This window comes from Diadema antillarum, unplaced genomic scaffold (assembly GCF_040938485.1).
Source record: "Diadema antillarum isolate AM-2024a unplaced genomic scaffold, OU_Dant_1.0 scf00000141, whole genome shotgun sequence".
Classification (NCBI taxonomy): Eukaryota; Metazoa; Echinodermata; class Echinoidea; order Diadematoida; family Diadematidae; genus Diadema; species Diadema antillarum.
Window position 1 is genome coordinate 2369175 of NW_027271030.1, and position 60556 is coordinate 2429730.

The window sequence follows — 60556 nt, forward strand, 5'->3', positions numbered from 1 at the left end:
AAGGTCATATGTATTCATTGCTGTATCTTCGTTATTCAGTGTATACAGAATTTGGTACCAAAGATGGCAGATATGACTCCCTTTTCTAAATGAGAATGCAAACATCACACGGACAATGTCTCTAAACAGAGATGAAACTTGTATGGTCATGCCTATTGCGATCAGGACTCGAATCATTGATAAAAAAAAATCGGATCACCTTAATTTGTCAGTGATGACAAATTACAATCTCTAGTTTTCTTTATTTCTCCCCAAAAGTTGTGCAGAGGTTAGCTCAGAAAGTGCATTGCCTATCAATGTCAAACTTATACCATATATGTATGGTGACCCAAAGACGACAAATCTTGTAAAATCATTGTGATCAGTCGACCGTGACGTCACTATGACGTCATTATATGAAAACACATTTTCATTCATATCTCATTAATGGAATGGAATTTTGCAATCAAATTTACGTCACATATAGTTCAAGTCAAGCGCATTCTACTCACATTCTCAAAATTCATCTATATCTTAAAACGTGCGCGTACGCGCGCGTTGAAATATTTGTATGCTCAAATCGAGCTCAAATTTTTTTTGCACACGTTTCAGACCATTTGGAGCATTTTTTGAAAAATTGAAAAAATTGGACGGACGCGTACGCGCGCGCTCATATACGCACGCACAGCTCATATGCAATAGAAATTTCCCGTTTTTTCACACTTATCGGCTGCCTGAAGTGTCAAGGAATATTTCTACCAAGTTTCAAGTCAATCCGACTCAATATGAGGTCATACGGGCCCGTCAAAGTTGAAATTCCGCGCGCGCGTCAATGGCGATATACAGTACAATTATGCCAAAAAACTGCCAATTTTAAATCCGATTTTACTCGTCAGGATGGACGGTGACCCTCCATTTTCTGTACATATTTTGAAAGCTGATGAGTTGTACATGTCATTTCATGGGGTGGCAATGCTGACAAAATGATTAAAAGATATCAAATTTCTTAATAAAGTAAAAAAAGTAAATTTTCAAAATGACGTCATCAAATTTCAAGTTCATTCGAGCGTATCTCACTAGTCCTTTGTCAATTTTCACCCAGATTTCAGTATGATGTAGCTTATTTAATGTTCTTTCAAACATAAAATTACAATATTTCAATTGGATAACGGTATCACCTCGTAAAAATGGATTAAAAGTAATCTTGTCAAATTTGACCAGTTTACGTGTTATCTCTATGGGAGTGCAGTTTTTCTGGAAATGAAAATTGACATGACTATCTTTATCGAGCACTAGCTCACTTAAGCTTCGGTAAATTTCTCCCAGATTTTAATATGTTGTAGCTGAGACTTTACCCTACCGTAAGTGTGCCCTTTGTTTTTTCATGCGATGTCGGAATCACGTCAAAAAATTGGGTTGAAATTCAGGCTTATCTTCGATGTATTGAGATATTTCTTTCTTTCTGCAACTTTCTTTGCAATAACTCAAGAAAAACGGCCTCTATCACTTCTATATTTTGCACATGTTTAGTTCATGTCACGTACATTATTTCATAAAATAACAACTACTTGATCGGACACCATCTTGGGTATGTAAAGTAGGGTCAAAGGTCATAAGTGTTTCACCCTGTATCTTAGTGAATACATGTCCTATCTTTCCCATATTTTGCACACGCAAAGACCATGTTACAAGGATCATTTCATAAAATAACCACTTTTTACTCAGATGCCATCTTGTCGTTGCAAATTGAGGTCAAAGGTCATATGTACTTCTTTTTGTATCTTCGTTATGACGTGTTATCTCTATGGGAGAGAATTTTCTTTAATGTGAAAATTGACATGATTGTCTTTATCGAGCACTAGCTCACTTACCCTTCGGTGAATTTCTCCCAGATTTTAATATGTTGTAGCTGAGACTTTGCGCTATCGTTTCATTTCCTTTGTTTTTTCATACGATGTCGGGATCACGATAAAAAATTGGTTGAAATTAAAGCTTATCTTCTATGTATTGAGATATTTCTTTCTTTCTGCAACTCTCTTTGCAATAACTCAAGAAAAACACGCCCTATCACCCCCATATTTTGCACATGTTTAGTTCATGTCTCGTACATTATTTCATAAAATAACAACTACTAGATCAGACAACATCTTGGGTATGTAAATTAGGGTCAAAGGTCATAAATGTTTCATCTTGTATCTTAGTGAATACCTGTCCTATCTTTCCCATATTTTCCACACGTATAGACGATGTCGCGAGAATCATTTCACAAAATAACCACTATTTCATCAGATGCAATCTTGGGAGTGCAAAGGTGGGTCAAAGGTCATATGTATTCATTGCTGTATCTTCGTTATTCAGTGTATACAGAATTTGGTACCAAAGATGGCAGATATGACTCCCTTTTCTAAATGAGAATGCAAACATCACACGGCCAATGTCTCTAAACACAGATGAAAATTGTATGGTCATGCCTATTGCGATCAGGACTCGAATCATTGATAAAAAAAAAATCGGATCACCTTAATTTGTCAGTGATGACAAATTACAATCTCTAGTTTTCCTTTTTTTTCTTTAGTTAGTCTTAATCTCCTTTCCTAACTTTATCTTTTTCTGATTTTTTCATGCTTCTCCTTCAAATTTCTATAAAAATAACATCATTTTTTCTTTATTTTTCTTTCTTTCTACTACTTTCTGTGCAATAGATGAACAACAACAATGGCTATTAATCCCATATTTTGCAGATGTTTTGTTCATGTCACGTACATTATTTCATAAAATAACAATTACTTGATCGGACACCATCTTGGGTATGTAAATTAGGGTCAAAGGTCATAAATGTTTTATCCTGTATCTTGGTGAATACATGTCCTATCTCTCCCATATTTTGCACACACAAAGACCATGTTACAAGAATCATTTCACAAAATAACCACTTTTTGCTCAGATGCCATCATGTCTGTGCAAAGTGGGGTCAAAGGTCATATATTCTTTCTGTATCTTCATTATGACGTGTTATCTCTATGGGAGTGCAGTTTTTCTGCGAATGAAGCTATGACAATCTTTTTCGAGCAATAGCTCACTTATGCTTCGGTGAATTTCTCCCAGATCTTAATATGTTGTAGCTGAGACTTTGGGCTATTGTATTTTACCCTTCGTTTTTTTCATACGATGTCGGGATCACGTTAAAAAACGTGGTTGAATTTAAAGCTTATCTTCAATGTATTGAGATGTTTCTTTTCTTTCTGCAACTTTCTTTGCAATAACTCAAGAAAAACAGCATCTATCACCCTCAAATTTTGCACATGTTTAGTTCATGTCACGTACATTATTTCATAAAATAACAACTTCTTGATCAGACACCATCTTGGGTATGTAAATTAGGGTCAAAGGTCATAAATGTTTCATTCTGTATCTTAGTGAATACATGTCCTGTCTCTTCCATATTTTGCACACGCAAAGACCATGTTACAAGAATCATTTTACAAAATAGCCACATTTTGCTTAGATGCCATCCTGGCTGTGCAAAGTGAGGTCAGTGGTCAAATATACTTCATTCTTTCTCTTTATTACGACGTGTTATACGGAATATGGTACCAAAGATGGCAGATCTGACTCGCTTTTCTAAATGAGATTCCGAATATCACACGGCGAATGTCCCTAAACACAGATGAAACCTGTATGGTCATGCCTAAATTATATATTTGTTGCTGTATCTTCGTTATCTAGTGTATACAGAATTTGGAACCAAAGATGACAGATTTGACTCCCTTTTCTAAATGAGAATCCAAACATCACACAACCAATGTCTCTAAACACAGATGAAACCTGTATGGTGTTGCCTATTGCGATCAGACCTCGAATCATTGATTAAAAAAAAAATCGGATCACCTTAATTTGTCAGTGATGACAAATTACAATCTCTAGTTAAGGTTGTTTCGAACTCGTGCTTTGTGAGTGCGGATTGTTGATGACCTCACAATTAAAGGAAAAGCAAGACGAAGAAGATTGATCTTTTTAACATCCTCTGTTCTCGGAGCAATATATATAACAACCATATATATATATATATATATATATATATATATATATATACATATATATATATATATATATATATATATATATATATATATATGAGTGTGTGTGTTTGTGTGTTTATTAGCATGGGAGTAAGTACCACTCAAAAGAAAAGTACATGAGCAATTTGCTGTAATGACGACATGGGTGTTTGGATCCTTTTTTTTTTCTTTTTTAACTGGAGACTTAGAAACCAGAATGTTTCCCCTTAAGATTTTAAAGAAAAATACGCGAAGATTTAAAAAACAAAAACAAATAATGAATATTCATGAGTGCAATGAACAGAATTTCATGAGTTGAAAGATTAAATGATCCGTTCGAACAGGCGCAACTGATTTGATGGATCAATCACTTCATTTTTTATACCGAGTTCACAAATTATACAGCCAAAAATTTCATGAATGTGTGATCAAGTAAACCGGAGAAAATGCAGAGTGAAAAAAGAAATCCTAATTAGTGATGGCGCATATTCCTTTTTAGAACTTAGCTGTAGTTCTTCAAAATAGTTGAGACAGGTTTATCGAGATGGTCATTGAGGGAAATAATAAGTCTTGCCTGATGGTAAATGCAAACTGAAATACATGATTTATCCTCATCTTCTTCAAAAATTGCCAAATTAATGATAGCAATGATCACTCAGAACAATTCTTGAAACACTTATGCGGGGACGTATTGAATTCTTTATCCTAAAATATAAAGCGCCCTATTTTTTGACTATAATCTTAATACCCACGACAAATATTTTGCCAGCGACTTGAAAAGGAAACGATATATAGGAAAAGACTTTCTTTCGTTTCACTATTTCAGAAAGCAAAATTTGTAACATCACACAGTCTACATTTATGTCTTTTCCTGTTTCTGTTTTCTTGGAATGATGTAAAAATATCCGGAAACAGCATGGAACTTCTGATTAACGAGGGGGGGGGGGGGCAAAATGCATACTCTCGACAGCCCGTGTCAATCTCCATTGGTGGAGAAATCGAGAGGATTTGTACGATCGATGGCCTTGTCTTCAGTTGATTGGCTATCAAATTGGGGTGAGCTCAGCCAATCAATGAAGTACATGCCGTCAGCAGCTCGGCCAAGTCGGAGTGGCTCATCCAATCAGAGACCGTGTGCAATTTGTCGAAGCTGGAAGGCTGAACTCGGGATGTCGATTACACTGTACCACTTCACGAGTTGTTCTACACGTTGGTGCCTCGTGTGTGTGTGTTTGTGTGTGTGTGTGTGCGCGCGCGTGTGCGTGTGTTTTGCCAGCCATTCAGGATGTGCGTGGTTGCCAGTTTCACCGCATTTCCGATTAATTGCGGCCTAAATGAAAAGGGATTTTTCTTTCGCTTGTACGTATTTGTGTAATCAAGGACGGAAATATTTTGTTCAGTCCTGGGAAATTCTCTTCATTAAAAAAATTTTTTTTTTCTCTCTACAAAACACATATGATCGTAATACGATCAAACAATCTAAAGAAAAAATTAGTTTGAATTTGTTTTTTCTTTGGCAGTGACATACATAAACGATCTTAACTTATACGAGAATATTACTTAAATTATCAACTTGACCAAGGTATCGTTCGAAAGGTAAATATTTGAATGCTATCTTAATATCTATCCATGTAAATATTATCTATCTGTCTCTCTATAGATATACATACATATATATATATATATATATATGTGATCTATTTGTCTCTCTGTAGATGTGATTCACACACACACACACACACACACACACACATATATGAATTATATATATATACTAGATATATATATATGCCTACATATATACATATATGTATAATATACAATATATAATATATAATAGTAGCTACTTGTATAGCGCACAGGTTCACCTTTCGGTGCTCATGGTGCTTGTATATACAACGTTATTTTTGTCAACAATCACCAAATTAATGTACATCCCCTTTAGATATGTTATCGCCGCTGACTTATCGCACATAAAGATAGTTTGAGGAAAGGATATGATTTCCGTTGAATCGGTCAAAATACAGAAGTTGAGATTTGCATGAAAGCCAATGAATATTACAAGATTTTTTGGTGACGACACAATCACCTTGGCAATGTGATTATCACTTTAAAGATAAGACACAATGAAATAAGTTAAAAAAAAAAAGAGATTCTGCAGTCATGCAAAGAATTTCAGTTTATTCAGTTGGGTAAAAAGAATTGCTTATGAAAGCGCACATTGTACGGTGTGGCTGTTGGGTGCTAGAGCAACTCAAGAGGAACAGAGGTGGCCATATCAAATATCTGTTGATGGTACGAAAAGCTTTCGTTAAGGCACAACTAAACCGGATTTCTCAGCTTGCGGCGACACACCATACTACTGGTATACACTCGTCAGATAGTCACAACACTCAAGAGGCATTAAGAGTTTCGTAAAGTTGTACCTATGTATGTCTGCCACGGTGTCAGGTGGGCGAGACTTAACGGTGGTAGTTAACGTGAAAATACATTTCTTGTTTACGATGACCTAGTACATACAGTTTTTAAAAAATGGTAACGGGTACACTTACATAAGATTAGAAAAGTTATGTTTTCATTCAACAGTGGTATTGGTCACATTCTCATGTATAAATTAGATGACCCAAATGTCGTTATTGCCTCACAATTTTAGTCTTCAATTCACCTGCACATGAATCTTCGTGAAATTTCTTGTTGATCAACGTTCTTTCGAAGGGGAAACATTAAAGCAATATAGCGTTATACCTTTCACATCAAAATGATGAGTCCTGGGGGGTGCGTCATCAATTTAGTCAGCGCTGATAGTTTCAGCAAAATCCTTGGTTTTGATTGGCTGAGATGCTCTGGTCACTGACTGTTACTATGGTGATTGTCAGAGACTGACAACTTGTCAGCGCTGACTAACTTGATGAAACACCCCCAGAACTCGTAACAGGTAGCGAAAAATTATGACTTTTCGGGGGCAGACAATAAAATGTAGATTAAAAAATCAATCGATTTAAAAAAACAGGTGTTTACACTTTAATGCAACATCAGTAAATATGATCGTGCGGCATAAACATCATACACGTAATTTATCACATACCATATAGATGTGAAAACACGTGAAATTAAAGTCATTACTTATCATTTCCGATTTTACAAACACGTCCTCTGCCGTTCTGCTTGTTTCCTTTACCCTGCGAGTGCTGAACTTGCTGATGGAGTGGTAATTCCATTTTTCACATCGCCACCGATAGTTGCAACCCTGCTACAGTCAACGGATGTCCATAATCATAGACCAGCTCGTTATTCCACTTTGCGCATGAGCAGGGGAAAAAAAAAGTCATTTGTACCAATAGGCATTTTGGTTTGTTTAATCACGGTGATAAGCATCTGAGATGTGATGATTATTCGTGTGATCCTTATTTAAATGGTGCTTGCAAGCACGCCAGGTATTTGGCAATATCAAAAGTAAAAAGGTTTTTATTGCATTCAATACAAAGCAATGAAATATAGATGCCTGCTAAAATGTCAACTGACGGACGATTCTGGTCACTTGGTCTACACACAAGTTCATTCTTTGTTTGAACACGAATTCCATCATTGTTACGTCCGCTAAGTTTATGCATTATGACGCTTCGAAAACAAGTGAAGTGCCAAACCAGCTGAGAAAAAAAGAAAGGTAACTTGTACCAATATGTAAATTAGGTAATATTGAACTTGCTTACGACATTGCCAGAGTGCTACGATCGAAAAGTTCCTCTTCAATATAGAAGGGCATCTCTATGATCGAATATTATTACCTGTAGAAACGTTTATACAACCACATCCCTGTTTCATTGTATTCCATTCTGTATGTCTTTGCCGTGTATGATTTATGCACACCGAAAAGAAAAGGCACAGCAGTTTTGGAACAGTTGATATGAATTTGCATATTAGTGAGCTGATTATGTCATCACCTCACAGTTTTCCATTGCTCGTGTACACAAATGATGAAAATTTACTGATTCTGTTATGAAATTGTAAAATATAATGCAATGTATCATTCCTGGCTGATTTAATTAAGAATACCAGTACGCCAGTAATCAGCCAGATATGCAATGGGATTTGAGACTGGGATATAAATGCATCTCAACAAAAAACTCGAAATTTCAAGATTTTGTGTACAGTACAAACCGAATGGCAAGTTGTGAGGGGATGACGATATCAGCTCACTCACCTGCATACTCATATTCACTGTTCGCCAAGTGTTGAGCAGAGTAAAAAATTAGCAAAAACCAAATAATTTCATAACTTCCCTGATTTTCATCCGATTTTGATCAAATTTCCAGCTGTGCTTATAAAATTTCACTTGTTCTTATGAAACTAACCTCTAACATTTCCGGAATTCTGAGTTTTCACATTTTCACTCGAACCTTTGACATTTGACCTCCTCAGCAAAATCTAGTGAGTTAATTTTTTTTTTTCTCTCTCGTGGTGTAGGGCCTAATAATGCACACAAAGGGGTATACCGTGTTTCTTCATGCATGTTACTTCTATTCCAACTTAACCATTTCTGTGCCAGAGACTTTAGATAATAGTGTGAACAACGCTATGGGGTAATTGTTACCATCTTATATTACCTAACACAATATAGCTGAATTGAGCCCTAACTTCAATAGATCTTCCTTTATAGTATAGATGCCCATTTCCGGATTGAAAAAAAACAACAAAAAACAGAGGAAATTTCTATGGTTTCAATAATGGGACATAAAAAACTCGCAAAAGAAAAGATCACAATGAAACATCATCTTTTGTTTGGAACGAACCAGAGCTGCGATAGACAGCATTTCAACTTTAATGGAAAGCATCGTTCACGTGCGATCTCAAGTTCGACATGCTTGCGTACATCACCATTTAGATAAGTCAGTTACTTTGGATAGGCACTGCCATTTCAGGTACAATTGTACATACTATGTATACACTGTATTATCACAGGTACATGCATCATCCATTCGGGAGCACTGGCACATTACATTGTGTAACCACACATATTTATCCTATGACAATCACAAATTCCTTCGTTAAGATTGCAGAAGTTGTTCTTTCGGCTATGTGGCATAAATCTCGATAAAAGCTACAATGGTTGCGTAGCGATATCTATTTAGTAAGAGATAATAATGTCAGATTGTAGATACGTATTCATTAACATAAAAAAAAACCCAACACAAATATGTTCATATTCTTCAAACACATCTGTTCGCATTTGAAATTTCATTAACATACGATTATGAAAGAATACTTTAAGACTTTGAATAGTAATATTCTAGGCTGAGTTTGTATAAAAGAAAAATGTACAGTAATAAAAAAAAAATAGTGCGTTCAAAGAATGAACAAACATATTGAAGAAAGAAAAATGAAGGAATGCTGTTGACACTTTGAAATAAACTAGATGTATTTTAGATCTCCAAACTGCATTTCAATGCCTTAAAAAGGCAAGTCAACTAGGATCAACAATACATATTAAAGTACCCTGCATTCATACTGAACAACAGTTCACGTAGCTTCGTGTTGGCACATGGTTCATGGACACATTACCACACAAGGCCACCGATCGAGTTAGCTCTGTCAACCGTCTTCATTCAATCGTCTTACCACTTGTGGGGTGCAACCAAAGAGATAATAATCTCTTTGGGTGCAATGCACTTTTACTTCCCTTGTTTTATTGTTTGCACATCTCTTCTTTTTTTCAGTGCACACACTTCAACGACACGTCGATCATAGCATTCGACCCATTATTGAGGTTGCACAAGCATTTCTTGATGTGACAAAAATGAATAACACAATATGAGAAGTCCCACTTCACAGTTTGAGAATGACACACCAGTTAAAAAAAACACTTGGCTCATGCCAACATTTTCTTCAGAGTTCACTGCTTCTAACATCTCGCCTGCGATCAATCCTGTACCTTTATCACACAGTCATTCCTTCTTCTTTTTTTATCCGCCATGTACTCTATGAGTACAAAAATCATTATCATATTTGTTTAGCATATATACAGTACATAAGAAGTCACATTTCAAAAAAGAAATGACATCTTCTTGTATAAAAGCACTTACACTTGCGAGCGAATAAGAAACTTAGATTGGTTAAATTCATCAGAACTAACAGATTACACGTATAGATTACTTTCAATGAGATGCAGTCAGTTTGAATACCTCAAGTATCCAGGAGGTGCAGCATTTTACAGCTAACAAACATATCATCTAATCATTAAACTCAGGGTAACATTGGCAATGTCCTCTGGGAAGGTACATCATGTACCACCTGTGGCAGGCGGGAGGGCGTGGCTTCAGGGCAAGTTTGGAAAAAGTTTCGCATCTCACCACTCGGCAGTGGGTGTGGCTCTGGCCCCACGCCAAATCCACCCCACCAATCATCACGTCTCCTGTTTGTCACGCTGCGCTATGCCGATTTAAATGACCAAGAAGCAGAAAGATGGGACATTATTATCTATTCCTGTAGTTTAACAGCAGTAGCCCTCAACGACAGACTCTGAAAATATCAAACTCTTTCCTCTTCTTCCTCTCTTTGTTTTCCACACCGCAGCTCAGGGAAACATTTCACGAAGCATTTCGTCCGACAAAGTTGTCGGACAAATTTGCTCTCAGCCAATCAGATGCAAGGATTTCAGTAGCTTGTAACAGTTTGTCAGAAAAATATCCGACCAAAACGCTTCATGAAATGCCCCCCAGATCACAAACTGCCTGTTTCACTTGGGTTGGAGGAGAACGGTGACGTTATCTTTGATATCCTATAACTTTCTCTAGTCGCATGAGACACATAGCAGATGACAAAAATCTTATATCTCACTCACTTCACATTGTATGCCGGACTAACAAATGAAATTTGCCATTTCATAACTCGGTGCAGGCATCCATAGCAAGGTGACAATGGAAAACAGATTCCGACAATGGTCAACATGGTAACACAGTTTTTCTCTTAAACATGAGGTGCAGACAACAGTGACTGCCGCTTGAAACCACCAGATGATTTCTGTCCACTCGAGCATTTTGATTTTTTTTTTAAATGTATGACAACATTGTTTGTACATGGAGAAAACATACATTTTGTTAAGCATACACTGTATTTTCAAAAAAGAGATGCTCAAAGCAATGTTCAACTGTATCATGGGATGATTCCAATCATAGTCCCACTTAGCTGGTCTACATCTACATTTCATCAAAGTCAGAGAAACATCACTATGAACCATAATGCCAAGTGACTGGGTTTACAAATTCTGATAATAAGAAAGCTCAATACTCCCTTCGTGACCACAGTTTGAAACCTCATATAATGTGTGAAACATGCACTCACATATTCAGTTCTATGACCAGGTGAGTTTGCTTGGCTCTATCCCACAATGCACAAAAATTTGACTTCCTCGCAGAAACGGTTCCCGCACACACAAGCCAACTTGTGAATCCAACTTCTCATGCCGTTAACCCGTTCCATATACTGAATTTTGAAACCCCCATAGACTGAATATACAGGCAATCAGGTTCCCGTATGGAACAGGTTAGTTGCATTATTGAACCACGATCCCACACTACATGACATGCATTGGACAGCTACATAACAATCTGCCTCACATTTGTTTCCAGCCTTGACAATAAATTAAGCGCTACTATGTATCTTCACATACAAGTCACTCCACAACATCTGAATCACCTGAACATCAGAGCCTTTCAAATGCATTTCTCCCGTAAAAGAAAGTACTGATGATCTCTCTGGCTTTTAACGCCATTAGACTTTTGAACAGCTCAATGGCACGAGCATAATGAAAACAAACGACCAAACAAAAACACACATTTTGGCTGTAACATGAACATGCTGACATAAGAAACTGGCCTTTCAAAAGACTACAGAAACAATGCAGGTAGAAGACAAGGGATATTATGAGAGGAAACTGCCTAGTAACCAAATATTGCTCAATTGGGAAGCTGGAGGTATTTGGCTTAATGGGAAGAAAAGCTTGAAGAGTTTGAATGCATAACAATTTAACTCCACTCTTGTTAATTTTGAGATATTTGCAATTTAAGTTGCTTTAAAATACACACACACACACACAGATAATCACAAGAAATTATAGGATATTTTTTATCATTACTTGAAGTATGTTTTTTGTTATGTAGCATGTGAGGCATCACCGGAAAGGTATTATTTTGCTCCATTTGATGATGGACTTACAATTTTAGAATATCTAAAGACAGTGCTTGATTGATTACTGTTGTTGAGTCAGAAACCCTTTATTGACTTTGCCCCCATGCAGACAAATTAATGGCCATGGCAGAAATCTTGGCACTTCAGGATGTCCACATAAAGTGTTCATAAATCCTTTTCAACTACAATGCACTACTGCAAATTGTGTTTACAGCCTTCGAATTCTGCAACCAACCCCCCCCCCCCCCAAAAAAAAAAGCGCCAGATCACGTCCACTTTGTTTTGTTTTGTTTTTGTTTCTGTTTTGTTTTTTGTCACAGATAGCAAGTACTTGGTTTCACCTCTGTCAATGAGTTACTGTTTGATGTTGGGAGTGCAATATTTTTGCCACATTCACCAGTGTGTAAATTAATCTCTACTCTGTGCAGGTGCAGCTGCACCCTAGTCCAGGATGAGGATTGTTCATACATCATGGCAAATTGGAAATAGCATGCGGAAGGATTGTACATGGTGGAACCCACTTCCCTCTGATGCCCATAGTCATAACATCAGTCAAAAATATCTGAAGGTCATTGGTATGCAAGGCTGAAAAGTGTGGAAAGCGAAACTGAAACATGAAAATACTGGAATAGCGGTGTACGAGATGAGGAAGTAAATTTTGCACCAGCTGTTGTTTTTTTCTACACACAGATTACATGTAGTCTAATCACAAAAATATTGGGTCTGAGGTTAAAAAACAAACAAACAAACGAACATATTCATTTTATTTTCATTTTTTTCCCTTCACTGAGGCTACTGGATCACATTCTACTAAAACATTGTATAAACTGACCGACAAGAGTTGTGCATGGTCAGTAATCCAGCTGCCTTTCAGGCTCCTGAAAACTGAAAATGGACAGAGAAAGACAAGCTATTTCACACACAATTCACCTCACATTATAGTTGGCTGTTTCTACAACAGTGTCTCAACCGCCTTGCACCATCCACGCCAAACTACTGATTTAACTGATAATTGACAGGTGTATGAAGCAACTCGAGGTATTCTTACCTCTAAAAACAATTTCTGCAACTTTCACAACAAAAAAGAGCCTGCATTATACATTCATAAGGAACTCATATTTTGCATTTCATTACATGCAGTGTTTCTTCTTTTTTTTCAAACAAATGCTACCACTTGAGTTAAAGGGTTTGCCACAGTACTACCACTCCCAGCCTTCTGCTCTGTTTCGAGATATAATGGCTAAATAATTCCATATAATGGAATACACAGAGGCAGTTTAAATATCATCTATGGGTCATGTTTATTTGAACGTGTGTGACATATCGGGCATGCCAAAAGACATCCAATGACTAAAGCATGCTATAAATACCGCAATGAGTATGAAAGGTATGCCCATGTTGATATAGGCTACATTTGCAAATTTATGCCAGTGACTCCTTTTCCCCCATTATATCCTCTCCTACTAATTCTTGTCCCCAAAGTCATCATTGGCAGCTACTATATACACCGACTTTGTCATAACACAAGCTGCCTCTGAAGTTCCAGCCCAGGGCCTGTTTGTTTGTTTGTTTTTCTTCTTCTTTTGTTTTTCTTTTTTTTCCCCCTGTCCTGAAGAGACTCAACGACACCCTAGGAATTGAGGGCGCTACAACCTGATGATAGCAAAAGGGAGATCCTAGCTCAGGCGCACGAGCGGCCTGGAACCCTGAACACTTCGTGTTAGTGCTGCAACGCGACTCTTTCTCACCTGATGTATCTCTCGATATGGCATAGCATCATGGGGACCAGAGACCAAAATACAGGGTTTTGTTCGAAAATTCGCAGCCGATCAGGAAGATGAGATACTTACAATTATCATAGGTGGAATCGTCCTCAAATATAACCTGCTATATGAGTCCAATGAATGATTTTGTCTGTGCCTTCAGAGGCCAAGAAATCATCATTACAGCTTACATATACACAGCACATGCACAATCATACATTATGCATGTTACCTGCATAAGTATGATGACTTGGCCCCTGAATGAAGTGCGCAGCAAGAACTAAAGGCACAGAGAAAACGGTTCATTGGACTCTTATAGCCGATTATATCTTAGATTAATTCCTACGTTGATAATTGTGTGAGATATGAGATAAGAAGTATCTCATATCACAGATCTGCTGCGAATTTCCGAACAAAATCCTGTACGTATTTTGGTCTAAGCCATATCAAGAGATACATCAGGGGGGATAGGGTTGCGCTGCGACCCAAACACGAAGTGTTCGGGCCGCCAGTGCGGTTACTAGCTTACAAGTCATGTATGTATGTATTTTGTGCTTTTGAAAGATTCAAAGAACAGACTAATACATGTATATTACATGTGCTCACTCAATGGCATGACAACACTGGTTGGATGCAGACTCTGAAGTATATCAGAGTCGCTTTCATTCTGGATTTTTTTTTTTTTTTCCAGGAATCAGCTGGCAGAGGTAACTGCAGAATTAGTACATCATACAGAAAAACTCACATGAGTCTAAAACAGCAACATAGCAATCAAGGAAAGACATTTGTCCTTCAGTTGAATATTTATAAAATTCGCAATGCTTCATGAAGACTTCAATAGGGATATTTTTCTACCTTTTTTCCCTTTTTTTTTTTTTTTTTGCACAAGAAGAGTGAAATGCATCACTTTTTTTCAGAGCTACTGCCAGAGTATTTATTTATAATTCATGCCATGCACGAAGAAACAACAGGCGTGTCGCACTCTATTCCTGATAAGATGCTGTTGCATTTGTTAACGTCTTACTTCCATTGTGCAAATACATGAGTAAATGTCGCTCCATGCATACTGTGAAATATTTTCTCAAAGGAATAAATATCTACCCACTTTACACATACATTTTTGAATATCCACGGAAACCTACAACCTTTAATAGTAACAATCAAATATTATATATCTGGTCATTAGAACCAAAAAGAAGCCACTCATATATATCTGGAATACATAGAATATGTTAAAATTAAGACCAAAATTTACACCAGGTTTCTCATAAAATGACAAAATACCTGAATGGTAAATGCATAATAAGTTATCGGCTACACATACAAAATACGCTATACCTGTCTCTTCTGACAACTACAATATACGGTTTTCAGAATGTGTACACCTTGTTACACACATACTAAGATACAACTAGACCTACCTACTACCTAATAGATATGTGTAATAACAAGTTGTATGCATATCGTACATACGTCTCATTCATTCATGAACGGCTACATCGAAGGATGCTAAGAGAAGCTCACCACATCTGGTGAAAGCACTCCACTTTCTTATTTCATCTGTCCACCATCCACAAGATATTCGGAACGACAGAGTTGTGCTCTCTCTTTAATAGATTAGAGAAAGCTGCCATTCGAATTTCAAAGTTTTAATTCTAAGGGAAAGCGCAATCTCATTCCTTTCCTAAATGTTGTGTGTTTCATAACTCAGCTATGACAGGAGGTCTAAATCAATCTCCTATAGAAGTCTGAACATCTTTCCGGCTTTGACAAGTAAGTTCCAATTTATTTGAACCTCCCATTGTGCAAACAGCAACTGGAGCAAAAGACAGGAGCAAGCCATTCCACAAAACTCAACGATAAGAAGAAAAAAAAAAGAATTCACAAAGATTAGAAGTGTCATAGTTGCTAGTCATTCGCATAGTTAGTTACTACTGAGGAAGTGCATAGAACAGGAGTTATTCCACTTGGCACAGTCACATTGACATGACCTTGCAGAATATTGTATCTCAGCCAAAGGTGAACCAACTCAACCTGAACACTGCTGGTAAAAGCTTTCAGGTATGGATTATCAAGTTTTGTCACCCCTTGTGTTAAAATCTAGGGAGTTGTGGGTTAACTGTTAACTTTCATCACCTATTGTTCAAACGGGGAAAGAGAACACCACAAGTGGAAAGGCAGAAATGGGCTTTTGTCGATTTGTTCGGTCGCATTTTGTAGTTTCATTTTTTCTTTTTCTTTTTTTTTTGGGGGGGGGGAGTACGAAACATGATACATGTACTTTTTAAGTATGATTATTGTACATCTGGAAATACAGTTGGTAAAATACAACTGCTTTTTTGCTCTTTTTAAAGATTTAAGATCAAAATCAAGATCATATCAGCATGCATGTGTGAGTGTGTGTGAGACGAGCTCACAAATTGCAGTTACCCTTTCTGTACGACATGCATATATTGCTGTAATGATGGAAGCGGCAGTGCCCTGTTTAAAAAGTACATATCTGGCCTTCTCGTTTGTTTGCTAGTACTGGAATACTTCCTACAGAGCAGTCAATTTTGCCACCTGCCTTTTTCCGTCTCCTACAATTCCATATCCCATCCTTCGGGAATAATGTTCACTGTCAGAGCAGTACTACAGAGAGCCATTGGGGAATTTTCCCCCGAGCAAATGCCACTACGCTCAGCTCAAGAAAAGCAGCAGAGCCAGCTCATTAGCCGCGGTGACACTGGTAAAAAGATGGAGAAGTTGAAGATCGCGAAGCCTTCACGATCTCTGGTCGTCCATTCACACTGGCAGTCAAACTTCTCAATCTTTGGACAGAGAAGATTGGGCCACTAGTGCGCGTGCGCAAGGGAGAAGAAGGAGTACGCCGTCTGACAGCTGGTGATTGTGACGTAGCAATGCACACCTGTTCATCACAACGACGACGGCATGGTTTGGAGGCACGGCCCCAAAACAGGTGGTGGACTGGTCACATGACAAACTTCAAGAAGTTTCAGTTTCTAGCATTCACAGCGGTAAAAGATGGAGAAGTTTGGCGGGAGTGGGGGAAATGTCCCTAGTTTGAGTGGGAGGTTTTGCAGGAAGTTTGCCGTCACACTGGTAAAACTTTGAGATCTTAAAGATCGGAGTCTGAAACTTCTCAATCTTTTGCCTGAGTGACTTCAAGGCTATTGCTTGCTTTGATCAGGTTCACCAGAGATACATACTCTTGAGCGTAACCTCTTATCAGAAACTACAGAGCAGAGAGAGTGTGTGTGTGTGTGTGGAAAATGAGTTTGGTGTACCACGCTACCAATGCAAGCAAGAATATTTCTGTCTTATACACCAATCTAATCTTCCCTGCTAACTACTATTGTTTCACTCTCTAACAAGACCAAATTGCAGATTTAGTTTTGTTCAGAGAACAAAATGTCCCATGCTTCACTGCTGAGTGGCAAAATATCAACAGGACTATCTACTCCAGACTAGAATATTGCTTAATCAGGCCTAGCTTAGATCTGGGATTTCTTGTGATATACACCAAAATCTTACTTTTCTCAGAGACATATATCATTTAAATGAGAATCCAACATTCATTTTCTTTTTTTCTTTTTCTTTGTAAGCTGTGTTTGTCATCACTGACCTTATGTGAAATAAGACGACTGACTAGCCAGGCTGTTTAGCCCATATAATTCATGGAACAAATGGTGTTAAAGAAGTTCAACAAATATCCTGAGAAAAGACAAATGTAAACGACATTTGCAGGAAACTTAATACATGAAACACTAAAACTTTACTGACCCATATTACTCCATATGTATTTAATAATAAAACGTATCTTACAATCTAAAAATTGCCATATAATATAAACTATTAAATATCAGACACATGTACCATCTTGTTTTTTTCTAGCAAACAAACTTGTGCTCATGTCCCCACATACCTACTATGCACAGAATATCTCGCACTATTGCATTGCTAACCCATCTGTTATGTACCACACACAGCTGACGGAAAATCTGAGAGCATCGAGTTATGCACTAAACCTCATCAGAGCATTCATTGTGTGTGTGTGTGTGTGTGTGTGTGTTATCTCCCTCTCATTCTCTCTCTCTCTCCCTCTCTCGTGAACACATGAATTCCAGCAGCAACTGAGGTCTGGACAATTACCTGTCCGTACTTGGCCAACACTTCCCTCTCTGCCATCATCCGTTGTACACTCCAACTGTAAAATAAAAACAACACCACTGAAACACCAAGCAGGTGACATGAAACCCAAGTCACACCCTATGTGGGCTACATGCCTCAGCAATGTCCATCCACCTCTCGTCCCACACATTGGTGGAGTCCTCCCACCCCCTCCTCTCTCCTCCCTCATACAGCCCGCACGCCGAGGACCGTTTTGGTGTTCTCGTAGACCACGTAGCCGATGCTGACCGCTGGGATGACCTTCATGAAGTTTGGCGTGATGCCCCGATACAAGCCCTTCAGCCCCTCGGACCGGATGATGTCGGTGAATAGGCTTCCCATGGTTGCGTTCCGTGATGCTGGTGAGATTGTCAAAGGGTTATCACAGACAAAGTTATATTGCAGCCTCCTTCTCTTGGCTTCACCCATCGAGGATGGGCTGATTTTGCTACAACATGCATTTCCCACAGATGCTTGCGTGAGTTTAGTCGTGACTCATCCTCAATGGGTTAAAGACAACCAAAAATTAGCTGAGTGCAGGTCTAACTCTAATGACTTACTTGTATCCTTAACAACCTACAATTGCCCTTTTCGTGAAAATAAAATCCATGTCACTTATTTACGGGCTACGCTAAAATAGACTTCTTTCATTGCCCGCAAAGCATGACTGGCCATTTTTATCAAAGCATGGACTCAATACACTCATGGGCTATGAACGAAGGTCTTTCTTCCATCCATCATCACTGCTGCCACTTGATTATGTGCATCTTAATGAATCCATTCACATGTTTAGACAATGACGATTGTGTAGTCATGCATTGTCACTGACTACGGAACTGTTTCCCTCATTTCCGTCATATGTGGCCGAGGTGCCTTTTGAGACTCAACTGCCTTTGACTAAACGCCAGTGATGGGGAAGAGCAAACCTCCAAACAGGAACAAATCTGGAGTCACAAAATTGGTAATTACTGAAATGGACACTTGTGGACACGCATGTAAAGTTTCTTTAATAATGGTAAAATATACATGTCGTCTACCATTACTCTGCATGTTTACTCTGAAAGAATGTGCGAAAAAGTGGAAAATTAGATCAAAAATGACATTCAATCTGCCAGACTATTTGCTTTCTCTTGTAAAGTATGTGCCTTTCCCACATGAAATTGCTTGAGCGATGATTACCAAATACACACTACAACTGCACATGCAGTTTCCTTGATATACAAGTTTTGATCTTCTGCACATATAACTGTTGGATTTTTCAAATTGTTGTGTTGTTAATATCCAGGCTGGCTGCCAGCAAATTATGATGAGATCAAAGCAGGTAAGCATGTTCAAAATGTTATTGTGATGCTTTTGACCGACACAGGGGCATGAATTAATCAACGAGCGGTGAATGTCCATGTGCAGTAGGTCCATGATCTCAGGTAGGACATTACTATTAAACTTGTGGCAAAGTTCAGAGTCAACTTCTGTTTCACTAAATCACAGTCCAAATACACAATATACAGTATGCCCCCCCCCCCCAAAAAAAAAAAAAAAAAAAAAACACCCAGATTTCTGCATTGTTATCTTTCAAAATGATTAAACAATCAGAATACCATTTCAGAGTATAAAACTGTAACTTCTTACCTACATCTTGCAGAAAACCCAATTCAATTTGGTTAACTGGTCACCGAGAAATGTGGATCATTGTAAAGCATGTCATGGGTCCATTCTTCAAAGTTTAGCACTTGCATGATCTCAGCATTTTGTAAGGTGTGAGCACCCTGGACAAAACTTGGAGGAAAGGAATTCCTGACATGCTCTACAAATATCCCAATTTCTCTGACAATCGCAGCAAATCAAAAGGGGTTTTCTACAAGATGTACGTAATAAGTCATAGTTTCATACCTTGAAATTGCTTTTTTATTGATTCACCATTTATAAAGTTATAATTGCAGAAAGTCTGATTGTTTTTTTTTTCCCCTTTTTTATTTCATTTTATTTTATTTCATCTATTTACTTTTTTTTTTGTGGGGGGGGGGACATATGTTATATTGCTTTGACCTTGCTAGCACATCTTATCCAGCTTAATCTCGTCTTTGAATGGTCTCTTTGTATTTCAAGACACTTCACACTTCACACTTCAGGATCAAAGCCAAATGTGGGACTATTGCTCAGAGTCTACTTTTTTTTTTTGGGGGGGGGGGGGGGCATAAAAACAAGAACATGATCACATGGAAACTGAGAACACCCTTTCTTCTGTCATAGAAGCCTATAATGGTGTGATTGAATAATGGTGAGTTAAAAGCAAAAGTTAGCATTAAGCCCAACTAACAAAGTATTTCATTTACAACCTTGGGAAAAACTGTCTTGAACTCTCTTGAAGTGAATGTTACTGCACTGTATTCTATTTGGTTCATACTGCATAACAGTCCTAAAACTTAACACTTGTCACACTAACAAACTTGTTACACTGTTGAAGAGTAACAGTTATAGCAATGAAAATAAGTGGAAGAGTTTTATGAATTCCAATCAAGCCACAAAATTGCCTTGCACATATCTTTATTCTTGCAAAGCCCTTCTTCGAAACTTTTAACTCATGTGAAAGCAATTAAGTGAAACATTTAAACAAGTTAAAAGAAACTTCTCCTTTAGAACATGTCCCAAAGTTTACATATGAGAAGGTCATTATAATCATTCCAGTATTTCCCAAGACCATAGCAGGTGCACTTACTCTGGGCCTGTAATCTTGTTCGGACCAAGGCGAGGGGGTAGCTTGCCAGCTGGCCACATGTGCTGGACACGGTTCCGCACCCTAGTAATACCACGGTGTTTGGGACTGGCGAGTCGGCGTGACGACTGATCCACGCATTCTTCACTGTCTGCAAAGAAAGTATGGGACAACCATCGAATTGTAACAAACTTGGTGCTGTTTTATAAGAAGCCACTCGCATCTGCAATGCATTTGTTGATGCCCCGATAAAGAAAACCATCATTTGAGGCATATCATGGCAACTCATCATGCAGACATATTCTACAAAACTTACATTCATTTCATTTTCCTTTGTGTACAAAATGAAAAAAGATGATGGAACAAATATCAATGAAAAATTGCCATATGTGAATTCGTCCTTTCTTTGTAGGCAGGGTAAAACATAAACCCGCATATCGTTCCTGCACATTTGGAGAAAAATTGGGTCATCGTGTGGGGGAGTGCTACCTAGTATTCATCCTATCAATGTAGAACATACCCTGTGAAGCAAACCTTCTGACCTTTGACCACTATGACCCTCAACCTTGTCTTCTACTAAGTCAATCCCTGCATAAGGGATGATTGCTATCTGGTATCTATCAACTTTATCCTCCTAACACAGAAAGTATCTACTGACCGGTACCCTTTGACCTTTGACCACCATGACCCCTCACCTCATACACTGCTAGGTCGATCCCTGCGTACGGGATGATGCCCAGGCAGTTTGGAATGTACCCTCGGTAGAAGCTCCTTGGCCCCTCCTGCTTGTAGATCTTGACTGCACAGTCCAGGATGCCCTTGTACTGCCCCGTCTTGCGGATGGCCAGGCGTGTCTTCAAGACCTGTTGTCATGACAACCGAGAGTCAATAATGAATGCTTGACTTACATCTCTATGTGCCCAATTTTTCTTTTGCGTAAGAGTGTGTGCATGTGTGTGTATGTATGTGTGTACACATTTGTTTACATTCATGTTTGTGCCTGAGGAAGACAGAATTTAGAAAGCAGAGCCATACACACAGCCCTCTGAAAGCGATTGAAGTTACAATAAAAGCGGGTGCGTTCTCACCTGCCTGGCAAGAGCAGGAAATGCCAAGTATGACGAACAAATCTGCCACTAAATTCAGGTAAAACAGATTTGTCAGACTATATGTGACACTTCATTCTCTTGTTCTGTATCTTCTTTTAACATGATTTTCCACATAAAGGCACATCAAAATTCCACTCAAAGTCTTTCAATATTGGGGGTGGGCAGGAGTGATTAAAGTGCATCTTCCACACTTTATCAACATGGCATTGCATTAGATGTGAACAAGTACAGTCCCTCCTCTCTCTCTCTCTCTCTCCCTCTCTCTCTCTGAAGTTCCCTCGTCCCCTCCTTGAACTCACTGGATCATTTCATTGACTGTAGGTAGCCTCCTGTTGGAGACTGCTGTGACAGCATTTGTGGATAGAGATCGGAACGTGCACCTACACGTATGCATAAATGCCTTCTGAAAGGCATGTTTTTAAAAATGCCTTTTGTCCCTTTCTTCCTCGTTAACAGTGTATTGAAAAGAAGTTATAACCATGCACATTTATTCAACTCATTGGATTGAAGAAAGCATTTCGATCCTGAAGACACTGAGAAAAATAGTGAAGAAATCAATGAATTCTGGACAATTTCATAATTCCAATGCCAAGAATGAAAACTTGCTAAGTAATTTTTTTCAATTCTTTTAAATCAACTTGAACTTAGAAGTCAGTACAAGTCTCAGGAAATACTGCTCTGGTCTTCAAGAAGATGACCAGTTAAAACTTACTGCACAAAGTCACACGATATGTAGTAACACGTTACGGTGTCTGAATTGGCAACTATCCTACGTCTCAGAACTACTGTACGAGTTTCTCTGAATCCCCACGGGAGCGGATGCACGTAATTGCTACGAGTCTGGGAAACACGCCGCCTCAGCAGCCAAGAGCGTGGGAGAAGTCAAAGTTAAAACCCCTTGCTGCAACTTTAAACTTGCTACTCTAATTCTCATCCTCTGCTCAAATCTGAGCTATCTCTGCTGTTTCTCCATTTCCAGACTATTCTTTGAAACTTACTTATTTATGTACCGGTAGTCTTAAACTAATATGTCACACTTGGCAGGGACAAGCCAGATATGAAGAACATCTCGGAAACTTCTGGAAGATGACATCTTCTCAATGGCACTTATGAACTAGGACATAAGTTTTAAGGGTGTCTGGACACAGTACCGCCGTAACTGAAGTTGTGTTTTGCTTGCTTGGTTTATGATTTTTGTTTGTTTAAAAAAAAAAAAAAACATCACAACCTGGATTCAACAAAAGTAAAACTTCAATACAAAATCTCTGCATATACGTTATTTGCCTTTTCAATGTTATGTTCACAAGTGCTGAAGTACATTAGCTTCATTATTCATCATAGGCATACAGTCATTTAACATAACAATTGAGTAATAAAAGCAGCACTTGGAATTATTTTTGAATACAGGTATTTCTCTTTCTTTCTTTTAACTGTTTAACAAGACATAATGCTTACAATACAACCATATATTGCCTTTAAGTCATTCATAAAATTGGCAAAGTCGGGATGTAGACTCATAGCTCATTACTCATCTATAGCGACCCCTGCATGCCAGAAACGATTCAGAACTCTATATTTAGAACCCACCACAGCTTGTAGAACAGAACAATCCCACCACTGCATTTCTGCCACCGGCACTTAGAAAAAGAACAAATCTTTATGACGAGCACTTCAATATAACACAATATGATTAATTTAAAAAAGGAGGTATGATTCATATGGAGAAAGTCGAAAAGGTGGGGGGAGGAAAAGTTGGAACATCAAAATATACATCCTTTTGCATGTGTGACTATGAAGCTACATACTTAATACTCAAACATCTGACTACATGTGCTTCAGTATAAGAATGAAAGATGAATGATTTCAATTGAAGCATAAGAAATCCAGGGTTGTACTTTTGCTAAAAATAGAAAAATGATATCACAGCATTTGACACTGATGCTTTGATCAATAATTAAATCCAAAAGTAACTCCCATCCTCTTGACACTAACATGCCTTATCATGCTCCACTCTCATATTTTTATTTGATTGAAATATTGATTCTTGGTTGTATAAATCAAGAATATTACAGAAAGATGACTGACAAACGATTAATAGTGGGACAGGACAGAAACACCTCCAAGTATACTGCATGCCTCTGTAAACAAATTCGTAATACAAAGGGAACTATCACTTAAAAGAATGCAAATGTCGCCAAAACAATTCGGTATTTGCCTAACAGCATAGAACCCCCACCCCATCCCCCTAAAAAAATAAAGCAAAAACAAAAAACAAAACAAAAAAAACGTACATATACATACATGTACATACGCACAGAACTACTTCCTTTTTTTTTTCCCAACAGAAAAAAAAAACATTTCTTTCAAAGAAAAAAGAAATTGCTGCCTGGCTCCAATAGATTAAAAACTAGAAATGTCGCTGAGGCGACTGGTATGCCTTTGCCATAATGCGTGATTCTCCTAACAGGTCTATAGTAAATGTGGACAATGTGTGATTACATTTTCACAAAATTTGCAAAATATTAAAATGACAAGTTTGTCACAAATGTGTTGAATGTTCACCTTCCTTGGCCTAGGTTTAATTGGATGAATAGGAGAGCATGTACTTGCGGATTTAAGGACTTTAACTTGATTTTTACCCATTCATAAGTTTATGCATTGAGTAATTTTCAAGGTATGGAGAAAAAGTGCAATTTCTGTATTGAAAAGTACATTGTTACCATTTTCATCTGGCCTTTGACCCTAAAATTCATTGGATAATCAAGGCAAAACATGCATATGTAGTAAGTTTCAAGATAACTTGAGCCATTTCGGAGATATGGAGGAAAAAGTTAGTTCAGCACTTTCCCTTGATCTTTGACCTTTTGACCTTTGAGGCAAAAAAAAAAGTTTCCAGAGAATTTCTATTACACGTAGGTTATACATGCATACGCCAAGTGTAAAAAAAAAATAATCCTGCTGGCCTTGCATGAATATGAGGAAATAGTAAAATTTTGAAGTGTTGCCCTTGACCTTTTACCCCTGACCTTTTACCCATGAACCCTAAATTCTCTAGATAATCACTGCCAGTCAGTACATGTATATATACTATGTTCCATGAAGATACCTTGAACAATTTCCAAGGTACAGAGAAAAAAGTAAAGTTTTAATATTTTTACATGACTTTTTGACCTTTGACCTCATGACCCCAAACTTAACCAGAGAATCTTAATAGGGTAATACATGTACACACTACGTTTAAAGAAAATATCTTCAGGCATTGCATAGATATGGTGGAAATAGTGATATTTTATGTATTTGACCTTGACCTTTTGACCTTTGACCTTGAGCATGTGCACCCAAAAGATGATAGGCACAACTTCACCCCCTAATACACATACATGCCAAGTTTCATTAGGATACCTCAAAAGGTTTTTTAGTTATGCTGTCCACAAAATTCATTACGGATGGACGGAAGGACGGACGGACGGACAACCCGAAAACATAATGCCTCCGGCACCCCTTCGTGGCGGAGGCATAAAAAACTAAAAAAACACCCCTGATTTTAAATCTGTGAACATCCGACAAAACAAAACACAGAAATTCTAGGGAACCTTGTCAAGGGGACAAAAGGGGGTTTGGGGTCAAAACAGGTGCTGGAGTCTACAAAGGCAATTAATGCCATTTTGCAATTGAATCGTGTCTCACCTCCATGGGATATATCGTGGTTTGTGCAATGACGCCCGCTAGCGACCCGGCAACGAACCTCTCGTACACTTTCAGCTCTTTGCCCTCTGTGTGTAATAACCTCTTTATCTGTCAAAGGGATACAAACAATGATAATGAAAAATAATCACTGTAAACAATTTTATTACTTGAGAAAAACAGGCCATCAAGATTTGTCAATTTCCCCCATTTGAGACACCTATCAACAATCCAACCTAACAAAACTATCTTGAGCTACTGGCAGAGATATAAATAATTTTGACCACTGAAAAGTACTCTAGGAAATTTCTCTCATGATTATATCAATAGATAATTGACAATGATCAAAGAAATGCTGAGGGAGGGACATTTTTTGATCATCCAATTCAAATCATTCAATTTCTACAAATTTCATGGAATTTTCTCTCATATGGAGTCTTTGTGAGCACAACTACATGCACACACATGTAAATGTTTATGTTAAAAACATGACCACAATGTGGTTTAAATTATCCAAAAAAAAAAAAGCCTCCTCTCTTTTACTTTTGTTGTTGTACATAAACTACCCTGTCAGTGAATTTGAAAAGATTAAATTTGCTATCAAAGAGGAGATGTAAACATACATAATCATACAGTATACATGTACAGTGTAGTATCTTTGCATTTCTTGTCTACAGCCATGGAGCAAAGGTCTGACTTAGAACATGTAAAATATGTGGAACAGTCTTTTTAAATGTTGGAAGAATTTTATGCCAGCAACATTAAAAAGACATTAAAATGACCCTCACTGTGAATGCGGCACTATGACTATGTAATGGTAACGTGCTTGCCCTAACTTTCTTGAAATTTTCATGACTTTGACAAAAAAAATAAAAACCTTCACATACTTCCGTTGAATTGCATTCCTTCAATATAACTTTTTACCGAGCAGCTTTTCTTTTCTCTATTAATATTTGAAAAAGGTTGCATTTGCATTTCACACAAATTTGTTGTAACAAGAAATGGCAAGAGTCACCAAACAAACGACATGACTGTGTAAGGTACAATTGTATGCTGCCACCATGAGGCAAAAGCCATAACAAAATAATCTGACCGAATCGGGTGAGATCTAACATGATCGTTTCCTTTTGATCACAATCTTTCTTCCACCCCAAACGTTACAAAAGGAAATTCCATGTGAGGTATAAATTCATGAGATTTAAACCTATCATTTCCTTTTCATCATAACCTTTCCTACACCACCATAAAGAAGGAAAATTATTTGTCTGGTAAACTCAGTCTGTCATGGATAACACACTACAAGATGATGCATACACTTTATGCATCTCCCCCCCCCCCCCCCCCCATAAAAAAGAAAGAAAGAGTAAATTTAGAAAAATAAAATAAATTGATCTCTGTAGCAACTGATTGAAAAATTGCCCTTCATTGAAAGTTAATAGCTATAAATTAAGTTTAAGAAAGGTTCTTTGTGTGTGTGTGTGTGTGTGTGTGTGTGTGTGTGTGTATGTGTATGTATGAGTGTTTATACCAAATTTGTTTTAGTTAGAAACGAAAAAAAAAAAGACAAAATACTTTCCCGGAGTTAGTTTTCAAATACCAGTATTGCCTATCGCCTTCTCAATAAATCTCTTTACTATAATAATTTTGTTTGTTTTTTGTCACATTTTTATGTATGCATGTTTTATCAAAAGAAAATAAATGAATGAATGGAAAAAAAAAAGATCATGTTTATGTCGATGAAGGGCAATTTGTCAAACAGTTGCAATAAAAACAACTTCATGCAAGATAATCACTATGATTGATTGTGTAAGAAAGCAGGAAGCAATTCCAAGGGGTCCTCACCCTTTCGTATGCAAAGAACTTGATGGCCGACTCGGGAGCAATTTTGATGACGTTGATGCCGTTTCCTCTCCAGAAGGATGAAATACCGCCCTCTCTGTACATGTGCTTGAAGCCGTCGGATATTCCCACGTTGGGCTTCTTTGAACCGATCACCTGACACAGACAGAGAATGTGGAGTCAAAAAGTCACGCATCACGTATCTCTTGAGGTATGTTGCTATAAGATCTGCATCTCCAGCAATAATTTTTCCCTCTTCCTCCCTCCCTTCCCCCTCCTCCCCCCCCCCCTCTTTTGATACAAGACCAGTTCTTTTTCTCTTTCTCTTTTCCAAGACTAACTGTCATAAATCCTCACACCAGTTATTTCAAGGTTCAGTGAAGCAAAAATCGAAGGGACTTGTGACCCAAATGTTACAGTCGAGTGCCATGTTTGACCCATCAACTGAAATCCAAGGACCAACCTTGTGTTAAAGCACTGACATCGCATTTTGAACTAGAAATGTCGCTATGGCAACTGGTATGCCTCCGCCATAATGCACGATTCTCCCAATAAGTGTATAGTACAATGTCGTCACAATGTGTGATGACAGTTTCACACAACTGGCAAAATACTGAAATGACAGGTTTGTCAGAATGTTCACTTTCCTTGAACTAGGTTTGCTATAATTGTCTAAGAGTGCAGACAAGTATTTGGGGAATTGAGGATTTTTACTTGACTTTTGACCGACACTTTTATAAGTTTATGCATTGAGTAATTTCAAGGTATGAAGAAAAAAATGTAATTACAGTATAAAATAGGTTTTTATTTTGCATTTAAGCTTGGCCTTTGACTCTTAACCTTTGACCTTTGACTCTCTGGCAGGAAATTTCCCAGATAATCTCCATTAAATACATGTGTATATTAAGTTTTAAAGATAATCCTGCAAGCATTGCATAGACTAGTATATGAAGGAAATAGTGAAATTTTGAGGAGTTGACCTTTAACTTTGACCCCTGACTATTGATCCATGACCCCTAAATTCCCTAGATAATCCCTGCCAGTCAGTACATGTGTATGTACCAAGTTCCGTGAAGATACATTGAACCATTTGCGAGAAAAGTGAAATTGTAACATTTTCACCTGTCCTTTGACCTTTTGACCTTTGACCTTATGACATGAAACTCTCTCTGGAGAATCTTTATGCAGTAGTACATGTCTACACTAAATTCCAAGAAAATACCTTTGGGCATTGCATAGATATGGGGGAAATAGCAACATTTTTAGCATTTGACCTTGACCTTTAGATCTTTGACCTCTTGCCAATTTCACTAAAAAACTACTTAACTAATTGCCCCATCATATGTCATCCTTGGACCAAGTTTGGTGAAAGTTGCTTCATCCAGTTTTGAGTTTTCACGTAAACAGATAAATTTTAGGATTTCACCTTGATCTTTGACCTTTGACCTCTGCCCAACTTCACTCAAAAACTAATCAAGTAATTGTCCCATCACAAATCATTCTCGGACAAAGTTTGGTGAAATTTGTTTGATTCAGTCTTGAGTTATCGCGTAAACGGATACAATTTCATGAGTTGACCTTGACCTTTGACCTTTAGCCGATTTCCCCAAAAATCTAATCAAGTAATTGCCCCATCATACGTTATACTGGGACTAAGTTTGGTAAAATTCCAGTCAATATTACTCAAGTTATCGCGTAAACAAATGCGGACGGACGTACGGACATATGTATGGACGTACACACGGAAGGACAACCCGAACACATAATGCCTCCGGCACCACTTCGTGGCGGAGGCATAAAAACAAGTAGTGATATTTACTTTTTGGCTATGCTGCGGAAGAAAGATTTCGTTTTTATTACCTGCAAAAAATCAGTGGCACATTATGGACTAGACAATCTGGGAATTTTCCAGCAGTGATGTCAAAGTCACACGAACAAGCTATTTTGGAAGTTCAAGTGATGACTGTTGCTCCATGCAGACATGACTAATTTTTTTTAAAAAATAATCTCACATTCATTATAATTTGACATCTTATGCTTAAGTTTTATAAGTGCTGCTCTCAGTCGCATCCTCCCATTTTTGTATGCTGTTTGGTATGATGCTTTTATAGTTGGTGACGTCTCCTTGCTTTACTGGGTTTGCACTCATCTCTTCTCCACACTGATGCCAAGGGGCTTTTCCACGTGAGTTGAGATATGACACTTCCAAGCACAGACCCCTCCAATTTATTTAAGATCTATCTTAGGCATGGTATGAGTTCAGTGAAATAATTTTTCTGTCTCTGAGTAAAGTTCACTATCTCCCCACGTGGCACACTTTGCCATCACAAAAATAAATTCTTATCAGACCCCTGAGTGCTATTTTTGAGGATAACCTTTAATCAATTTTAAAGGATGTGTAAAAAGGGATAACAATTTTTAACACCAGTGAAGTACATGTAAATGTAACGTAGCCGCTATTTTACCTGTCAAGTTTCATTGTATAAACTTGTACCTTGGCTCCTATATAGTCTTGGTCCCCAACTCCCTCTCCCCTCAAAGTAAAAAAAAATAGCAATAACTCTGAAGCAAGTAAATATCACACCTTTTAAATGTAGACAAGAGACTCTGCCTTTAATACGCAAAGTTTCAAGTCTGCATGAAAAAGTCTGTGTAAAGTCTGTGTTTAGCAAGTCTGTGTAAAGTCTGAGTAAACTTGATAAATTACTATTAAAGTGCACACTTTTTTACATTATTGTCTGATTTGAGAAAAGACTGCTTTATGAATGAAATGAAGGAAGCTGATACTGGATGCTTAACCTGTTGAGGATGGGCTAATTTTGCTACACGCATTTCCCATATACTCGGGACTCGTCCTCAACGGGTTAAGGTTTTGTCATCAAACACAAGTAATCTATTCTCAGGCTGTATCAGCAAATGTCTATGCCTGATGAAACTTACAGCAGACTCTTATTACACTACACAACTTGGGCTTTGTGAAATTACTGTGTTATAATGTATTGTATATGATGAACCAACAAAATACTTTGAAACTTGAACTTTCAGGCAAGACAAAATCACAGTTGTAATAATTACAGATTATTGTATTACATGAAAATTCTTTATAATGAGGTTCCACTGTGTTTTCAGTTCTGGTGCAACCCTCTAAGCAAAGAAGAAGAGTAAGGTGCTTTCTGATTTGTGCGTACAGTAAATGCAGGTGGATGGGGTAGCAAAGATATCATGAAGCTAAAGGTATAGTGCTGCAGATAAGACTAACAGTGTTCATTCATAACAGGAGTATGCAATATGCAATATTTGCCAACACTAGCAGTTACAACTGTACAAGGTCAGAGTCTATGTTTGCAAGTGTACACAAGAGTGAGCAAGCAGTTTCTTCATATTGGGTGATTTCAAGTTCAGTGCTTGTGCTGGTGTTAGCTCCCAATAAACTGTCTTAATGAATCAAGCTCCAACACTAACAGTTAGATTAACGCAAGCAATACCCATCAAAATTATGGACACTCAACACTAGCGCAATCTTCACATCATTGTGGAATCGTGCAGGAATTACACAACCAAAAAAAAAAAAAAAAAAAAAAGTGACGGTACTTGGTTTAGGTCATATTATGAAAAGATATAGCAATGGATGCTTTGCTCTAGGCAAGTGATGTGGAAGAAGCTGCCACAGATATCTCAATATATCTCTGACATTCAACAATCTTAAAGCCCAAACAAAGTTCTGGTAGGCCTGCAAAAGTTGTCAAATTTCACTCCCAAATGTGAACGTATGCTTCGGAAATGTGCAGGATAACGATGTTATTACAAGATATTCGATGGGTAACGACGAAAATGCGAAATATTAACCAAAAAGGTTCAGTCTCAGAACTTACCCGAACGGGGTCAGGCTAAACTCGGACTCGGGGATAACTCGGCTTCGCTTTGACGGCGGGATGAGTTGTAATGGTTGTCCCTCTGATTGTACAGTGTTTTCCTATGGGAGCGGCCTGTATAAACTAGCGCTTCGTGTTCTGGCTACTCGCAGTAATGGTCCGAGTTGCTACAACGCGCGCATCAAAAACCTCTTTTGCGCGCAAGCAAAATTAGTGTGCGCCTATCAAGCACCTCTAAAACAATCAAAGGCCCTTGATAAACAACAACAAAAACTCCAAAGACCGCGTCTCAGCAACTGAGGACCGCGCGCTGTCATTTTTGTTTCAAACGTTTTGTACAGGACTACGTTAGCACGCACTTTCCTGTCCATTCAGTTAGGCCTCATTTGGTACTTTGCAGTGGCCAGTAGAATGTGGTGATCACTTACTGCGTGTGAATTGTCTGAAGTAAGGTCGAATTTTTCCCGAGACCGAGTTAGTCTGGAACCTTCTGGAATAAAAGTCGGTTTTCCTACTATTATTATTTTTCTCAAAATACTCCAAATCGACTCATCATTCCGGCAAACCGCGTCAGCCAGGTAAGTTTCTTAGTGGACTCTTTCGATATATTGCAAGTAAAAATGAAATGGTGCTAGACGGGTTCTCCAGCACTTACCGAAACTTAGTTTTCACTTTAATTTTGCTCCCAGGCCTGAATTTGTGTGCCCATGTCTGTAATGTTTGTGTGCTTTCAATGGGTGACTATGTAGTAGCATACACTATGCACATACTTGATATGAGTGGGATGTGACATAGAGTATTTGTGGTCAAAGAGAGGGTCAAAGTGCCATACTTGAAAAATTTAGTAATTAAATCATAACTGTTATTCAGCAAATCTAATATATATTCTGCACTGCCAAACCCCAAGAGGGTGAATGCTTGAAGGTCCAAGTGCAATATTGGCAAAAATTCGACTTTTCAGAAATACTAGAGAAGGTATGGAAATTGAAATATTCAAAATTTTATACACCAGTCCAAATAAAATTTATGCTTGTAGTTTTACGTTGAATCTGATATCGGTTTCCACAGAATGCCATCAGCTGTGCATTTGATGAAAACACCTTAAATGTCTTGAACCAGACGAGTATCGGGTCGAATTAACATGTCTCTTGTGTTATTCCTACCCAAGTGTTTGTGGGCAGGTAGGTGAGAGGAACATATGCATGGCTCATCACAAGCTGATTGAGAAACCATGCCTCTCCACACAACACACAAAACTACAAACGTTGTACTTAGTATATGATGCAGTCAGGAGGAGGTATTTTGCATTGCCGGGGAATAGACCAGGCTACACACAGCAAACGAGAGCAGACAATGCACTGTCGGCTCACGCTCCACGGCATGTATGGTCCCTTGTCACATTGTGTGAAGAAAAAAAACAAAACACAACTTCATGCAAACTATCGCCCGTTTCTGGCTCAGCGGGCAATTACACTGTGAATCCCAGTCAGCTGACTGCCCAGGCGCAAGAGTGAATAGAAAAGAAAGTCTTTTGCATGGCCAATGGCTCTCTGGGGTATGCTAGGTAAGGATCTCTCTGGCCATGCACAAACTCCACTATTAGCAACGCACCCAATTTTCATGCATCAATGGTAGGAGGAAAATTGTACTCCCCCCCCCCCCCCACCTCCCGACCCCCCATCCCCTATCCCCACCCCCATTAAGGCTGTATAGCTGGAAACACTGCCACGATTAATTCAATTCTGGTGTTCATTTTTTTTTCCCCCACACATACGCTGTCGCCAAGATATAAGTTTGCAAAATGTCCATTTGAATAAACGGTGGTTTTGTATAGCATCATCAATGTATGTAGACTCATGTGTGTACATGATACTTAGCAATGCAAGATCTCAGAGGCGTGAGAATACTGATGCCAAAATACATAATGTACCCTAATCTAAGCTTTGTCCAGGGGGAACAGCAGACATGTGATGCTGTCATGTTCATTAATTTACACTCGACTTGTGATATCATGGTCGTGTACCGTTATTGAAACCTCCAGTTACCCCACCTCTAGATGTAATCTTATCAACTAGAATGTTTTGTCAGTCAGATTACTTTTTCTCTGAAATCTTTCATTTCCACCACCCTACCTCCCCCCCCCCCCTCATTTTGGCTTATTCCAACCTCTAAAGTTCACAATCTCTTCATACGATCACTTCACTTCAAACATTTAATCTTTCAGAAAACACTAGAACTTCTCTCTGAAAACTTCCCTTCCCCTCCCCTCCCCATCTTGGCTTACTCCAACCTCCATATTAATCTATTTCTAGATACCAAGTCATCACTTGTGAAACCATTTATCTTTCGGAAGGTACACAAGTACTAACTTTTCTCCAAAAACCCTTCCCTCATCCCATCCCCACACCCCATCTTTGCATATATTCCAATCTCCAAAGTACCTAATCTCTTCATATGATCACATAACTTGAAATATTGCATCTTTCCAGAAGATATGAACTTTTCTCCAAAATCTTTCCTGTCCGCCCCCCCCCCCCCCCCACATACACACCCCTCTTGGCGTACCTGCAAGATGACCTTTAACCTGTCCAGCGGGGCGGTGACCGTCCTCGAGACTGCTCCGGCCGCCCCACCAGCTGCCAGTATCCTCCACCACATTCCTGTCTGCCTCTCTTGCTCCGTAAACTCATCCGGGATCATCACATCCTCACCGATGTCCAGGAACTAAGGGGAAGCGAGGCACATGAAAGAAAGAAAAAAAAAAAGGTATAAAAGAGCTTTCAGAAGAAACATACAGCACCCTAGTAGTTGGGAAGGATGTTCTACGTTTCTACAAAGGCCTTACCACTTTCAAAAGCTTTGTTGTTGTTTTTGTTAGAGTCACTGTGGCTGTATGGTCCTCTCAAGAAGTCTCCCTCATGAGTTTTTGAGTGCGAAATGGAAACCTTGCATGAAAAGCCCTCATAAATTCTTGATTTATGAAATGGTACAATTTCACATTTTCTATCAAAGATTTAGAATGTATACATCACGGCACATGAGCTGACCAGTAATCCCTGACTTGAGTTCATTTAGCCTCGAAAAATCAATGTAATCAATATCTCAGTTACTGAATGCTCACTTGAAATTGAATCCAGGCGTGATGACTATTTGTCAGTTTATCTGGTGCAATCACATTTGATTTTTAATTGTCACCAAGCTCATTTGAAGTTGAATCCAAGCGTGATGACTATTTGTCAGTTCATCTGATGCAATCACATTTTATTTTTAAGCGTCACCATGCTCGTTTGAAGTTGAATCCCAGTGTGATGACTATTTGTCAGTTCATCTGATGCAATCACATTTTTTTCTTTTTAATTGTCACCAAGCTCATTTGAAGTTTAATCCAAATTTGTCAGTTCATCTGATGTAATCATATATATATTTTTGTTTTTCAATCATCACCAGCATCACTTCATTACATTGTATCTCCAGTAATATCGATCAATCTTGAATTCAAATCGAGAATTCTAAAATCCTGTACAGTGGAACCTCATTCTGAAGTGATGGCACTATAACAAATTCCTCTTATAACAAGGTACATATTGCGAGTCCAAACCCTCTATATTCCTTTGTTTCTGTACCCTGGTATCGCCAGAAACAACATACATTGTACGTGTACAGTGGACTCCCGTTATAATGGAGTCCTCGGGACCAGCAGTTTTCTCTCGTTATATCGAAATTTCGTTATAACTGAACAAATGAACAATAGAAAAGCATAGAGTCTATTGTGTTGCGGCCTACATCTTTAATTCGTTGAAACCGGGATTTCATTATAACCATATTCGTTACAAAGGAAGTGCACTGCACCATGATATAATGAGAAAATCCTGCAGTTAATATGATGAGAGCATGCTATGGCTTTGATCTGTGGAAACAATCAACTTTAAGTACTGATAACAGCAAAATATGTGACTGTGCACCTCAAAACAAACAAAAAGTCGCCAGACATGAATTTTTAGTTAAGACCATATTCTGAAAGAGCAGACTTTAAGCTTTAAAATGATGTATAACTCAAATAAAATGGACTCTCCTAACCTATCTAAATATTGGAAAGAAAACACAAACTCAGGAAAAGTGTGAACTGAGAAAAGAGGCTCTGAAGTACAGTGTCTATTCAAGCACTTAATCTTTACCAAACCGTGCTGGCTGTGCGATGAATGGGACAAAAAACAGGAAGTAAACCACCAGAGTAACGACAATGAAGGGATTATAAGATTAAAGTGAAATTAAGCACGCCTCATTATCACATTCTGTTCATAATTAATTCCAACTTTCAAAGCAGTAGCCTTATCCTTTCAAAAGTTATTAGAGTTGAAAGTGAAGAGTGTGGACAAGGTTTTTCAGAAATGAAAAAGGGATTCTCAAGACACACATAATCACACTATTCTACCAAACATGTTCGAGATAAACTGCTAAAAAACACACTTTCCTGCCCGTTTTATGATACCAAATTTTAGCATAATGTAAAAGAAGACCCGCTCTTTCAGAAAATATGAAAAAGTCAAGTTCGGCTAGGTTGACCCATTTCACTTATTTTCAGTCCTCACGCAAAATCAGTGTGTGCGACTTTATGTTCGTTTTGAGGTGCACGGTCACATATATATTACACAGCGTGGTAATTGTCAAGGTTCTTAGGTCCTCATTATGACAAGGTTCCCCCTTATTACTCACAGTTGCATGCCTCCAGTAGGCATAGATATCTCTGAGATCAGAACTGGGGTGTAGCAGGAGATAATTCCTCCATTCGTTCCAGTCCACTTTCAGCGTCCCATCCTTGTCCATGCTGTATGCGTCATGAAACAACAGCAACAACAAAAATAAAAGATTAGATCAACAAGAGCATTACAACTGAAATTTGACATAACAATTACATGTATCATCACTTATCAAAAACAAGTTCATCTATACTTCAAGGCTCAGGGTGAACCAAAGAAAGATTTTGCCTAGTTTGAGCATTTAAAGTCACACGATGGCTTAATCATCTTCTGTACTGGGCATGAATAAGTACATGTACATTGTACACTAATAAAACAACCAAATATAGAATTCCCTTTGTAGCCTCAACAGACCTACAACTACAGGTACATGTAGCACACAACCGTATATCTTTGTACCTTGGTCTTTTAAATCACTCTTACATTCAGAAAAGTCAGGAGTGTTTTCGAAATGAACATTAGCAAGACAAAACACGAAAAATCACTCTATTAGCTGTACACTTCAGTACACCAAGATACTATTACCTCCTCTCTCATGTCATTTTCATGCACTTCTATTCATCCTGTTCAATAAATTGTAACTTTGTAAAAAAAAAACAAGTCCTCCAGCCATTATGATGCCAGCATTGTAGAAATGAATGGCTTTGATCTTTGACAACAATCAACTTTTGATAGTAATGATTCTTTTTTTTTTTTTTAAGCAACTTCCCTACTACAAGTAAATAAACTGTACTGTTGTGGCTTTTCTGTTTTCAAAAGAAATCTTTGGTAAAACACATAGTGCATGTACATGTAAAATGCACATTCTGATTACATCCTGTACAACTTACATGAACATACAGTCTCTATGTGGTACATACAATGTACAATGTACAATGTATGTACTTTTTATTTGCTGTCTAAGTATGTTTTCACCACTCTATCCTTGCACTTATGGCACTAAGTACGGTACATGTACAATTGTATCATGTGATTAGCAGATGTAGTTGTATGTACAAAATGTACTTACAATGTACAGTGTACACTATTACAATATTTATTGTTTATCAACAGTATCTTTCTAGAGATACACTTGTAACATCACTCACTGACATTAACTGATTATTGAGGAAATTGCATCAGCCTGCAAATAGACCACATTTATTTGCACTGATACAGGCTTGTAGTTCAGAGTTCATTGAATACAGTATTCACTTCTGCAGAGGTACAGTTGCACCAGACACAAACGCTGCTATCGTACACTGTTATGGTGGTATTAATTACTGTACCCAATACAACATCATTTGAGGACAAGAAAGGCATTTCTACTGTACAATGCTCACAGAGTTACAACCTTGTGCATCACACAGAGATGTTATGATGGTCTGTATGTCTGGTTCAAAGAGCAATTCACTTACACAAATGTAAGCTCACTAGCAACGGCAGGAGAGAGAGAGAGAGAGAGAGAGAGAAAGAAAAAAAAAAGAACAACCTATACCATCTCCCCATTACCACATCTAACACAGCAGATCGCTTCGCAATGCTAATTTTTGTTGATGACTTAAGGGTGATACGGGGGTGAAAATTAGATTAAGCGCTCCATCCATTTTGTCCATCGGGACATCATGGGTATTGGTGGATGCAGTCACTGGTAATAGCACAAAGAGATAACTACAACACTGCCCTTCAATTTGGAAAGCTATAAATGAGATTTTTTTTTGGAATGCACATTGCAAACAAGAATCATACAACTGCAAATGTGCAGTATTCCAATTGTTTTTTGTGTTTTCAGCAAATTACCCCAAAACACATCTTGATAGCAAGAGATAACTGACAGCAACATCTTGTATGAGGTTATGACATACATGTATCATGTGTTAATCATTTCTCACAAACTCACACACAAGGACCATACTTCAGTGGTCTTTTGGCTTTAAAGCCCCCGTTCCACTATCACGATTTGGACCCCGATCTGTCCCGATCTAGCAGATCGGGAGAGAGCGGCAAAAGCGTACGGGGATCGGAAGCATCGTAGCAGCAGCGTGTGGAGGTCGGGGTTGGAGCGGGCATTTTTTTCAAATCGGGAAGAAATTTTGAACCGGTTCAAAATTTCTTCCCGATCCCCCCGATCAAAATTGACATATTTTTAATCGTACGGCAAGCGGGGAGAGCGTAGTGACAGCGTAAACGCAGCGGGATGAGCGTAACAAGGTCTTTCTGAGCGTAGTAACATCGGCACAAGAACGGGAAGTAATTTTAGCTGTAATTTTCGAAGAAGAAGAAGAAGAGATGAAGAAAAAGAAGAGAAGAAAGCAGCAAAGCAGCTACCCAAAAGGCGAAGAAAGAGAGACTGCACGTACATGTGATGCTGAATGAGGAGGAAGAGGACATAGCAGAATTTTGAAGAATATGAAATCATCTACAACAGCTGGAGGAAGACGGACTATAAAAGCAAGGACATCAAGAAAAAGCCTTGGAAAAATGAGCACGTCTTTGTTTATACAATGCATTGCTGCAAAAGAACCGTGAGTTGAGGAGCCTCTTCGAGATCCACAGTATATTTCTTCGGTTCTGCTGCAGACCGACAGTCGAATTGGGATACATCGGGACACATCGGGCACTTTTCAGCTCTCTGAACGGGGTAACAGCGTGATAAGATCGTATAGATCGTTTAGAGCGTAGATACAGCATGCATCGATCGGATAACATCGGCAACATCGCACTGACAGCGTAGCTACATCGTTCTAAAGCGTACCGGCAGCGGCAGAGATCGTAATGTCTCATTCCCGATCATCGTAGTAAGAGCGTAGCAAGCACTTGGTAGTCGTAACTGCAGCGTACTTAGAGCGTTCTAACATCGTACTGTGTCCAGATGGGCTCCCAGGTTTTACCCGATCCTTCCCGACCTGAGAAAATTGTCAAATCGTAGCGAGAACGGCATAGTGGAACGGGGGCTTAAAGGGATGGTACAGTATTGGTGAAGATGAGAATTGGGCTCTCAACTTTTTGTGAGATACCAAGAAAACACTTACAACAGTGTAGTACAGAGCATACCATTTTAAGAGGAATTCAAGGTTTATTTGATGAAAATCAGGTTTGGAATGACTGAAACATCCAAAAACAAAGTAAAACAAAGCAAACGTAATGAAGTGTGGGTCCCACACTTTATTAGAATCGCTCTTTTTGGGATATCTCAGCCATTTCAAAACCAATTTTTATCAAATAAACTTTGAATTCCTCATAGAATCACGTGCTCTTTCATATTTCATAAGACGTTTCTCATTATCTCACCAAATAATGTTAGAAACCTGAAATTACGTCTCAACCAAAATCCCTTTAATATGTGACAAATAAAAACAAAGTCCCCTCACATGGACATCATAAATGGTTATGTACTATTGTGACTGTACAGTATGATTTCTGTAGATTCAGAGATGATCACATGATTTACAATTGTACATACAGACAGGGCATCGATGATCTATCCTTTTTAAAAAAAGGAAGAAAAAACAGGAAATGTACATTGTTTTGGGTGCATAGACAGACAGACAGCCCCAAAACATACATGATGTAGTGAATCTGGCACCATTCTGAGATGGAGGCATGTTTGGCATGTAACACTGTAGAAATGTAGACCAAATTTTTGTACATTGTAATGCTACACTTTCTCTAATGCAAGAATCAATCTTGTAACTTTGTCAAGTAGTGTTCCTACAGGGAAACAACATTGCAGAAGTTTAAGGGCCAAAATGGCATGCATATTTTTGGTGAGAAAACAGTACCTGTATTTTTACCTTTCTTGCAAAACACATGTACAATTGTATAGTGATACAATTTGGGAAAAACAGTATTTCCTGTGAAACCTGCAGTATTTTCGGCAAAAAGAAACCCCTCAATTAAAAATATTGAAAAAAGAAGTAATAGTTACATGTACATGTACACTGTAATTGCAGCATCTTGGCACCAAATGGAAAAAAAAAATCACAAGTAAATCTAAATTTGTGTATTATTGTAATCACATTTATGTTCTATATAAATTTATGTAACCAATGCAGCCCATCCCTAACTGTGAAAACCCTTGCCGCATTGTTGTTGATTAAATCTTTTTTTCAAAATGAAACCAAAACTATAATCATATTCAATACCATGTCAATGTACAGTTGTATGCTGTTCCACAGTCCTTAACCCGTTGAGGATGAGTCCCGAGTATACTCAGGCAAATGTCTATGGGAAATGCATGTTGTAGCAAAATCAGCCCGTCCTCAACTGGTTAAAGACACAGTTGTGTGTGGAGAAAAGGGTGACCCTATTAGATTGATCCTCATTCGCTGTCCACTGCAGTACGTACATTTGAAAAAACCACCAAAAGCACAGGCTTGCTAGAATAGAGCTAATTATATAACGCCTGAAGAGATCCTTGTCATTTGATTGGTTGTTTGACATTGATCATTCTGCCGATTTCACTACGACGTCATCATCCGTGCAATTGCGGCTCCATTTACCGTGCAATTTTGGATCCATACGATTTGTTCCATTGCACGCTCACTGAGAGCCCTGCACACTACGCGTGTAAAACGCTTGCGTTTGCAGTGTGTACAAAAAATGCGACAGCGCGCTAGCGTCAAGCGCTCAGTGAGCACTCTCGCGATCTCAGATTTTCTCTTGTTTCTAAATCAATAAAACATCACGTAACAATGATCTAATAGGCATCATATAAAACAAATAATAAATGTTTTTCATTCGTGCAATGGACAGAATATTTCATTCCGTGAAAGATGAAATGTCCGATCCATTCAACTCGGCTGCGCCTTGTTGAATGGATCATTTCATCTTTCACCTCATGAAATATTCTGTCCATTGCACTCATTATTTGTATACTGTGTCAGCAAATATGTGCATTGAAGCATATCCTCATAGGTACAGTAATGTTTGACTCCAGTCAAGATTCTTCAGCTGTGTGAAAGAGTTCAGTGATAAAGCTGTATGTATACAATTTGTTGTAGATTTGTGAATATACATTATGTATCTGAATATATTATTCGAGTTGGGCCAGCCTTCCAATTGCATGGTATCCCCATACTGCTGGGTCTATAATAACCATGCATAGCCCCCCCCCCCCCCCCCCCACTACACACACACACACACACACACACACAACACACACATATTTATGTATAACATGCTAGCACAGTGCTCTGGGGGTATGGACTGGCCCAGCCAGACTTGTATTTCATCAGCCCTGTTACTCTGCAGTTGTGCAACCATCTGCCTCCCATGTGATTTTCATGTACACTACAGCTGTATGAATCATCACTCCAGCAGAAATCAAAATGATATTATTATCAGACAAAAATGTTTTGAAAACACCATTAAGAAAAACAAGTCCTGAGTGAGTAGATCATCTAAGTTCACAGTTTTGCACTGCAATGAAGCTTGAACAATAAACGCATGATGCATATGTTTGTATGCCTGCTTTGAATACACTGTAATACTATATACTCCATGCCTACATGCATTACACATTTGAAGAACTGCACACTGCAACGCTCTCTGTGTTTAACAATAAAAGGCCTCCTAATTTCCCCAAGCTTTCCAATGAGTTTGATCAAATCATGCATATGAGGGTCAGTTCAGCGACATGACTGTGATTGAAGTCAAATCTTTTCAGCTGTTTGATAGGCCACATGCAGTGCACACTTGCCATTATACTTTTAGGCTCTTTGACTTTGGCCACAAGATGTGTATTCGGGTCTGCATCCCAAAGACTAGCTACCAGGCTGACCTGGGAACATCCCACGGCTTCATCTCATCCCTAAATGTCACTCCCATCATCTCCTCCTGCCTAGCAACCAACATCTGATGAACATCACAGCAGACAAAAGTCACTTAACAGAAATTTATAACAAAAAACAAAAAACAAGCACAAGGATTATTAAACTGGACAATGCTGTGATACCTGTCACTTGATAAAAGAAAATCCCTATGCACCTAACTGAAAGCACTGACAAACTGGATTGGGGAGGGGGGGGGGAGATTCTAAGATAATAATTTGAAATGGCTTAACGTTTGTCATTAAGAGCAGCTTCGGTGCAAACAGCCTGTGCATTCATACAATTCACTATTGAAAACTGAGCATGCATTCACTGTGATATTTGATTTCAATTCATGCTTTCCGTTCACTATTCACTCACAATTACCAGCCGGGCAACAAGGTGGGTGACTGAAAATATCACATGGAAACACAAAGGGGCCACAGACCTGTGTGCTTTCAATTATGGGTTAAGTTATAATCCCCTATTATCATCCTCTAATGTAGGACCTACGTGTCCTTGGCAGGCATTATTCATTTGGACCTTCATATGATATGCATTGTAGCTTGTCTTCAGAGTGCAACTTGTGTAAAGTGTATCAACATACAGTGAGCCACAAAGTTGGTTTTCAATCTTCTAGGTGAGTTTCAAAAGGATCTTGTCTTTTCTCTTTCCCAACCTTTGTAAGATGTCTTCCAGTGGCAGTGTGAGTCTAAACCTACTTGTACATGAGATCAAAACTGCATTACTACAGGATACTGGCAGTCAAATAATGTCTAGATCACAACAGTGATTATTTTGAGCTTAAATGAGACCTCATGACATTTGCTTGAGCATTCCACTACTGTTTATTAATTTGCAAAATAAATTTAGCACCTCACACACAATGCCACTCTGAGATTTACTGAGTGAAATTAATCATTCAAATGTCTGTCTTTCATGGAATTATGATTATGTAAGATCACCCCCCCCCCCAAAAAAAAAAAAAAAATGTGCACAATATGGAAACATGACGAAAAAAAACAACATTCAATACATGTACATACCACCTTGGGAGAAAAGGATGTACCTGCAACGATCTACCAATGCATGCTTGATTGATTGCCCTTTTGTAACACAGCAAAGATGCACAAACAGTTGTAAAAATAAGTTTGATTTTCAAATGGACACTTACACACACACACACACACACACACATACACATACAATGTACACAGCAGGGTGACAGTAGAAATAAACAAAAACAAACAAATCATTACCCAGAAGTGGGTTAAATAGTAACAGGCTAATGACACATAGGATTGCATTAACTACAGTGTACCAGTACACATCCACGCCTGACACTCCAGTTTTATAATACATTATATGTATTTCTGCGAGTTAATGCACAAATGACAAAATGCAATAAACAATCCCTAAATCAAGGAAGCTGGGATGATTACGTTTGTACGTACTGTGTTTTAAAGAACAGATACATACACTTGTATCATTTTTTTTTTAAAATCTAGATATTTGTATAAGGACAGTCAGTGGCAGGAAAAGATTACAAATGTTGTTCTTGTAATGACCTACAGTACGATTGTAAACAACCTGATTGATCAACCAGGAGGAACTGGTTGGAACACTGCCATTGTCCCTAACATTACTCAGGTCAGATTTACTGTAACCACTCGTTGACCAGCATACATAACAGGCAGGCATGTTGGCTGCATGGTACATCTTTCTGCATAATGTGAGGTTATGTACATAATATGCAAGAGGATGGAGCCGCACCATGCGAACGTACACCATCGCTACCCTAGAGTAGAGGTACGGCAGAGGAGACTTTAATTAGCTCTGTGACTTTGGACCTGGGGAGCAGAGAGCAGCAAAAGCAGAGAAAATGCATCACTGATTTCCTCTCCTCAGTCTGGCTAATAACACATGACATAATGAGCATTAGGGGAAGTTGCATTAAGCATTATGATGGGAAATATTTTTCCAGCAATTTACAGGCCGGCGTCAAAGAACAGAATGGAAAGCCGAGGTCATAATCTATTAGGCTCGGTCACTAGTCTGCTGCATGCAGAGACTCACTGGAAAAAAAGAAAAAAAGAAAGAGACTTCACAAAAAAAAAGGCATCTTTCAAATTGCGTTGCCAAGGCGACCATTAACTTCACCGAATGATACCCATTTCCCTCTTCCCATGATAAAACATGTGAACATTCCAAATACAGTGCTCACATGTTAATTGGGTACCGTTTTAGCCCGAACCCCGCCTAAGTGCAACACAACTTGGTATAACAAATTTTTCACATGTTATTTCCACTTAATGTGACACAAAAAGAGGCAACAGTGACATTTCACACTGTGACATTCCCGATGACTTGTGAATGGAGTTAAAGTTTAACACACAAATAGGATAATGGGGGCTTCACTTAAATCAGACCGTAGCAAAGAAAACTTCAACATAAAAGAGATAGTAATGACCATCTGCAGTACTATGATGATAGCTCTGTTTTCAGAACAAGACTCCCACTGACATGCAAACACAAATTCTTTAATAAACTTCAATCTGTAGCATAAAGTCAAAAAGAAAAATTATTCCATTTGCATCATTTTTTTTTTTTTTTTTGCTGCTGCAGTGCAAATAAAAATGATTATACATGGGATAGGGCTAAATTGGCAACACCAAGCATGCTTTCTCTGATAGTTCTGGGAGCATGGAGAGCAGATGACAGCATCACCAATGCTAATTTGCTTATGTGGTTAAATTCATAACTCTGTGCAATTCCTTGCCTTTGTTTGATTTTGCTGAAAACTCTGAGAGTACCGGTACCATTATTGGTCTTATTCTACTTCATTTATCAAAATTCACTTGAACATAACGGTTGGTATGGAGTTTCATTGGCAAAAATCATGCAAACTGAGGCTGTCCATCACACAAGTCCTCACCAGCACATACTGTACATACACTTGTACATTGGACGTCATACACAACATGCAGAACTGAAGAAATGGTAGTCTTGCGGTAAATCTCTTCAGACCCAAATGCTGCAGATATGTCACAGGCATGCAACAAATGCAGCCCCTAACATTGTACATACAGCATCCCCAAAAGCCCGAGCTGCAACCAAGACCAGACCAACAAACATGGTACAAACTCACATGGAAACTTACTAGCACACACATTCTACCTCTCCATGCTTAGTATCATGAAATGGGGTCCGCTCACGACATCCTTTGCAACCTTTTAACCTGCAGTCATATGTGCGGAAAGACGAAGCAAGTACAAGAGACAGAAAAATGTATAATAGATTAGCAGACTTTTGTTCTTGCATGCAGGCAGAACTCAAAAGCAACAGAAAGTAGGACAGCTTGACATTGACAACAAAATAAGAATTCTTCAAATTGAGAAAGCAAGTCAGGACTGTGATGGTATCACGAATATGAAATGAAAAGGAGTAAACAGCTCATCAAACTTCAAACAATTAACACTGCTCCGCAACGTGCAAGGCAAACTGGTACAAAACTAACATTGCTGAGAATATCACAGACAAAATAAAACTAGTCATATATTTTGGAATGTTTAATATGGCATGCTCAAGACTTTTGTACCAACAAGTCCTCAGGGTCAGCTGATATCAACTTGACTCAGTAATAATCAAGAAGTGCATCTGTAATGTTTAAAATCAAATTGTCATTTGAAGTGATTGGTTGTACACTTCCACACATTACTCTCATTGTTGGCAGAGTATTTTTCAATTTGCTTGTGTACTATTTAAAAGTATGTGTGTGTGTTTATGACATACAAATTGTATAAGATACTGAGTCTGACATTCCTCAATATTTTCTATTTTGATATGTCAGGTGACTGTAGGTGGGAAAAATTGTGTTGAAATAATGCAATGTATGAGGAAATACTTTTTAATTTTAATCACACAAAAAAATCAGAATGCTTGTTATTACATACGTGTTTGCAAGCCAAATCTTTAAAAGAAAGAAAAACACTCACAAAATGAAGCTGTGCACACTCTAAAAGAGCCTTTTTGTTTCTTCTTCTTCTTTTTTTTTTTTTTTTTTTTTGGGGGGGGGGGGGGGAGGAACAATCAAATGACACTATGTGCTCATGATATGCACAAAGCAATAAACAAACAAACAAACAACCAAACAAACACACACACAAACAAACCAGAACAATAGTCACACACCTGACATGCAGCAACTACATACCATCCTTGTGATTTACATTGTACCTGCTACCATGTGCTATGCTTTGGATACTGTTTAGGAACACTTCCTCAGCATATCATATAAATATTTTATCAGAAAATTATTTATTGCAAATATGCCAAAAATTTGGTGAGGTTTTAAATTTCTGCGAGTCGGGTGCTATTTACGAATTCATAAACATGCAGAAATATTAACTCTGACCCAACATGAATGTGATGTGCACGCATACATTTCTCCCTCCAGTACTCCACTCCACAATCTGGAATTTAACCACTGGTGAAAAGTGCCAGGAAGTCCCGATTCATGAAAAATTAGACTTGTTAAATATATGGCATACAGAATATGGTAAGCAAGCTATTTACAGTATATCCCAACTGATCACTTTCCAGCAAAGCCACACACATTGACATCACTATCATCGTCTCAGGGCTCAATGAAAACTCTTCATTTGTACTTCAGTGAACACAAACTTGTACCGACACAAAAATTTAACTGTCATCTACCATGATCCAGTCTACTTGTTGTACCCCTAGAATTCTATGGTACAGTACATACGAGTATTAAACTGAATGGTACATCCTAGGTACCCATATTTGTACACTTTGTGCAGTAAAATCCTTCAAGGCAGGATCACAATGGTGACGAGTGAACCGTGATGTTTCCACCTTGCCCTCTTATAGTGAAAGAACCCAAGGCCCACTCTCACGTGACTGGGCATTGTCAACATACTCGTATAGAGAACAGAGGTGTAAAATGCATGCACCATCATCTTTGAGTTGTAATACTAGTACCCCATTCAGACTAAGCAGTTTTCAATGCGTGCACCTAACTGCATGTGTCAGATTTGACTGAAATACCTCCCTCAAATGACCTATATTTCTCATGCCTATGATTTTCATGAGGGTTTCTTGGCCCGTTAGTCTTAAATGAGGGCAGGAAAAATCATCGATGAACGCTAAGACTTTTGGCTATCGAGTCCTTGAGGAGTAACCAGCGGGTACATCGTAAGGTCAGTCTGAACGGGGTATCAGATGAGGGGCAAAAAAGTTGCAATACCAACCCACACACACTGTGAGGAAGTGAGAAATACAATAATCATGAACAACATACCATCATCCCCTACAGAAAACTCAGCAATGACTATTCCAAACAGGTAAGGGTGTACAGGCTATGCAATCTATGTTGTAATGAGACACATCCAACCAATCCCCCCCCCCCCGAAAAAAAAGGGGAAAAAAAAGGAAAGAGTACTGGTAATACTAATAATGATAAAATAAGAAATCAAGTAAACGATTCAGTATCCATTAGAGAGTACAGTTTACAAATTTATCTACAATATGCACAGTACCTACACAGGTTAGCAGGAATGGTACCTGCTTTTTGTACAAAAGGACAGCTGAGTGCGCATTATAACTTTTACATGTTATCACTCTGCATATTGAGCATTTGAGATATACAGCTGTATATTATACAAACTATTCTTCTACCATGCACCTTACTGTATCATACTTGACCTTCATGACTTCCTAAACTGCAGAAGTGGTGATTCAAGGGGAAAAATCTTTCTTACCATTTTCTTTTTCAGAACATTTGCTGCCTTGATTAATGATTCACGCTTTTATCTCAAACTTTATTTCTTCTTAATAATGAGCAATTTCAAAAATATAGTGTAATACCGTGAATCATTTTATAGTTTTCTGCCTGCAAAGTTATGTGCAAACTTCCCTCATCTGATTAATGACACACACCAGCTGACTACACGCTTGTGTACATTTGTAGCTTATTCAAATCATTCAAGATACATTAACGGAATAACCCCTGGTACCTAACTGTAAAAGTGGAAATTTTCATGCGAGAAATTTTTCACGCTCTGCCTGGTAAGATAAGTTTTTCTTGTAATTATGATAATTCCACAGTACTGAAATATGAAGTATCACATGTATATAACAAAAAAAAAAAAATCTAAACTATGTATTTCATTTTCACATGAATTGTGCAAAAATTTCCAACTTTACAGTATGCCAGTTCAACCCACAGCTATTTTTTGATTTATAATTCATATGATGTTGCCAACAGTAGGCAGTTTACTGCCAAAACCTAAGTAAGGATTTGCCAAAAACTAAGCATGTCAATTTGGCCTATTAAATATTAAATGGGGATAAGTGTATGTACATCTGCATCTTGTCCATCAAACATATTAATGACTGGAATACAGAGAACCGTACATTGTGTAGCTTCCTGCAATTCTGTCAATACTAAGAAGCACAATCATGTATATGGTGAGTGCCAATACAGTGTGTAGATAAAGAAGAAGGGGAAAAAAATAAGGAAACATGGAAATACAAGGCTTAGACAATGCTGCACACTGGCACTGGTCCACAACCAGACCAGTAAATATTACAGTTGGACCAGCAACTTTTTCAGGAATGGACCAGTAAAAAATGGAAAAACTGGACACCTACACTACAGTATGTACTGGTCCAACAGATAGGTCAGACAGTCTGTAGAAAAAGATGGGTTAGTGTGCGGCCCTGGCTTAGAAACCAGAACCAGGCAAAAACAAAACACAACCAAATAAAATTACCAAGGTCATGATACCCTAACCAGGAACAGAAAGTAAATTCAACATATTATTTGAGTGTTAAGAAAACATATCAACACAATATAAAAGAAGAACTAACTGATAAAGGAACGTCAGCAGCAAAATTCACACAAATGAAAAGGATCAACAGAAACCTCTGTAACCTATGTAGTAGGCCAATGTACTGCATGAGCTGTTATTTTTCGCGTACAGATATTTTCTCGAATGAGGAGATCACAGATATTTTTGCGAGATGATGGTTTTGCCTATTGACACAGACGCTCGTAAATGCACTATTACTGCAGCCCAGGGTGACATTTTCATGTTATTAAATTCGCGATCCAACTTTGTTTCGCAATTCGCCAAAATTAAACCCTCACAAAAACAGCTTTACAGTACATTATCCCAACTACACAAAGGGCAATACACATTTCACTCTGTGATATTTGCCAGAAATACTTGGCTTTGATATGTGTGTTAACTGCAACAGTTTTTTCATCAAATTTTTGGAACTCAAATGCAGCACAGAATATCACAGACGTCACGAACGCACAGTGTACAAGCTGTAATGATTATGAGGTCATCATAAGAATGTACAAGTAGTTCTATCAGTTACATTGCACTATTATCAGTTTGAAGTTTATCACTGTCACATATTTTCTTTGATTAAAGCAAAACAATATACAAATTTATGGACACAGTATAAAACTGGCTCTAAGGTAAAGTCTTTTGTCCCTTTATGAAAAATTCTTACAAGGCTTGTACACTCAGATGTACTTTTTGAATATTTGTCATTCAGACATCTAGATAAGAACAGATACATTGTACTCTTAGAGAACAGTCACTTCTCTGAACATGTGCATTCTGGATTGGAAATCTCAATGACAGAAGGTTCACTATTTGAAACTGAGCTCAGACATGATTTTACCATGTACAACTGTATACAATCAAAAAGAATCTTTACTGAATATGTAACATTCAATCATCCTTTAACTCATATTTTTCACCACCCAACTGGCACATCAGCCAAGTTATAAACCATAACCACTTTCCATTCATTTACCTTTTGAGCAGCTTGTCTGCTTCATCTTTGCTGACGTTAACCCCAAGCTTCTTGAGCGAGAGAAGAATCTCATGGACGTCCAGTGCTCCATCTTGGTTGTGGTCGATCTTCTTAAAGACAAGGCGTAGCTGTTTCTCATGCTCTATTACATATTGCACAAACTCAGCAAAGTCCAAGTGTCCATCTTGGTTTTGATCACTTTTTGACATGAATTTCTGGAAAAACAACAACAACAAAAGAAGACAATTGTATTTGTTTCAAATAACATCAGTTCAGTAGTCACATGTTCAGCTTGTTTTGCTTTCAGTTTCATTACAACACAATATTCGAAACACCAGCTGGTATGTACGACAACTGTACAGGCATGTACCTCTGATTGTACCTCTTTTTTTTTTTCTTTTTTTTTTGGTGGGGGGGGGGGGGGGGTGTAAACCAGAACTTCTGTTCAAACAATGAGAATGTACTTCTAAGATCCTTTTACCCAAAACATACTGTAGTCCTACACGTATCTTGAGGGATGCAAACATCATGTTTATATAGACCACCTACATTTTTGTATATATAGATGATATAGACCATCTACCAACCCAAATGAACAGTAGATATAGACTATTAAACAGAAGAATGCAGCACATCACAAGTTACAACCCTCATCTATTCATCTTGATTTGAAGGCCTGAAATAATCATCTTAACATCAAAACATAGTGCATTTCCCACAACAAACTGAAGTTTCAGCTAGAAATAGTAGAATCTTATTTTTCCCATTATTTAGCTAATGAAAAGGTTCTTCTTCTTCTTCTTATGCGAAATAAATTTGAACACTGGCAATGAATTTACATGAAACGTGCATCATTAATCATACAGATCTATTGTATATTTGCAGTGAGGTACCATACAGAAACCATCATCAAAGTAAAAATCATACATTGTAGAAACACTGAACTATTTACTAGACATTGAATTGAATGACATTATTCTCATCTCAAAACAAAAAGAAAAAAAATTCTCCATACTTAGATATAACACTGAACAGCTGGAATGTAAATTTATAGTTCTACGCAGGCGAATGATTGATTGCAATGAATTCCCAGACTACAGCCCAACCCCATTATAAGGCCATGCATGCAATGAAAAAACTCATACAATCACTGAATCTCTGAACTTTTTGAATGAGAAGCAGTCCTTTAATAATAGACTATTATTTAAGGACTGCTTCTCATTCAAAAGTTCAGAGATACTCAGATAGTAATAGTATGAATATGAATGGGCTCTAGAAAGTTAGAATCTATGCCAGTGGCAGGAACTACAATCTACAGTGTACATGTACAATATAAATTGACAAATACTAGTTAAAGTGGAAGTGCATCGCCATCAGAGATAAATTTAACACTACAACAGTTAGAAAGACATGATGCACTGTTGATTAGTGACAGATTAGTGCTGAATGTATTTTGCTCTGACTGTTGTAGTGTATTCTAATACTCTGAATAGCATCAGTTTGTGCTTGGTGAATGTGGTGGCCTCTCACAGTCTCAGTCTCAGCTACTCTAAAGCTCAGCCTGTTTACCAGCGCCCACCACGGCCAAAGCACCGCCGACATTGCCGACTGGTCCCCGTACTGTATTCAGCACGCACGACCAGCAGGCGCAGGCAGTGTCTGAATGCCTGAGGAGGCGACGTTACACACAAGTCACGATAGGCCTACACTACAGCGTAGCCTACGGCTAACCCGGTTTATTTTGCAGTATCTTCCTCTGTCTGGTTGATAATCTTTATCTTTATCTTTATCTTTATCTTTATCTTTATCTTTATCTTTATCTTTATCTTTATCGATGGGATACTGAGCTGACATCATATTCAGAATCAACGTTTATCGCTTACTTCAGCATGGTTAGGCACCATATGAACACCCAACCGTGTAAGTCCCTCTTGCAAATCTTCAACGTCTATTCGCCCATCACCGTCCACGTCAAGTTTGGAAAACAGTTCCGCATATCGCTCTTCCTCCTCCTGAGATATCCCTCGGGGTGACATCCCATCCTTGGCATGAGCCTCTATCAAACTCATGATAACTGATCATTGATGTCAAAATACACATAAATTCCCTGTTAATATTCTATCCGATAGTCCGTGGTCAATCATTCCGCCGGCTCCCAAGTTAGATGTAGTACCACAGCACAGCACGGTGGCACTGCACTTGCACTACGCTGCAGCTTTACTGTGGAAATAAACACACACGTACGTACACGAACACACGAGATCGCGCGCGCCGCTATTACGCGCCGCCCACTTGTACTAGTACAATCGTTTACTATTCATGTACTGTATTCTGCTCTTTTTATCCACGACGTACACAATCGCTACGCTGCAATATGATATTGAACTAAAATTCGTATCACAATGGAATGATGCCATGCGCGCTCTACAAACTGCGTACACGTTTATTCATTCACGGCTAACTTCACATTTACGTTTTATTTCACAATGTCTCACGAGTATCTGTACTACGTTAGTAAATGAGAACATCTCATCAACAGTTTGATAAAACTTCACAGCGCGAGAATCTGAGTGCACGCTTCTGCATGCGTCACTACCAAGTATTCGTTCGGCTCGATGAGAGTGAATTTCCCTCCCACGCTGAGATGAATGGCTCTTCCGCATTTCCCGGTAGCACTTGAAAGAAATCTAGTTTGAACTTTACATGAACTTTCCAAGTCCGGAGAGCAGAAAGGATATAGAGAGACAGCTAACACTCTGCTTGAATACTATAATTGCAGGATGAATATGAAAATGAATGCAGAAAAAAATCAAGCCAGGAACTTACTGAGCTGATGATGAACAATTAGAAAGACACAAATGGATCAAAAATGTAGACAGATGTGGATATATTGAGAGATACTCAGTAGACAGAAATATATAGATGTAATGGATATAAAGATGTCATTGATCAAAATAGTAACTTCGGTCTTAAGAGTGTGAAAGTTACAGCAATCAAAATTGAAATGACATTATATTACTAGTATATCATTTTGACATATAAACTTTAAGCTTTTTTTCTCTTTTTTTTGGCAGGGAGGGGGGGGGGGGATGTGGTCAAGATGGGTACCTTAATTGGCATGTCCAAACACATTGATATGACATATTTCAATTCATGACAATGCTTAAAATTTGCATAGGCCTATAAGTATATTGTGTTTCTATGACTAGCAGACTATGAATATTAAGGCCTACATTTTCTCTATTAGAGGAAACTAAAAGACCATAAGTCAAATACAAATGTAGGTTGAGTAAAAGCAGCATTTTATTTGGAGAACGTATGCCCTACCAGTATATAAAGATTTGAGGAAAATCGGATGATCAACAAGCCTTTTTTCTTTCTTTTTTTGTACAGTCTTTGCTGGATGATGACACTATACTGCAGTTTATGACATCATTATGGAAGATGACATAAAGAAAATAAAGGAGAATTCCACAGAATTTAATTTTTAACAGAATATACACATTCCATCAACTTTAATACCACATAAAAGGGTATAACACTAAATTCCCCTGCTTGGGCGAAAGATGTAAGTCAAAGCTCAGCTCTTTCACAGAAAATATAAGGTAGGCCCCCTATATTGAATTAGGCCTATACATATTTTCTATATATTGACAGTCTGATTTTATTCAAACTTTCGTTGATGTGTCCTACTAATATTTCTCAATCCACATTTATATTTGGGTTTTGGTTTCCGAGTGCAAAAACATGAAATTTACACTTTTGCCTCTGCCCTCCCTCATAAAATGAATTTTATAATAAGAGACCCCAGTGTCTTCTCTTGCCTGTGTATCACAATTAACCCTTTCTATGCCAATGAATCAAAAGCACACAAATTTCACACACAAACCAATGGACAGGTGAGAAATGTGGCATACAGAGGGTTATATAACAATCAAGTTTTTGTAGAACAAGATTTACATGAAGAATTTGTTCGCAAAAACCAATAAGTCCATATTTGCCATATGGAGATATTTGCGATTAAAGGTCAAGAAAAATAAAGAGAATGATAAGAGAATTTTTGTTTCTTTTGACCATAACTTCGAAAATGTACCTTTATATGTAGTGACCAATATATCATTTAAGAGGTTTAATTTTGTACTTTATGACATAGACCGTACTTCAAAATCTTCAAAAATGGACTTGTCGGTTTTTGCGAACAAACTCTTCACATGGTAGGCCTATATAGAAAACTTGGGGTGGGGATCGAGAAGATGACAGATTTGAGGGCTTCCAGGGGGCATGGTGTCCATTTGTATAATATTTTATCACATAATAATAGCTTGAAAGTATGTCTACATTCAAAAATGTATCTACTCAGAGTAATCTTCGGTTTTCAAGATTTTTTTTTTAAAGATTCTCCTGCTTTGCGAGTTCTGGGGTCCCCTGGGGGTCCCCAGGAGGTGGAGCTGCATGGTACTCATTTGTATTAAGACGCATTCTGTTACCCTTGATATTAGTGATAACGCCTGCCAAGTTTGGCGACAAATTGATAATATGTTTTCAAGGAGATAAGAATGTGAAAATTGTTCCCAGATATGCCATTAAAAACAAAAAACAAAAACAAAAACCTTGAACTGGTTTTCAATGCACTTACTCATTAGCTCTATCATTTCAGTTTTCTAGAAAAGATTTTTTGAAAGATTCCTTAATTTGGGGGGGGGGGCATGGGGTCCATTTGAACAAATTGAGATCCTACTAACCCCCTATAGAGACTTTGCCAAGTTTGGTGAAAATCTGTCATGAGGTTTTCAAAAAGAAGAAAATGTACAAAGTTTATGCACAATGCACAATACACAAGAGATGGTGAATGATCATAATAGCTCACCTCAGCCATAGGTTCAGGTGAGCTAAATATCCCTGGACATTAATTTGTTCAGTATTGATTTAAAAAAATGTGAATAGCTTATATCAAGAACAAATGGCAAACCAAATACACACCATGCATTGCATGTGTTTTCCTGAGAACTGCTTCCGGTATAAATCTGTTCGTAGTTCCACTTTGCACACAAGTACAATTATAGAGTTTATTTGTGATAACAGGCACGTTGGCATTCAAAATTCACTGAGATAAGCATCTGTGATGTGAAGTGATTATTCATGTAATCCTTCTAAACAACCCTTGTCAGCATTATCCATCTGATAAGAATTCATCAGAAGCCTGGTATTTGGCACTATAATGAGAGAAAAAATGCACAATAATGAAATAGATTTTTTCCCTAGACATGATATTTGTTAATTAATGGGCCTTTCTGGTCACCTGATTTTATGTAAGTTCATTATTTGTTTGACCATGAATGCCACACACTGCCCATACTCGGGCAGGTGTCTATGGGAAATACGTGTTGTAGTAAAATCAGCCCGTCCTCAATGGGCTAATTTGAAAACATGTGAATTGCCCAAACCAACTGAGAAAAACAAAACAAAACAAAAAAAACAGGTTGTATGGGGAAAATGTGCATGTATGAGCCTGAGCTAATTACAAACCAGCTTATTCACCTCCTGAATGCTGTTTTTAAAGTCTAATCTGCTGTCTTAGTGTACCATCCAAAGGAATTAATTATTATTGCTCTGGAAGTTGGCAGCCAGTGTTGCAATCTCAGGGGAGCTCATTAATTAAGGCATCACACTGTTCTGAAGTTGAGCAAAGATGGACTTAAAATGTTTAAGGAAACATTCCAATTTGGCTCTGATTGTATAATCGGGCTATTTGTGAGGGCATCAATTGTATAACTGCAGGTAAAGTTTCCTAGGTTGCATGCTACCTAAAGATTGTGCAGTGTACTTGATTTGCCTTTTGATAGGCTTTACCAAGTTCGGGGCTACTACATGGGAGATTGAAAATTCCATATTCGTATGGCCATCTTGTTCCAATTTCGGAACAGAGTGATGCCAGTCTAAGGCTCTAAATGAGGTAGACGTCTATGTGTGAAGCTAGCCTTTGCCAAAGGACATCTCACGTATTGCAAGAGATACTATATAGCACAGGGTCGTCACATGACACGAGTCAATGCTACCATGCAGCGAGAAAAAGTGCACAGGAGGGTCGTTTGGGTGCTTTCAAATATCTTACATTATCAAGGTCCCATTTTGTGGAATACTTTACCAAAGGAACTGAAAAACTGCAAATCATTACAGCAGTTCAGAAACAACTTTAGATGCACTTTCCGTATTTAATAGCAACATAGTTTTGTATATTCTGCCAGTATTTTACTCTTTACTTTTTTCCTTCTTCAGCCTGCTTTGATTGTATACCACTTGTGTTCTATATATTTTGTACCTATATATTTTAAGTTGAGAAAGTATTGTATTTACTTTGGGGCCTATTCCCAACAAGCCTAAAAGGCTTTAATTGGTCCCCCACAATGAATATGTTTACATGGCCGGCGGAACCAAGGGGGGGGGGGGGGGGGGGGGGGGGGGGGCCTTTGTGCACCATACAAAGGAATACATAAGGTGTCATCACTTTGGGCCCACCACCACTTTTTTTAACCCGGAAGTACATATGAGGCACTAAAAAGAAATAGATAGAGATCTTGAAGTGTGATAGCGGTGAGGATCTTTTTTTTTTTTCTTGCTTGTCAGCTGAAGAAACCCGAAAGTGAAGGAGAAAGATGAGCTGAAGACCATTTTTTTTGTTGTTGTTGTTGCTTGTCAGCCGAAGAAACCCGGAAGTGGAAGGGGAGAGATGAGCTGAGGACCTTTTTTTTTTTTCTTTTTGCTTGTTAACTCAAACCCAGAAGTGCCCCCCCCCCCCACACACACTTTTGAAAATGCTCCCCCAGCCCTGCTTTATACTATGACTTGGAAATGTAATGATTGGTGTTTTTAATGTGGAAATAAATGAAATGAAATGAAATGAAGTCTCAACTTATCCCTATAAATTACATTGTACTGAACTTTCCCTGGCATTTAATAGCAAAAATCAGCATATTCGCAGAAGCACATACGTACTAAATTGCACACCGATGGCCAGTCCACAGGTCTAGAAAATTCATTGGTCAATGTGACCACTGTACTTCAATCATTCACTGACGAATTATCTAGTGGGAGTGGTGCCCTGCTCAGCCTTTCTACTGGCACCTGAACACTAACATGCCCTGCTCAGCTTTTAATTCTACTGGCTCACGAACAGTGACAAATCCACTCATCTTTGGCTTTTTCAGCTCGAGACAATTGCTGCTAAAATCATAAAGGGCCTTTGAAAAAGACTATACATGACGCAGGGATGATGTCATAGGAGTAGTTTGGCACCAATGGCACCAATGCCAGCTCAGTAGTCACAGCATGGTAATAGGACTTGGCTGCTTCTAAAAATTAATGATTTTCTCCTGAGTGTTTTACAAACACTGCCTTTGGAATAGTTTTCTAATAATGCCTAACAAACCAGTCAACAACACCTCTCTGGCACGTAGCACACATATCACATAAAATAAGGTCACAACCAGACACAAAAAGAACACAGTGACAGCAATATAAAAAATTCTTGTTTATGCTCCTGGTGCTCCAAATTTATTACATGTCACACAGCAATACCTAGCTATGGTTACCAATAAAAAATAACCTCTATAATTATGCACATGAACTTTCTAAAACACACAATCTATCTTGGATTTCTGAAATCCTGAATACTGGTACTGTAGTTAGGTAAAATCTGCAGCCGAACCATGTTCGACTTGACTAAATCCACACTTATGGACTACACTACTATATCAACCTCTAGCTTCCTTTCAGTATTACAGCTGTATTCCAGACAATGTCTACAACAGATACATGTATACAACTTTCTTTTTCTCTTTTTCAACTAATGCCACATATTCACCCAATAAAATGCACAGAAATCTAAATAAATCTAAAGTTGAATGTGTCTCTTCCAATTTTTTCCAACATGGCCAAGAAGCAGCATTACTGAAAAGAAACACAAAATACATTATGAACAGCCACACCCACCAGCGAAATATCACAAAACACACAATAAATGCCATCCTCTAATGTACAAGGTATAGTATTAAGACCAAAGATTTGGTCATCAGTCGCAAATCGGAAGGGTCAAAAACTCTTTGGACCTTGTAGGTGTAAGTACATTTTCTGGTGCTCAAGGCAAGACCTCACAAACATCAAAGATATAACTCATCTCTGAAAGAATACATGTCATTGTGAATGGAAGAGATGGTACAATGAACTCAACAAGGCTTGCAAAAATATGAGGAAATTTTTTTTTTTTACAAAGAGAAAAGAGTAAAACTGTTGGGTGGTCAAAGGGATGGTACAATATTGGTGGAGATGAGAATACCAAGAAAACACCTATGAAATAGTACAAAGCATACCATTCTAAGAGGAATTCAAAGTTTATTTGATGAAAATCTGGTTTGGAGTGACTGAAACATCCAAAAACAAAGTAAAACAAAGCGATCGTAATAAAAGTGGGTCCCACACTTTATTAGAATTGCTCTGTTTTGGATATCTCAGCCATTTCAAAACCAATTTTCATCAAATAAGTGTTGAATTCCTCATGGAATTACATGCTCTTTCATATTTTATAAGAGGTTTCTCATTATCTCACCAAAAAATGTGAGAAACCTGAAATTAAGTCTCAACCAAAACTATACGATCCCTTTAAGCAGAGCCACAAGATTACTTTCTGATCATGTGACAGACATTAACAGCACTTGGTTCTGTGCTACAAAGGACCAAAGACTTACCATACATGCCATATATTTAGAAAGTTCAATGTTTTGCAAACTGAGACTGGCAAGACAACTTTGCAATTGGTTAGATTTGCAATCTCGAATCACAGCGAGAGAATGAAAAATAAATATATTTGATCTTCAACCATTTTCGGGACCACATACACTGCATTTCTGTTATGGGAGGAAATATTTTCATGAACAGTTAATTGTGTAAATACCAGTCAACCCACAAAATCCACAAAGATGAAACTATTGCAAAATACTACAGTGTATACACATTTATATTGTAGTTGCATGGATTTATATGATGAGGTTAATCTGCCTATCTTTATCATTAATGTGTAAGAAAATATTGCTCTTGATATATCATGTGTATCTTTGGAGTAATTTACACATAGAAATTGCCAGGTGTGTAGCTTCACACAATAATGTGACCACAGCAGTTCATTTCAGGGACTAACAGGACTGACAATCAAGCTTTAACTTCCTTTCTGTCTCTGCGATGTATTCCACTCTTATGCAGGCTATGTATGTGCTTACCTGCACAACAAACATTTTGTGCTTTATGAACCATAGTCTTTGCCACCAGCAAGCCACATCAATCTTCAAATGGTGTCTAGGACTACATCATTTGTCTCATGTTAGCTTATGGAAAAAGGAAAAAAGGGAGGAACAAGACTCCAAGATCAGGTGACCCGTATCATTTCCAGATTATCATATCATTGTCAAACGAAGCACAAGTGTGATGACTTTCTTTATAATCAGGCAAGATAGTCTTGTAATGCAGACAGCTTTCGGAACAAAAAATGCTTGTTCAGAAGAATACCATGTGATGTTCCCACTGAATCAGTTGTAAATTCGCACTTGGTACTTATGACTCTTACCTTACTAAAGTGGATAGTTCTTAATGTATATCATTGATTCTTACATGTTAATTTCTGCACTGAATGCTATTTCAGACCATGTGTGATTCTTTTCTTGGAAAGGCAGAAAGAGATAAATAATGAATAAAATAAAGAATTTTAAAAGAAGATGTTCGCAATGCCATTGTAAAAACAGAGATCCTGCATTATCATCGCAATATCAGGTTATACAAACATTGTTTCATAATGGAAAATTACCCAGAAATTGATTCAAGTGATAGCTTGAAGAAAAAAAAAACATAAATGTGATTGCATTAAATGTCTGATTGTTCAATTACATGTTCAAGGTGTATATTCTTGGCTTGTTTATATTTCTTCCCTTCTCATATTGCTTAACACAAGGCAATCGCCAAATTGTGTCTCGCCCATTCGCGTACATGGAATTAATATTTTTTATAACTCCCAGAAGTTAATCGACCTGCTTATGACCTTTGACCTTGTGGTGACCTTCAACACCCTAAGGTACATTTACCATCCAAGTTTGGTCACAAACGGACAAAGGGATCAAAAGTAATGAGCCATAATCGAAATGCGCCATAAAAACTTAACATTGGGCCCTAAAAATTTGTTGACCCCTGTCTGTGACCTTTGACCTTGTGACGACCTTCACCTTCCCAAGGGACATCTTCCATCCAAGTTTGGTCACAAACGGACAAAGGGATCAAAAGTTATGAGCCATAAACGAAATGCGCCCTAAAAACTTAATGTTGGGCCCTAAAAGTTCGTTGGCCCCCATCTGTAACCTTTGACCTTGTGGTTACCTTCAACTTCCCAAGAGACATCTACCATCACCGAAGTTTGATTGCCATTGTAGCAACATGTGCTGAGTTACGTGTGATAAGAGAGTCTTGCAAGTAAACTTTAACGTATGACCTCCAATGACCTTTGACCTTATCATGTGACCTCTTACTGCACCATAACATGAAGGTACCCCCAGTGCATCCATCACCCAAGTTTGATTGCCATTGTAGCAGCATGTGTCGAGTTACGTGTGATAAGAGAGTCTTGCAAGTAAACTTTAACGTATGACCTCAAATGACCTTTGACCTTATCCTGTGACCTCCAACGGCACCATAACATGAAGGTACCCCCAGTGCATCTAAGACCCAAGTTACTAGGTTGTAATCCAA

General features: G+C 38.1%; 1 protein-coding gene across 1 annotated transcript; it reads right to left on the bottom strand.

Annotated features, from left to right (window-relative positions):
• Positions 1-18083: 18083 nt before the first annotated feature.
• On the bottom strand, positions 18084-51918 carry LOC139721336 (calcium-binding mitochondrial carrier protein SCaMC-2-like). Its single transcript, XM_071632655.1, has 9 exons — positions 51658-51918; positions 49775-49989; positions 36085-36196; positions 33937-34095; positions 27503-27655; positions 25664-25771; positions 21563-21730; positions 20871-21018; positions 18084-18513 (listed from the first exon to the last, which is right to left on the bottom strand). The coding sequence occupies exons 1-9, from the start codon at positions 51841-51843 to the stop codon at positions 18341-18343; spliced, it is 1422 nt and encodes a 473-aa protein (XP_071488756.1). The 5' UTR covers positions 51844-51918; the 3' UTR covers positions 18084-18340.
• Between the last annotated feature and the right edge of the window lie 8638 nt (positions 51919-60556).

Coding starts and splice junctions, on each gene's coding strand:
- LOC139721336 (XM_071632655.1), bottom strand. CDS start 51,843: ATGAGTTTGATAGAGGCTCATGCCAAGGATGGGATGTCACCCCGAGGG. Junction 34,096..36,084: donor CCTACTGGAGGCATGCAACT/GTGAGTAATAAG, acceptor GCTTCCCCTTAG/TTCCTGGACATCGGTGAGGA. Junction 25,772..27,502: donor AGTTCTTTGCATACGAAAGG/GTGAGGACCCCT, acceptor TCCCTTTGACAG/ATAAAGAGGTTATTACACAC.